Source organism: Brassica napus, chromosome C1, assembly GCF_020379485.1.
Source record: "Brassica napus cultivar Da-Ae chromosome C1, Da-Ae, whole genome shotgun sequence".
Taxonomy (NCBI): Eukaryota; Viridiplantae; Streptophyta; class Magnoliopsida; order Brassicales; family Brassicaceae; genus Brassica; species Brassica napus.
This window is the reverse complement of record NC_063444.1, coordinates 20,742,568-20,798,470: the sequence shown is the minus strand read 5'-3', so window position 1 is coordinate 20,798,470 and position 55,903 is coordinate 20,742,568. Positions and strand designations below refer to the sequence as shown.

The window sequence follows — 55,903 nt, the reverse complement described above, 5'->3', positions numbered from 1 at the left end:
ACCGCACCATAACATCATGGAAAATTATGTTGCGGGAAATTACGGAAAGGTATATCTTGCTGATTGATTACCTTTGGACATAGTTGGTATTGGAGATATCAACCTGAAAAATGTCAGACGGACGTGTGTGGAAGATTACCAAGGTCAGACATGTGCCAAAGTTGATGCGAAATCTGATTTCAGTAGGTCAACTTGATGATATGGGGCACGATGTTAATTTTGGTGGTGGAGCCTGGAGAGTCAAGAAAGGTTCCATGGTGGTGGCTAGAGGTCATAAAAGAGGCACTCTTTATATGACGACGAGTTATCAAGACACTGTTGCTGTTGTCGAGAATGCCAAACATACCAAGTTGTGGCATTGTAGGTTGGGACACATGAGTGAGAAAGGGATGAAACTCATGGTGGAAAATGGTGCTCTTCCGGATCTGAAGACGGTGGATCATCAGATGTGTGAAAGTTGCATCCTTGGGAAACAGAAACGAGTTAGTTTCTCTAAAGGAGGAAGAGAGCCAAAATCTGAGAAGTTAGAGCTGGTGCATACTGACGTGTGGGGACCCGATCCTGTTGCATCGCTGGGAGGTTCATACTACTATGTGACCTTTATTGATGACTCCACAAGAAAATGTGGGTTTACTTCATGAAGAACAAGCATGAAGTGTTTTCGGTTTTCAAAATTTGGAAAGCCATGGTTGAGATTGAGACGAATCTCAAGTTGAAGTGTCTAAGGTCTGATAATGGTGGTCAGTACATCAGCGGCGAGTTCAAGAGATATTGCGCTGATAATGGGATCAAGATGGAGAAGACTATTCCTGGAACGCCTCAACAGAATGGAATAGCGGAAAGTATGAACCGAACCTTGAATGAGCGTGTAAGGAGCATGAGATTGCACTGTGGATTACCAAAGACGTTTTCGGCAGATGCAATCAATACCGCAGCCTTCTTAATAAACAGAGGACCGTCTGTACCATTGGGATTTAAGATCCCTGAAGAAGTTTGGAGCAGAAAGAAAGTAAACCTTTCTTATCTAAAGGTGTTTGGTTGCTTAGCTTATGTTCACATTGACGATGCTGCAAGAAGTAAACTTGACTCGAAGTCTAAAAAGTGTTACTTCATCGGTTATGGTGACACGGAGTTTGGTTACCGGTTTTGGGATGACGAAAATCGGAAGATCATCCGCAGCAAAAATGTTGTGTTCAACGAAGAAGCGTTGTACAAGGATAAGCTAAGAGAAGGCTCGAAAAAGGAAAGAGCCTGGATCTGTTGACTTAGATGATATCCTGACACCAGAGTTGCCACAGGATACCGCAACAGCAGAAGAAGAAATCTCTCAAGACGAGAGTGGTGAGGCTGAAGAAAGTGATGATTCTGAAGTGGTCCCATATACACCAGTCACGGAGTTACGACGGTCAAGCAGAATCATCAGAAAGCCAGTAAGATTCTCTCCATCGCTCAACTACATTCTGCTCACAGACAGAGGCGAGCCTGAATGTTATGAGGAAGCTATGCAAGTTGATGAGTCGATCAAGTGGGAGCTTGCAATGAACGACGAGATGGACTCGTTGTTATCCAATCACACGTGGGAGTTAGCAGATTTGCCTAAGGAGAAAAAGGCATTGCATAACAAGTGGGTCTACCGAATAAAAGAAGAACCTGATGGGAGTAAGCGCTATAAAGCGAGGCTTGTTGTGAAGGGATTCCAACAAAAAGAAGGCGTTGACTACACCGAAATCTTCTCTCCTGTAGTCAAGATGGTGACCATTAGAACGGTTCTTGGGCTGGTAGCACAAGAAGATCTGCATCTTCAACAGATGGATGTGAAGACGGCATTTCTTCACGGTGATTTGGATGAGGAAATTTATATGAAGCAACCCGAAGGCTTTGAGATCAAAGGGAAGGAAAGCCTTGTTTGCAAGCTGAAAAGGAGTTTGTACGGCTTAAAACAAGCTCCAAGACAGTGGTATAAACGGTTCGACAACTTTATTAAAGGCGTTGGTTTCTTGAGGTGTGAAGCTGACCACTGTTGTTACTTCAAGACGCTTGAAGAGTCCTACTTGATATTCCTCCTATATGTCGATGACATGCTGATAGTGGGAGCAGACTTGCACGAGATCAATAGCTTGAAGACGAAACTCTCAGAAGAGTTTGCGATGAAAGACCTTGCAGAAGCAAGACAGATTCTAGGGATGAGAATCAGTAGGAGCAAGGAAGGTCTTAAGCTATCACAAGAGGAGTATGTGAAGAAAGTCCTCAAGAGGTTTAACATGACGCGAAGCCAGTTAGTACTCCCCTGGCAAGTCACTTTCGGTTATCCAGAGAACAATCTCCAAAGACGGAAGACGAGATGGCATGTATGGATAAAGTTCCATATGCTTCTGCTATAGGAAGCCTCATGTACACGATGATATGTACAAGGCCAGACATTGCACATGCAGTGGGAGTCGTTAGCAGATTTATGAGCAATCCAGGGAAGGAACATTGGGAAGCCGTTAAGTGGATTTTCAGATATCTAAAAGGAAATCCAAGTTTATCGCTATGTTTCACGAAGTCTAAGACGGGATTGCAGGGATATGTTGATGCTGACAATGGAGGTGACATTGACAGCACGAAGAGCACAACCGGGTATGTCTACACCTTTGGCGGTACTGCAATTTGTTGGGTTTCAAAGTTGCAGAAAATTGTATCTCTATCAAGCTGTGAAGCTGAGTATGTTGCTGTAACGGAGGCAACAAAAGAGATGATATGGCTACAGTCTTTTCTAGAAGAGCTAGGCCATGACCAAGGGAAATGTGTGTTGTACTGTGACAGTAAAAGTGCCATCGATTTGGCAAAGAATCCGGTTTACCATGCTCGGACGAATCACATACATTGTCGGTATCATTTCATCAGATCAGCGTTGGAAGATGAAATGTTGGTGCTTGAGAAGATCCCAGGAAGCAAGAATCCGGCAGATATGTTGACGAAGGTCGTACCGTATGACAAACTGAGGTTGTGTGCAACCTCAGTTGGCTTGTTGGAGTAACAAGCTGGGGAGACCTGCTACATTAATCAAGGTGTGAAGACAGATTAAAACCAGTCTTCAAGTGGGAGATTGTAAAAAACATGTTTTTGGTAGGTACAACAAGAAGTTGTATCAAGAACATGTTTGTTGAATAATTCAACAACACATTTCTTTTGTGTTTTTGGTAGGTGCAACAAGAAGTCTCACCAACTCCTTATAATCTCCTATAATAACCACACAAGGAGAAGAAGAAATCCATCCCAAAACAAAGAGAAAACAAGAGAAGAAGAGAGTGAGCAAGAGAGAAAAAAAAAAAAATCTTTCTTGTGAGAAAATCTTTCTTTATAAGAAATTAAGTGTAATTTCTTGAGTGTATTTGGGGTCGGGTGTGAGTTGAGAGCTTGTAAAAATTTCTCGGGTTGATAATAAAAGATCTGTAGCAGGTCCGGAGACGTAGGCAAGATTGGCCGAACTCCGTTAACAATTGTGTGTGTGTTTTCCCGCTCCCATAAATTCGGTTTTCCGCAAAAATTTGACCGCATATTTCCTAACACAATGCAGTTAGTTATTAAGAAACTAAATGATCATTACAAGCACAAAATCGAGGACACTGGAATTTGCCTTTAGTAAGCTCAACCTATGGTCGCAGGACCGAACTCTGCCCTCACGTAACCAGGCTGCTATGTAGATTGCTTTGAGCGTCATTTGCGATCATCGCTCTTAGTTTTACATTGCTAGGCATGGTTCCTCGTGGTTACTTCACCGCCTTAATGAGGAGAGGGTAAGAGGCGTGTTGACATGATCTCATGAAGTGTTTTTGAAGGAACCAGCTTTGGTTTGGCCACACTCGTGTGAGGGTCTCGTACTTTGCTCTTATGAGCTTTTTAAAGTCACCTACAGGTGAATGTTGTTTTATTCCAGGCTGCACCATTATTTTTAGCAGCCTAAACTCCTTTAACGTTCTTGAATAAATCAATGTTATATATAAAAAAAGAAGCTAAATGATTTCAAAGCTGAACTGAAACACTAAAAAAATGTAAATCCAGTATGAAGATGAGGCTGCTAAGGAACAAAAAGACTTAATTGATTTCATGTCATATGGATTCATTTTTCTTGACTCTTCCGTGTTAGCCAAAACGATGGATGACAAGTTCCTTATTCTATGTATATTCTCACCAGACGAAACAGAAAACACAGATATGAAAGAAATGGAACGGGCGTGAGAAGATGGCATCCTGGTACCAGTTCGCGAGGTTGTAGCAGGCCTCGTTTGGTAAAGTATAGGTTTGAGAACCACAAAGAGAGCAGAATTCGAAACGGATCCAATTATCAGTAAACATCATATTAGTGGGGTTTTGATTCCTCACACGAAGCCCATAAGGGCCCATTCATCATCATCACACAAATACGAAAAGAGATTTATGCTTCTGTTTCCCCGGTCGAAAACAAATTATGTCATGTTGACATGAAAAGGCGAAAGTTGAACAAAACTTAGGTTAAATTCACCTCTCTTCTCGTTACCAACTCATATAGATTAATAATAAAATACATTATTTTTTATAAAAAAAATCTAAAATAACTGAAAAAAATAATAACGTTCATTTTAATGACGCTAATGCCACTAACTAAATTCTAAATCTTAAATTCTAAACCCTAAATTTTAAATATAAACCTTAAACCCTAAATTCTAAACTCAAACTCTAAACTCTAAACCCAAACCCTATATCTTAAATTCAAATCCTAAATCCAAATCCTAAACCCTAAACCCTAAACCCAAACCGTAAACTCTAAACCCAAACCCTAGACCTTAAACTCAAACCCTAGATCCTAAACCCAAACCTAGACTCTAAACCCAAATCTTAAACCCTAAAGAAACAACATCAACATTAACCCAAACCTTTAGGATATAGGATTTGGGTTCATGGTTTACGATTTGAATTTATGGTGTAGGGATTAGGTTTGGATATATGGTTTGAGTTTAGAGTCTATGATTTGGATTTGGGATATAGGGTTTGGGTTTAGGGTTTAGGGTTTACGGTTTGGGTTTAGGGTTTAGGATTTGGGTTTAGGATATAGGGTTTGGGTTTAGGGTTTACGGTTTAGGTTTAGGGTTTAAGATTTGGGTTTAGGGTTTAGGGTATAAATTTAAAGTTTAGGGTTTAGTTAGTGGCGTTAGCATCATTAAAATTGGCGTTATTTTTTTTTCAACTATTTCAGATTTTCTTAAATAAAATTAATTTATTTTATTATTAATCTAGGTAGCATTTTGATAGGTAATAAAAGGAGAGGTGAATTTAAAAGGGTGAACCTAAATAATGTTAATACAACAAGACTCACGTTTAAAAATTCGAATATAGCCCAAATAATGTATCACTGTTATAAATCATATTGTGGATGTCCATAACCAGCCCGGTTCATAACCGGCCCAATGCTAGAGAGAGAGAGAGTCGACCGTGAGGAGAGAGAGAATCGGCATTTTGTCTTTTCCTTATTAGATTATGATTTGTACTCTTTCCATATTTGTATTTCCTTTCTTTAGTCTTTCCATTATTCTATGACGGTGTAATTCCCTATATATAAAGGGCTCCTTATGTTTATGAATAATACAGAAACATACAGATTATATTCTCTTGTTTCACAACACGTTATCAGCACGAAACTCTGAGAAACCCTGAGCCAAAATTTCTGACCCAAAACCCTAACTCTCGATCGAAACCCTAGACGGCGAGAACCCAACGATCGCGAACCGTCATTCAAGGAGTTCCAGCTCGTGATCTTCTCTTGCTCGTGATCTCTTCTTGTTCGTGATTTTCTCTTGCTCATCAGAACCTTGATCCATTCAACCCAATCGGAGGATAAGTTAAGTTTCGATAAACCCTAATCATGTTTTACATGTTAAAATCGAAACCCTAATTGCTAAAGCCTGAAACTTATGATTAGAACTTATCAAAACATGATCTTATATTCAAAACCTAAGAACATCTAAGAAAATCAAAGACCAAATCTGAAACCCTAACCGCATATATGCATATCGCATATTATGCATGAAAATCGAGAAAACCCTAAACTAAGATGTGTTCGATTTTCATCAAAACCCTAACTAATGTTATTTACATATTTAAAACCCTAATCAAACTAAAGTTTCAGATCTAATTATTATCAAAATCAGATCTCATAAGGCTTGATTAAAATCGATGCTTATAATCATAATACTAATCGCATATTTGTGTTTGAAATCTGTTTTGTTTTATGAACTAGTTCTAATCGCCTGCTAAAATCCTAATTGTAATTGATTAATTGATTATAATCATGCTAGGCTTATGTTGAAATTTGTTTTTGTTTTATGATCACATAGAATCCGCATGCTAGGGTTACTAAATTAATGATAGAATTTGATTGATTGATTAATAAATCTGATTGAATGTTTTGAGATAGAAATCACATGCTAGATTGATTGTTTTCACACGTTTTTGACTTGATTAAAATCTGACCAGCATGTTTATTTTAAAGCCTTGATTAAATCAGATGGATAGAATATAATCTTAGCATGATCCGTTAGGTTGTTAGTAGAATATAATCGCATGTTTCCACATATTTGATTCGATAGGTTGTTAGTATGAACAACATGATGCTTGCTTAATTGTTATATTGAGGTTACATGATTTCATTCATATGAACACTTAGAATTCGTATGCTTGGCTTGCATCATATCCGTATTGGCCGCATGGCTTGCATCATATTTGTAATGGCAGCATGAACATATAGTAATTGCTTGTTAGGAATATCTTGTTTGGTTGTGAGACTTGTTTGATGAACACATTACATGTTTAAAGAAAGTATAAAATATATGATTTCAGATGTCGAAAATCAACAACTTTTCCCCTAATATTACAACACGTTATCAACAACTTGGATTTTGCTGCCCTAAATCTCTCTGGAGATAATTACTTGCAATGGGCACTTGATGATAAGATCATCCTCAAATCCAAGGGACTCGGTGAATGTATCACCGAGGGCAATAATGCAAGTGAGAAAGATAGATACAGTGCGATATTAATTATACGCCATCATCTTATTGAGAGTCTCAAAGATCAGTATTTGACTATTGAGAATCCTCTAGACCTTTGGACAGAGTTAAAAATAAGATATGATCACCAGAGAACGGTGTTATTACCAAAGGCTATGTATGATTAGAGGAATGTCAGAATCCAGGATTTCAAGTCTGTGGACGAGTATAACTTGGCCCTGTTTAAAATAGTTTCAAAATTGAAACTGTGTGGTGAGGATATAATGGACAAGGATATGCTTGAGAAAACCTTTTCCACCTTCCACACAAGCAATGTGTTGTTACAACAACAGTACCGTGAGAAGGGCTTCACAACTTATGCTAATCTGATCTCTTGTCTCTTGCTCGCTGAGCAGAACAATGAACTGTTGATGAGAAACAGTGAATTGAGACCTCCTGGAACAAACCCATTACCTGAGGCACATGCGACCGTAGAGGCTAAGAAAGAGTCGAACCATGTCCAGAGTGATAGCCAACACAACCGTGGTCGTGGAAAATGGCATGGACGTGGTGGTTGAGACCGAAACTCGTTTGGTCGAGGCCAAGGCAACTCATATGGCAGTGGCTCCTATGGAGGCCGTGGTACATCTTTCAAGCCACAAAACTCGACCAAATCCGTGTGCCATAGATGTGGTATGGATAATCATTGGGCTAAGACATGTTGGACTCCCAAACATCTCGTTGACCTCTACCAAGAGAGTTTGAAAGGGAAGAATCCTGAAAGCTCATATGACTTATCAAGATGGTGAAGATGATTTCAATCATGAACGAGACGATCTTATGGATTATGAAACTTCAGATTGTTTAAAAGAATGAAGTTGAATTCGACATCTATGTTTTTGTGTTCTTCGCTTTGTGTTTTCCATGTTTTGATTGCTTTGAACTTATTTTATTAATGAATGAAAGTTTTTATATGAAGTCTCTAAAGTATCATTTCTGGTATAGCAAGTCTCATAGAGGGCTACAGCCAGGCTAATATCATGTTGCCTAAGGGTACGCATCTAGAGATATCTGATGCATTGTATTCACCCAGCTCTAAGAGAAGCCTATTGAGCTTTAAAGATATTCGAATGAATGGCTTTCATATTGAGACTAAGGGCGAAGGAAACAAAGAGTTCCTTCAGATCATAGAGATCGGCCAAGGCTATAAGAAAGTCCTAGAGTCTATACATGCGCTCTCTACTGGTATTTTACTATGCTAAGGTCAGAATGATAGAGACCAATGCTGGTGAGTTCACGTCTCAAGCGTTTAATGATTACTGTATGTCCATGGGGGTAAGTGTGGAACACTCCGTGGCACATGTACATACACAGAACGGCTTGGCCAAATCAATCATAAAACGAATTAAGCTAATAGCTAGACCATTGCTTATGAGGTCTAAGCTTCCGGCCACAGCTTGGGGACACGCGGTCTTGCACGCGGCCGAACTGATTCGTATTAGACCGTCTAGTGAACATAAATATTCTCCATCACAATTGCTTACAGGTCATGAGCCAGACATATCCCATCTTAAGACATTTGGTTGTGCCGTCTATGTACCAATTGCTCCACCACAGAGAACAAAGATGGGACCTCAAAGGAGGATGGGGATATATGTTGGATATGATTCTCCCACGATTATAAAATACCTTGAGCCAACTACGGGTGATTTATTGAAGGCCAGATATGCGGATTGTCACTTTGATGAATCCGAACTCCAACATTAGGGGGAGATAGAAATAAGCTGGTAAAAAAAGATTACATGGAATCAAACATCCTTATCTTGGCAAGATCCTCAGACTCAGGAATGTGATTTAGAAGTCCAAAAGATTATACATTTACAAAAGCTAGCTAATCAATTGCCAGATTCCTTTGCTGACCCGAAAAGAATGACTAAGTCATATATATCAGCTGCTAATGCACCAATCAGAATTGATGTTCAAGACGGACACAATCAAGTTGCTACAGAGTCTAGACAACGTTTGAAACGTGGTAGACCAATAGGTTCTAAAGATAAGAACCCTCGGAAAACTAAGAAAGGTGCAGAGAATGAAACCGAGGTTGTTGAAACCCTAGACACGGCCGCGGCCGTTCCTAAATCCCGGGACTTAACCGCGGCCGATCCCAAAACCCTAATAGCGATTGCGGCCGATCATGAATGCTTAGATGTGGCCGGCCCTGATGTATCTAATACTGATTCTTTGGACGCCAAAATTCAAGGTACTAAATGTCCTGATAATAATGAGATCTCAATAAATTATGTCTTGTCTGGGATACAATGGAACAGAAAGAATGTCGACATTGATGATATATTTGCATACAAGGTAGCACTTGGACTTATGGATTTGAATGAGGATCATGAACCCACGTCTATTTATGAGTGCACTCAACGATCAGATTAGATCAAATGGAAAGAAGCTATAAACGTGGAGTTGAATTCTTTAAGGAAAAGAGGTGTATTCGGTCCTATAATCCGAACACCATATGATGTTAAACCAGTTGGATAAAAATGGGTCTTTGTGAGGAAAAGAAATGAACATGGTGAAGTCGTGAGATATAAAGCACGGCTTGTTGCGCAAGGATTCTCACAGAGACCAGGAATCGATTATGAGAAAACATATTCCCCTGTGGTGGATGCTACTACTTTTAGATTCCTAATAAGTCTGGCTGTAAGAGAAAACTTAGACTTGCGGTTAATGGATGTAGTAACTGCACATTTATATGGTCCACTGGATAATTAGATTTATATGAAAGTACCAGAGGGTATAGAGTTGAAAAACAAATAGAGTACTTGAGAACAACACTGCATAAAGTTGAATAAGTCACTTTATGGATTGAAACAATCAGGCCGAATGTGGTACAATAGGTTAAGTGAGTACCTAGAGAGAGAAGGATACAAGAATGATCCGATCAGCCCTTGTATCTTTATAAAGAAATTTGGCTAGGGCTTTGTGATTATAGCAGTGTATGTTGATGATTTAAATATCCTAGAAACTTCTGGAGAGATTTTTCAAACAGTTGAATATCTTAAGAAAGAATTCGAGATGAAAGATCTTGGAAAAACAAAGTCTTGTTTGGGATTACAGCTTGAGTACAGAAGAGATAGAATCCTTGTGCATCAAATGGCATATACAGAAAAAGTACTCAAGAGATTCAATATGGCCGAGTCTCATCCATAGTCTAGCCCCATGGTCGTGAGGTCCCTTGGCTCGGACACTGATTTGTTCCGTCCTAAGATGGACGATGAAGATGTCCTTGGTCCCGAAGTGTCATATCTCAGTGTCATAGGAGCTTTGATGTATCTGGCTAGTCACACACGACCATATATATGTTTTGCCGTGAACCTATTGTCTAGATTTAGCTCTTGTCCGACCCAAAGGCACTGGAACGGGATTAAACATGTTCTTCGTTACCTGTAAGGAATGAAAGACTTTGGTTTATTTTATACTAACCAAAACAAAGAAGGTTAAGTTGATTTTGCTAATGCAGGTTATCTTTCGGATCCACACAATGCTCGATCACATACATGCTATATTTTCACACATGGCGGAACGGCCATATCATGGCGTTCAATGAAGCAGACGATCGCGGCCACATCTTCAAACCATTCGGAGATCTTGGCTGTTCATGAGGCCATCCGCGAGTTGTTCAGAACAGGGGGAGTAATACGTATTGTACTCTTTTTGCTTCACCATGGTTTTGTCCCACTGGGTTTTCCTGGTAAGGTTTTAATGAGGCAACATCTAAAGTGTATTACAATCCATGTATGGTTATGGCATCCAAGGGGGAGTGTTATAAAGACACTGATCTGTTCCGTCCTAAGATGGACGATGAAGATGTCTTTGGTCCCGAAGTGTCATATCTCAGTGTCATAGGAGCTTTGATGTATCTGGCTAGTCACACACGACCAGATATATGTTTTGTCGTGAATCTATTGTCTAGATTTAGCTCGTGTCCGACCCAAAGACACTGGAACGGGATTAAACATGTTCTTCGTTACCTGCAAGGAACGAAAGACTTGGGTTTATTTTATACTAACCAAAACAAAGAAGGTGTAGTTGATTTTGCTAATGCATGTTATCTTTCAGATCCACACAATGCTCGATCACAGACAGGCTATGTTTTCACACATGGTGGAATGGCCATATCATGGCGTTCCATGAAGCAGACGATCGCGGCCACATCTTCAAACCATTCGGAGATCTTGGCTATTCATGAGGCCAGCCGCGAGTTGTTCAGAACAGGGGGAGTAATACGTATTGTACTCTTTTTGCTTCACCATGGTTTTGTCCCACTGGGTTTTCCTGGTAAGGTTTTAATGAGGCAACATCTAAAGTGTATTACAATCCATGTATGGTTATGGCATCCAAGGGGGAGTGTTATAAATCATATTGTGGATGTCCATAACCGGCCCGGTTCATAACCGGCCCAATGCTAGAAAGAGAGAGTCGACCGTGAGGAGAGAGAGAGAGAGAGAATCGGCATCTTGCATTTTCCTTATTAGATTATGATTTGTACTCTTTCCATATTTGTATTTTCTTTCTTTAGTCTTTCCATTATTCTATGACGGTATAATTCCCTATATATAAAGGGCTCATTATGTTTATGAATAATACATAAACATACCGATTATATTCTCTTGTTTCACAACAATCACGGCGAAATACTTAAGAAGCTTATGTATAAAATGATTCTTCTGGTTTAAAACATTGTAACTATATCTTGATCCGCGAAACCGCGCAGATGTTTATTTTCAGTTTTATACACACAGATATTAGTAGTATATATTTTTAACGTTAATTATATACTTAAATGTTTATATAACCGTTTCAAATACAATAATTTTATAATTTACATGTTATAATTAATTAATTGTTTAAAACGGTCACATGTATTTGTCACTTCTTATTATATATTTATCATATTGTATTTGCATTTATATATTAAACAAATTAATATATTCATGAGAAAACATAATTGAAAATGATTTTGTATTTAATTTATGCTAAATTATAACCTTTTCTTCCAATGCTGGATTTCTTTTTACCAATATTTTTTATGCTTATTCGTTTTCGATAATATATTATTGTATATAAAAAAATCTACGATATGTTAATTTTTAGACATGTACTACATATTTTTCTAATTCTTAAGCCATTTTGTCATCGTATTATATTCTAACAAAAATAGTTTATGTTTATGAAAATAAAATTTACTAATTTAATATAATTTTATCATATTTAGTTTAATATAATAATTATGGTTTAACATGATAATTATAAAGTAGATAAAAATATGATAGAATTTTAATTTTTCATTTTATAAACGATAACTTAATATATATTGATGCATAATAATAGTTCATTGCTAATTACAAAATTAGTGAAACTATTTACGTAAATTTTTTAAAAAATTAAGATATTGTTAAAATAATTTTCAACGGATTTATTAAAATTTTAAAATATAATATATAAATATATATTTATATTTAAAATGAAAATATAGCATGATTAAAGTAGTTACAAAGATTTTATATTATTAGCTTTAATGAAATACATGTTGATTTTTATACATGTATTATATAGTTTGCTAATGTTAACCCGTCTTACCAATATATTATATTTTATTTTGAATATAAATATTTTATACTTATGAAAAAAATGTATAAATTTGTCAATTTAATACAATTTTATCATATTTCGCTCAATATAATAATTTTCTTTTAATATGATTGATTATGATTATATTATAGATAAAAATAGGATAGAATTTTTATTTTTCATTTTATAAACAACAAATAAACATATTAATGTATAATAGTATTCAAAACTAATTTCAAAATTAGTGAAAAAATATTTAAATATAACTTTTGAAAATTAAGATCTTGTTAAAATCTTTTTAAAAAGATTTGTTAGAATTTTTTAAATAAATATATTTATATTTAAAATGCAAAAGATATCAAAAGATATTATGATTAAAGTAATTCAAAGATTATATATATTATTGGTTTTAATAAAATACATTTAATAAAATTTCTAAACAGTGGTCCAAACTAAAAAATCACACATGAAATAAGTAATGACTTCTATTTTAATAGATAAGATGGTTATTGTGTGATATTCTAACTTCTTTTGGACACACATGATTTAATAGTACTCAACAAAAACACAGATTAATTTAGGTTATATTTTTCAAAAAACAAAACGTTATAGAACAAAACAAATTTTGTCAAAAAGTAATATTTATTCAACAAAATGAAAAAAAAAAATTTACAACAACGGAGAGATACATCTAGGAACATAAAAGTGAAAAACAAAAGTTTGAAGAGGGGGTAAAGGGCTCTTTGCCAAAGTATCAGCAACTTTGTTTCCTTTTCTTGCAATCCATATGAACTTGATGTCTTGAAATTGTTGTTTCCACCAATAGATTTCTCTGATCCAATTATAACCATCAAAATGGAGACCTTGCTTATTCAAGAAATTGACCATCTTTTGACAGTCACTCTCAAAAACAACTTTTTTATATCTTTTACTCCAACAATGTTGCATTGCTACGATTAAGGCCTGCAATTCACTCTCAAAAGCATTTTTAACTCTCCTACCAGAGGCTTGTCCTGCTCCTCTGTACACTCCATTTGAATCACGCAAGATCCATCCCATAGTACTCGGATTATCGGCATTAACAAAAGAACCATCAACATTACACTTGATCCAATCATGCTCTGGTCTCCTCCATTTCTTTTGTGTTGTTTGTTGGTGCTGGTGTCCTGTCAAATTACGCTGATCTTGTTGTAACATGTTTTGTGATCTCCATTCATTTGCATCTGTTTGTGCATACTGTAATACATATCTCCAGGCCGTTTGTTTTTGCTGAAAGATAACCCTATTACGGCTCTTCCAAATTCTCCACAAAATCCAAATAGGTAATTCTTGGAAGTGTGATAATCTTGTTGATGTTGATATCTGTAAACAAGCTTCAATCTTTTCCTCTAAAGTAGTCAGATGTCGTTGATGATAGTGTTGTAGGTACCTGGCGCTCTCCAAACTTGTTTGGCATAAGGACATTCAAAGAAAAGATGTTCCTCTGTTTCTTCTTGTTGACAACATCGACGGCATTGAAAATCTCTTACAACGGCCTATTTTATTTTCATATAGTACTCCAACGTTTAGGAATATATATATTTCACTATCGCATTCCCTCTGGTTATAGAATGTTATTTCTAGTAGCAGTCAAAATTGAATTTTTTTTTTTTTTTTTTACGTCAAAAGGCTATTACTCAAACTTGAGGTGGTCTGGGTAACCAGACCGGAATAGAACAACCAACAAAGTGTAACTCTCTACGGAAAGATCTAGCAGTTTTAGCTAAAAAATCTGCAGTTTGATTATACGCCCGTGGAACGTAAGTGATGTTGAAGTCCGGGAAGCAGATTTGTAGCGTCTCTATTCTCTCCAATTCCGTCGCAAAGCTTGGCCACGCCTAGGGATCCTTAACCATAGCAATCAGTTCCTTACAGTCTGTCCCAAAGCTCTGGCAGGTCGAGTGCTGCAGCATATTCTCCATCGCCCACCGCAGTGCTTCTACCTTCGAATGCAAGGCCGATTCCCGTCGAGGGAAGTTTTTTGTCCCCATAAGCTGAATATTCCCAGAGCTATCTCTCCATGTCCATCCACATCCACTGAAGTTAGCTGAAAGAGTCCAAGATCCATCTAATAGACAAATATTTCCCAAACATGCGGCTTGGGGTTCCTCATTCATAGTGTCCTGTGTCACAGCTTGTGCCACTTCATTAGCCTCAAACCATGCATGGCATTCACTCTCAGCATGTCTAACCAGTTCCAGAGGATCTCTATCTATTCCTCTGAAGAGTTTTTCATTTCTAGCCTTCCAAATGAACCATATTATCCAGGGATAAGGATCCCTATCTTGCTCTGGCTCCATGATACTATTTTTCCTCCAGAACAGATAATCCATGTTTGTGTAGACGCTCGATACCGAAAAAATATTTGGGCATGTCGGAGTTGAAGATAAAGACCATACTTGACGGGCTGGTGGGCATTCAAAGATTGCATGTGTGACAGTATCCTCTGCTTCTTCACATCTTAGGCAATAGTTGTCGCACCTCATATTGCGTCTAATTAAATTCCTCGTTACTGCCACATGACCAGTTAACAACTGCCATATAAGATGACATATCTTCGTAGGGGCCTTCAATTTCCACGCAAATGCCTGAAGCTTTGTAATACTTGGCTCCAAAACTTTTGTCTCCTCCGTTAACTTTAATAAATTCTGCGCCACCCAATATCCAGATTTAACCGTATATTGGCCACACCTTGTAAAGTTCCAGCAGTAAGTATCTCGCCGATGAGTTGAGCTTATGGCCAAACTCCTTATGAGTGGTATATCCTCAGGATGAACATAGTTCTCCAATAGTCCCACATCCCAATCCTTCAATCCCTGGTCAATAAGATCGCTTACTCTCATGTTGGGGTTCATCACAGGAGCTATGGGAGCAGCTGGCCTGGCGGGATTCGATGGAATCCATGGATCCTCCCATACTTTAACCTCATAGCCTGAGTGTATCTTCTGTCTAATCCCCAGTAGCAGTAATTTTCTTGCCGCAGAAATGCTAGTCCACACATAGGATGGGCTACTAGCAGGGCTTACTCTCAATGGAGAGCTCAATCTATAGTACCTTCCCCGTAAGACTCGGGCCACCAGAGAATCAGGAAACTGTACTTATCTCCATAGTTGTTTAGCTAGAAGCGCCAGATTAAACTCATGAATCAATCGGAAGCCAATTCCACCCTCTTCTCTGGATAGGCAGACTTTCTCCCATTTCGCCCAGTGTATTCCTCTCTTTGGTGGATTCGAGCTCCACCAGAACTGAGCAATGGCACTGGCCAAGCTTTCACATATCTCCAATGGGAGCAGGAAAGTTGACATGACGTATGTCGGAAGAGCGAGCAGAATTGATTTAATCAGTACTTCCTTTCCACCTTTTGAGAGCCATCTACCTGTCCATCCATTCACTCTATGCATCAGCTTGTCTTTCAGAAATGCAAAAAGCTTGCACTTAGAGCCCCTTATATCCTCGGGGATACCTAGGTATGTTCCCATTCCTCCTCCGTTCTGTATCTCAAGTGCATCTTTAATCTCTTGTCTCGTATTTGCATTAATCCGCTTACCAAAGAGTAAGGAGGACTTGTCAAAGTTGATGCACTGACCAGATGTTTTACCATATTTCCTGACTACTTTCATTACTTCTTCACATTCACGGGGCTCCGCCTTACAGAAGAAAAGGCTATCATCAGCAAAGAGAAGGTGTGATACCGACGGACACGTGCGTGTAACACGCATCCCTGTTATCTTCCCTTGTATCTCTGCATGATTAAGAAGGCTAGCGAGCGCTTCCGTGCATAGAATAAAAATGAAAGGAGACAAAGGATCTCCTTGTCTTAGTCCTCTACCTGGAATAATATTCCCTCTTGGCTCTCCATTCATGAGAACCTTATATTTCACAGATGTAATACATCGCATGACTCAGCCGATCCATGTTTCTGAGAATCCCATTTTACGCAGGACAGCTTCAATAAACGACCACTCCATCCTATCATATGCTTTGCTCATGTCAGTCTTGATGGCCATCCTTTTATTTCGTCCACTTGGTTTCGTTCTCAATGCATGGAACATTTCCTGGACGATCATAACATTATCTGAAATCTGTCTCCCAGTAACAAAGGCTGACTGGGTTTCCGATATCAGACCTGGTAGCACTTTTTTCAACCTCTGACATAAGACTTTAGAAATTATCTCGTAGCTGACGTCGCACAGATTAGTGGGTCAAAATTGAATTTAAGAATAACGGCCTATTTTATTTTCATATAGTACTCCAACGTTTAGGAATATATATGTTTCATTCCACGAGAATGTTTTCTCCTCTTTATAGTACCACTTGGTTTTCTTTCTCTTTTGATATTAGATTCATATAATAATATAATATTAGATATTGGTTTGTGTAAATGGTACACATTTGTTTATGGAAAATAAAATAAATACACATTTGGTCATGGCGTTCCACGTTTGCGCTGGTGACGGTTTCCTTGGCGAAGAAACTCTCCGATTTTCCTCCGGTGTCTTTTTACGGCTGTTCTTCATTGATCCGATCTGGTTCCGTTTGTGCCGGTCAGCTTCTCTGGTTCTCAGAAATTGTCCATGTCGAGACTTCCTTATCCGCTGGGTCATTCGGTTAGGACATGTCTCGTGTTTCCATGTGTTTGAGCCCGTCATCCCAGCACTAGAGCCAAGCGCGTGGTCACTTTGCGTTCTTGTGGATGTGCTCTTCCGTCGTGTGGTGACCCGGAGGGCAATGCGTGGAGATGTGGCTGCTTATCACCTCGTTTTTTGTGCAGGTCTTTGGCGTGTGGTTCTTCGGAGATTCTTGCGTCTCAATAATTGCTCGGTCTTGGTGATGCAGGAGTTCTAGGCCTCTTGAGAGGCTGCTGTTCGTGTTGGTCAACGCTTAGGAAGTCTGCCTCTAGCTGTTCTTGGTCGAGTCAATCATAAAGAGCAGATCATCGGAGATGCCAAAATTATCGTGTTCTGACTCTCAGATTAACTGTGGTTCTTCTTTTTGCGGCAAGCGGTTGTGCGGATTAGTTGAGACCTCCTCTGATAACAGCTTTTTCTTGTTGTGTTTGTCTCCGGTTTTGTCAAGTTTGAGTTATTGTTTAGGTTTTTATTTTTCTTTCCTCTGTTTCTTTGTTACCTTTGTAATTCTGTCAGAAACTGAAAATTGGTAATAATATATTTACATTTTTACCAAAATAAAAATAAAAAATAAATACCCAGATCACATCAAATTTAAAATTTACCAAAATTGCATTGATTTCATCCAAGTTTATGATATAACTAGGGGAATTCAGCGCTACGCACAGGATTTGATGGATCGATTTTATAAAAAATATAATCCTTTGTAAATTTTTTTTATGTTAAGTTGGGTGTAAATATAATTATGTTGTCTACACTAAATTTTAATTATATAACTAAAAATGATCAAATTCTTAGTATTGTTGCTAATTTAGTATTGTTTTATATTTATTCATTGTGTTGTCCAACTAATTTGAAATAATTAAAACTCAGTATTTGCTGTATTTTCAATTTTGGAAACTAACGAAGGATGAGAAATGTGAAATTAAAATTACTTAAACTTTCTTTATGCATTAAATACTTTTATCTTATTTATTTAGGTTTTCATATAGACAATTGTTAAACTTTAAAACTTATTTAAAACTTAGTTATATTTTTAGAGTCATTGAGTTCCTATTTCTCTCGCATCCTTTTTCAAAGACAGTATTTATTTATTATTGTATAAACCGGCTGTTTACATTTTCTATGTCAAACGATAATAGATTATTTTGGCTAACTAAGTTTACGGTTATATAATTTGGTTTGATCGAGTACCAAGGTTCTTTTATTAGACTGACCAAAGAAACCAAAATTTTCTTAGCTAGATTGTTTCGTAGAAAACGGTTTTAAAAGATTTTTTTTGATCAAATTACAACATAATTGTTTAACAAAAAATTGCAAGATAATTAAGAAAAATAAAATTGCTAAACATGGTTTTTGATTGAAACTGATTGTTTAAACGGTTTATTTTTTAAGTAAACCAAACTATTTTATAATAAAGAATGAATCGAGTAAAAAAATGCATGAATGACAAATATATTGCTGGTCTCCAAACCAGTTCATAAGAACACATTACAGATAAAATAAGACGCAAACCAAATAAAACCAAAGAACAAATTTTTTTTTTTTTTTAAAACACCACCCAAAGTTTGCTTTAAATCTTTTAAAAGAAACACCACATTACATATAGAATAAGACGCAAATCAAATAAAACCAAAGAATAAATTTTCCTTTTTAAAGAAAAACACCACCCAAAGTTTGCTTTAAATCTTTTAAACCGGGAAACCGTATCTCAACTGAAAGATCTGACTCTTTTGTTTTCTTTCTTCCTTCTTATTAATAATAAGCGAAGCTTTTCCTCTGTATAAAAAGATTACTCGATGCTACTTACACCCCTACTGGCCTCTCACCTTGTAGATATTCAGAAAGTTTACTTCTTCCATATATCAGTGGACGGAAAATAAGAAATCGTGTTATAGTGTTAAATCTCAATCACGATCATTAAAAAGTATTTTAGTATTCCTTTGACACTCATATCTGCCAGTTTATATGTAAGGAAACAACATTTTTGATTCTTTCTGAAAGTCAAAGCATCATTCACGTATGCTTTGAAAGGTTATTCTGCGCATAATGCCTCATTATATTTCCCTCATGTTGACACATCTAATGCCTCATGTTGAAGGATAAAAATCTATAGTATTAAGAGTGAAAATCATGAAAAGGGGTCCAAGTGAAATCCTTTATGACCTCAAGCTTTATTCTTTTGTACTTCTCTACTGTTATCACACACAATCATCAACTTCCCTCATTTCCATCTGTATTTCTGTCATCATTTAGCATCCAATTTTTTTTATGATTTGTCTTGTCATAGCTTACTACTACCCAGTTTTTAACACATCCTTGCAACTTCTCGCTATGTCCTGCTTGTATCTCGAGTTCGTCAAATTTGAAGACAATTCCTTTTTATCTCTGAAACTCTTCAATTGAGGAACATTTTTCTTTATCATGCTTCCATCCTAGAAACAGTGAAACCAAAAAGTTTACTGCGGGTCAGCAGAAAAAGAAACTCTTGCCTTACTTTTTCCTTCAACTATATAGAACCTCTCAATCCCTTGAGATTAAACAAAAAACTAACTATTAAATCCACTTAAATGACATGAAGTCTAAGCAACATGTGAAGCCTACCTCAATTCTAATGAGAGATATTCCACTCAGTTATCATAACGTCGGTGGGCTCATTAAGCTGCTTGATCTGCCACATAACAACCTATTTTTCATTAAAATCTTCTTGATACATCAACCAAGAACCGTTTTAGAAATCAAAGGAATAGAAAGAGACCTACCTCACTTGGTGCCAAACTATTCTCCTAAAGTAGCGTCTAGAAGAAACCAAATGCCTTCCACTCAACGTCCTCCCTAAAACATCTGCAAAGATCATTGTCCCTATCGCCACCACAAGCATGCCTTGCTTTGCAAACTACATAACTTAAACATCATCTTCATCATCATCCTTAACAACCCCCATTTTACCATGAACCAAGAATTCTTCAGCATCGCACTTTAAATAACAGAGAAAGTAATCAAATTCTTTGCCGTACAATGGAACTTTCTCCTTCGTCAACATGGTCCCCAACCTATCCACAACTATACTCACATCGAGTTTGTTCTCATTGCCAGAAACCACAGGCCCACAACACCAACCACAAATTCACCTGGTTTGGGATCGTAATACTCTGCAAGGCGAGTCTCTCTGTCTCCCGGGAAACCTCGGATTCATCTCCTTCTTCATGCTTTAATAATTTCAGAAAGGGCTCATGCAGGACCTGGCCATAGCCTGATTTCCCACACTGATTCTCATCCTCCTCTGCTGTCGATACATGACTAGGCTTGTTCAATATCTGAAGCTCTTCCTCCGCCACGATCCTCCCCTTTGTACATTGGAAACGACGTCTTGTGAGCAAAATCTCCGAACAGAAAAATCGCTAGATTTTTAAGAAAAACAGAATTACGTCTTATTAGTGAAAATTATTTTAGTTGGGAATTCATGTGAACACAGAATCTACGGCTTTCACATCCCCACCGTCTGTGCCGTTTTCTATTCTTTTCCACTGTCGTAATTATTCTCTCCGCCGTCTCATTCGTTCACTTTACTCCCGGAGCAATCGCCAGCCCCGACGAAAGACAGAAACCACTTGTGGATCCAAGGAGGGGGTGAGTTTAGGGTTCCGGCGATCCATCGAGGGTTCTTATGGCTCCGGTTGTTGATGCTAGGCTCGATCGTACAGATCAAACTAAAGACAATGGCTGAGAATCCACCTACTACAATGGCGGAAACCGAGAGGCGTTCAAAAGGATGATTCTCAAGGGATGAATCCTCTGCTTTTTATAGATAGAGATACACCACCTTGGAAGAGAGATAACAATTAAATGAATGATTGAGAAAGTAAAACCTCTGAGAAGAAGAATCGCAAACGATTAGTAGCAGCTTCAGAGCATGATTATTGGAGGGTTCTTAGAGTGAAGTTCTTAGCGGAATATAAGAACCCGTCTCTTAACTTTTAACTAAAAAAGTTAAGAACCAGCTCTTAAAACTCTTATTTAAGAAATGGTTCTATTTAAGAGTTGGTTCTTAACTTTTTTTAGTTAAAAGTTAAGAGACGGGTTCTTATATTCCGCTAAGAACTTCACTCTAAGAACCCTCCAATAATCATGCTCTCACGTCTTCAAAGCGCGAAGGCTCCTAACGGGCCAAGATTATCTTTGTTCTAAGCCCAAATAACTATATTTAAAACCAATAAAATCTCCACTCATGTAAAGCCCATCTGAAATCTAAACGAATATAGAGTATTAGTTATGGGAAGAGGACACGTGGCAGCTTCTCCTTTTCCTATTTACCGACGTGGCAGCCGGAGAAGGAGGGAATAGTCTTATTTATAGTAATAGACTAGGTTAAGACCCGCGCCATGTGCGGAATGAATATTATATATATACATTATTTTAAGTATTATATGTTTTTTTATATATTATGAAATAATAAATATATATTGAATAATTAAAAATTCAGTAACTATTACATATATAATTAAATTAGTGCGAACATATAAATTTTTTTAATCCAAAAAATATTTTTTTTTATTTGATAGGATATATAATTAAATTTAAATTATATTAACTTATATAGTATATTTTTAATATTAATGTTTATTAAATGATGTTTTCTACTCATATGTTTTTTTTTTATCATTTGCATATTTTATAACAAAAAAAATGAAATTACTGATATAAAATTTTTATTGTAGGATTAATAGTCTTAGTAATTTATAATTTTTAAAAAATAAGTTGTCAATGTTTGTTCAAAGCTTTTATCAAAATTAATTGTTCAAAGTAAATTTCAAAATTAAAATATTTATGTATTTTATATGGTATATAGTTTAGTTTAAAATGATATATATGTCTATATTTTAATCTTAATAAATAATTAAATTAGATTTTTTAATTATATGACTTTCTAATCATTTGTATCTTGTCATACCAAAAAATTTTAAACCATGCACTACAAGAAATATGAGTATTAGTAGCAGTTCGCGGTAGCACGAATTCACGAACTGCCACCGAAAGTCCCAAAATCTTAGCACTACTCTATTATAGCACTAAATTTGCGTTAAGATAAAATTTCATTAAGCGGGAAAGCAAAAATCATTATTATAGCTGAAAAAATATTTTGGAGCCAACACTTAGTCAATTTTTGGGTTTCCTTTACATTTTTGTGTTAAAAAAAAATAGGTTTCTTATCTCTTTGATAAAAAAAAAAAAAACTTTCTTATCTCTAGTCGTCTCTGTCCCTCTCGAGTCTCATCTCTGCGTTTCCCCCTTTACTCCATCTCGAGCTCCACCTCGAGCTCCACCACTCTGTGGTCTCCACTCACCCACAATCGAACAAGGTGGCGCCTCTTGTCCACTCTCGAGCCTCACCGCCGTGCTCTGCTCATCAATCCACCGTGCTCTGCTTCACACCGCAACAGTCTGGCCGTCGTCGCCACGTCGGAGCTCTCATCCATCGCAATCCATCACTGTGTCCGTGACCAAACGACACCACGATAGCACCTGCTCCAAATCAAGCTTCTCTGGCGCGTTCTTGCTTCAACGGAATCATGCCTCACCGTCGGAATCAAAGTGGAGAAGAGAAACAATGGCGTTTCGACAAAAGGTTTGGCTTTTTCAAACCTTTTCAAAAGAGCTTTGAGATGTCTCGTTTTCGAAAATCGATTTGTGGTTCTTGTTGTCTCTATACGTTTTCAATCAATCATTATAGGACTCATACAACTTCGAAATCGATTCTGGGTTAAGTCTCTGCGTTTTTGTTCCTTCTTTTACTCTGTCTCTTTGCGTGAATCTATGAGTGACTGTCAAATCTTAGAGTAGCACTGCCTCTGTTTCCTTTCATTTCTCTGCGTGAATCTATGAATTATATCGTCAAGTTTCTGTTCAAGAACCGGATTAAATAACCCACTTGCTTACAGGTGCTGCTACCAAGTAGTGGGCATTGGAAGATGGTACTAACTCTGTCGCTATGGCTAAGAGAAGAAGTAGGTACATATATATGTGTTATCTTTGCTCGTTTCTCTTTATTGAGTGAGTTCCTGATTTTTCATTGCTGAAACTACAGTGAGAGCCAACTTTGAGTTTTTGAAGAAACTTGGAGTTGATTGGTGGTGTTTCTACACGTGAGGTGCAGGTGGAGTTCTTCTTGTTTACGACATCAGCAGACAGCAGACTTTTCAGAGCATTGGTAGATGGCTGAACGAGCTGCACAGTAAGTAACATCACACACAAATATTCATCTTTTTCTTTTCTTATACTAAATAATCTCATCTCTTAATGCAAATATTGCAGCACACTCGGACATGAACGTTGTGACGTTCTTCGTTCATTCGTTACGAATTGGAGTTGATTGGTGGTGTTGTGTTTTACTTGTCTCTTGACAGGTGGTGTTGCGGAAACGCCTTGCCCATATCAAAAGAGAAGTTGATAAAAAGATGGTGGAGAAGAGAACTTGGTTTCTTGTGTTCTTCTGTGTCAAGCTTTGATCTGAGTTAAGTGAGATTCGGTTTGGATTAGATGGTGAAGGAAACAGAGTAATATGATGTGCTCGGCGTTAGCCCAAGTGCTACTGAGTCTGAGATCAAGACTCAGTTTGTTTATGACTAGATTTGATGGTTATATGTTCTTTTATGGAGTTCGTGTATTTCATGTATTGATTTTGTATGTTTTGATTCTTTGATGGAAAAACATGTGGTATTATATGATTTATTTGTGTTTTATTAGAGTAAATTATATTTATTAATCTTATTGCAATTATATTATAAACATTATGCTTAAAAATTAAATTATCATTTTACAAATTTAGGGATATATAATTTTAACAAAGTGACTAGCTAGATTTATTTTTAACCTCTATACCCTAAATATATTTTTAATCTCTAAACCCTAAAATTAATCATAAAATATAAATTTTAAACTTTAAGAATTTATATGAATCAATATAAATATACTAATGTAACCTGAATCCATCTAATACCCTAAACATTAACCTTCAAACTTAGATAATATAACAATGCAAAACTGATTTTATATAATTAATTAGATATAAAATCATCATTTATTGTAAAATAATTGTATTTTTAATTTATATGATTGAGTGTAAAATTAAAAGATAAAAATTGATTAATTAGAGTTTTGTTTTAAAATATTTATATATATATATACTAGTTTAGGGGTTCATATGTTTAGTGTGATACTATTATATCAAGTTTGACGTAGTCAAACCTTAAACCCCTAAACTTTGCTCCAAACCCTAAACCCCAAAACTTAACCTTAAACTATAGACATATATCATAACCCAAATTAGTCATATACACTAAACTCTAACTAAAAATCTTAAAATTTTAAATGTATATCATACCACCGATCATATACCCTAAATCATACTTATATCATAAACTCACATCTTTAATCTCTAATTTTAAATATAAAAATAATATAAGTAGTTGTTAAAAAAAAAAAATTTATATAACCAGTTGTTACAAAAGTTAAATTTTAAAATCTTAACCTCATACTTATATAGCTAAACTCTGAATCCATACTCCAAATTTCAAACCATATATAATAAACATAACCTTTAAACTTTAAATTTTAATATTTTAGTTCACATTTAATCATATACTTCATTCTAAATCTTAACCCTAAACCCTAAACCAAATACCTCATATTAACATATATATATCATAATACATTAAATCTTAATTTTTAAATAAATTATATTCATACAAGAAAAACATACTACTCCAAACTAACAACATTTCACATTATACATTTACAAAATAAAATTAAACCACCAAATAATAAACCAAAAAATACAATCTAATCTTTTCAGTCAAACCCTAAACCATATATATATATATATATATATATATATATATATCATACCCCAACCAAATACCTCAACATATAATATTAATTAATAAATTTTTAAAACTAAACCGTAAAACATTGATTATAAAATCTTCGTTTTATTCAAACATCAATTTTAAAAAGTTATAAACCAAAAGTCATCAAAATGTTGAAAATAGAACAACAAAAGATAAAAACAAAGAGGAATTCTATTGGATAACTAATAAATAAAAAGGAAAATTACAGGCCAATCCGCTCTCATCACGCGGATCACTCTCTGAGCCGTAGGATACAAATAGATCAATGGATGAGATTTTCTTGTTTTCTTTTTTCTTTTTCTTTTTTTCTCTATCTCTCTTTCTCGCTCTTATCTTCACAGATCTTTTTTTTAGATCTCTCCACCTTCGACAAATCTCTTTTATTTTACAGATCTCTTTTTCTTAATCATCTCATACACACACATCACTGTCTTACTCTCCTAACCTCACTCACACACGATTCATCTCACAGACATCTCTCTGTTTCACTCTCATAATCTCTCTGTCTCACGCACGACACATCCCCAACCATCTTCTTCAGAAAGCGACGGTGGAGGCGCCAAAACAATGGTGGAAGCTGCGGCAGACTCGTCTCTGGTCAAGCACTGCGTTGGCTTCACCTCCTCACCACCACCGCAGGTCAACTCACTTCACCTTCCTCTTATCTGCTCTCTTGTTCATCTTCTTATATATTTATGATTGATTTTGTTTTGTTTACAGATTTATTAAGGAGCAAGGGAAGGAGAAGCAGTGGTGTGACATAGCGGCGTTTCCGGATCAAGCGTGGTGCGGCGGTGAGGTGGTGGTCGTGCGGTGGAGATGCGAGCATCATGGTCGGCGGAGACTGAAGAAGAATGTAGTTTGGTGGCCGTATTAGGTTTAGTTAGGGTTAATTAGTTAACCAATTTGTAATTCTAAACCAATTTGTAATTGTACCATTTTGTAATTGTAAACCATGTAAACCAAAATTCAATTTATGAAAATACCAATTTATTGTTACAAAAAAACAATTTATTATTTTTCATTAACTAAACCGATTTAATTATAAATTAATCTATAATGTGTTTTTATAAAAAGAAATTAAATGTATATTCTGGATAATTTTTTTATAAATAAATATATATATTCAGTGGCACTGAAAATGTGTTATTAAAAATAATGTTGCAACATGACCAAAATGCCATAGAAATCTACGTAATATCAAGAAAAATGTGTTATAAAATATGTTATTATAGGAAGAAATTAACGTTACAACATCTCTATTATTTATAGCACACGGAAAACGTTACGATAGATGGGGGTCTATTATAGCTGCGGCTGTCACGGCGTTCTTCGAAACGCTACGAAAACGATATGATAGCGTTTTTCGGGTGCTACTAATGCCGATTTTTCTTGTAGTGATGAATCGTAAAATTTGAATGTGACACTTTTAACAGTTCTAGTAATTTCTAATCGTTTTTAAAATTCAAAATAAAACATATACAGAAAAATCTAAATTTTTATTATATGGTTAATGTGGTTGTTTAATTTAATTTTATAGTTTAAAATTAAACAAATATGATATAAGATATACTAATATTTATCAAATCTTTGTTATTCAAAATCATTAATTGTCATATATATTTTAGCCATATTAGGCAATTCCGTAACTTCTATTTAAGTAAATAATAAAAAACATTGATAATGAAATTATAGTTAGTTTAATAAAAAAAATTATTATATAATTAGATGGATCAATCTATTTCTTTAAGGATTCTAAGAATCATTCTAATGATGATACGTGGCTACAAAAAAATTGTAATGTTTCTTAATTAATATATAGGGGATTCCAAAAAATAAAAGAGCCTGGAAAAAATAAATATGTACCTTTGAAGTAAGGTTAAAAAGGTGAAAGATGGTTGAAAGAAAATAACAAACACAGTTATAAAATAAAAAAATAAAAAAAATAACAAACAATGGGCTGAGTGACGATTGCCACAAGCCATGGCTTCTGATCACAATAGATTAGGTAGTGTTTTTATATGATGCAGATTGAACTATTTTTTTTTGCCATTTAGCTTAAAATATGCAGAACATAAAAATATATAAAAATAATAAATAAATTGTATACAGATTAATGTAAATGTTAAATTATTTGATCTGTAAAAAAGAAGAAGAAAGGGCTGAACAATTGATTTGCATCTGCAACACATTCAAAGCATTTGTGTTGTTTTTAGAGAAAAAAAAAATTATTTTATCATGGCAAGATGCGTCCATCAGTCTGTCAAACTCAATCTTCAAAGTACGGCTTTGCCAGAGACTGGCGATGGCCCAGTAAAAGTAAAACACACTATATTTATAAACGGAAAAATCGCATTTTAAACACTCGGAGTGTCATTTTCTAGCACTTTAAACACTAAAGTTATTTGACTACCACTTTAAACCTTCAAATTGACATTTTTATCATAATAAACCTCCAAAGACGTTTTCATGTTCATAGACGACCGGTACTGTTCATTTTACAGGTCAAAATGATGACGTGTCGGTTTAAAAAAACAAAAAATACAGAAAAATACATAACAATTCGAATGAAATTGGAAAAAATTGTAAAAATTCAAAACAAAATAAAAAAAATCTAAAAATTCAAAAAGCATAAAAATTAAAATTTCAAACATAAAAATAAAATTAAAAATTAAAAATTCTAAAATAAGATCTAAAATTAAAATGTCAAATTAAAAAAAAAATTCTAAAAATTCTAAAATAAGATCTAAAATTAAAACTTCAAACTTCAAAATTAAAATTGTAAATATTTAACCAAAAAATATATTTATTTTAAAATTTCATCCAATGAAAGAGACTGTCACTTATGATGATATCAAAACTTGCCACCATCAAAGACAATATATCAAAACTTGCTATCACCAAAAACTTTTTTTTTTGATAATCCGGATATCCAGACACCTTACATAGCCCGACTAGCCCCTAAGTACACTTCGCAGAAAGCATCTCGGGGGGCCGCCAATTTCACCACATGTTAATTGATGGTGGCCACACGCTGGCTAATAATTCTTTCAAATAGATTATTTTGAGTTTTGTCCCAAAAATATTTTCTAAGAAAGAAAATGACCAAATATGTTTCATTAAAGATGGAAAAGACTCTTATGCTCTAAATATATAAATACAAATAAATAAATAAAAATATAAATTATTATTTTTTAAATATTTTAGAGCTTATTTTAGAATTTTTAAAATTTTATTTTAGTTTTTAAATTTGACATTTTAATTTTAGATCTTATTTTTGAATTTTTAATATATTTTTTTTTGTTAAGTTTGAAATTTTAATTTTTATGTTTTTTGAATTTCTTTTTGAATTTTGTTTTGAATTTTTTATAATTTTTTCAATTTCATTCGAATTTTTCTTTATTTTTATGTATTTTTGCGTATTTTTATTTTATTTTTTTATTTAAAAAAAAAAAATCCGACATGTCATCATTTTAACCTGTAAAATGAATAGTAACGGTCGCCTATGAACAGGAAAACGTCGTTGGAGGTTTATTATGATAAAAATGTCACTTTAAATGTTTAAAGTGTTAGTCAAAAACTTCAGTGTTTAAATTGATAGAAAGTGACACTCTCATTGTTTAAAATGCGATTTTTGGTTTATAGAAGAAGTTCGGAAATGTATGGAAATAACATGGTGTCTTTTTATGTCAACTCGTTTTTGAATATCATGATGATGTTTTCCATCTCTGGGCTATAATCAAATCAATGTGGCTATCTCAATATAGCCTGATGAGTAGTGGTCAAAGATTGAATCAGAGATTCGAAACAAGTGAAACCATTACAATGAATCCTGCTATTTTATGTATATAAAAATGCTTGTTTTTTCAGGATTTTTAACCTAAAACTCCCCCAATTAAGTTTATTTCGGATAAAAACCCCTTAATTAAAGATTCAATATCAAAACTCCGTTACTTGTCCTGTTAAATATTTAAAAAACTCTGTTTGATTAAACGCAACGTATAATAAATGCAACAAAAAACAACCAGGCTTTCTTCTTCCTTATATCTCAGTCACTAATAGGCATGGGCGTTCGGTGGTCCGTTCGGTTTCGGTCCGGATGATTCGGATTTTCGGATTTTCGGTGTTATGCTCATAAGTATCATTCGGTTTTTACTAATTATCGGATCGGGTTCGGTTCGGTTCCTTCCGGGTTCGGTTCGGATCGGATTTAACCAATGTTTAAAATTGTTCAAAAATATTTTTTTAAAAACCTCAAAAATTGACAAAAAAAAGTTCAAAATATATAAATTATTTATAAATCTAATTAAAAATTATTTAAACTATCTAAATTAACTAAAAAGTATTAAAATAACAAATAAAACAAACTACAAAAATATTTTGAATACTCTAAAATATCTAAATCACCTTAATATATATAAATACATTAACATATTTAACTATTTTGGATATCTTCGGATTTTAATTCGGATTTCGGTTCGGGTTATAACCAAAGTCTAAAGTAGTAAGCTCATAAGTCCCATTCGGATATTTTTGTAAAACAGTTCGGATTCGGATTCGATTTTTCCGGTTCGGGTTAAGGTTGGTACTTCGGGTTGAGTTAAAAAACGCCCAGGCCTAGTCACGAAAGTCCCAAATTGAACTTAGGGTTCATCAAGTTTTGGAGTTTAAATTTGTTCCTTTTTTCTCTAACTCATGTATCTTATACCTTTGTTCTCCTCCCTTTTGCTTTTAATTTTGTATGTAATTTTTCAAGTGTTTTTAAGGTTTTGGTTTCAGTTGAATTTGCTCTTTAGGCAAATTCCAATGGATTTATCTCCTGGAATACCTAGAAAATGTCATTGTGTAGCCTTTTGACAATTGTTTTGACATAAAAAACCAGAGAAACCCCAAGGCAAAAGTTCTATTGTTGTGGAGCAATTTTTGGTGAAAATCATGTGTTCATATGGATGAAGCATAACTTGAAGAATTAGAGGTGGTGGAAAAGCAAGCTTGTTGTGGTGCTTGAGAGTTTTAGAGCCAAGTTTTAGAAGTGATATTGTGTGTTGTAGCTTGTGTCTTTGACTGCTTTATGATATCATTGTAGTGTAGGTGATGTAGTTTGCTTGTTTATATGACATTTGATAGTGTTTCAAGTGTTGTTTTTAACTTGTTATGTCAAGAATTATGACTGTGGTCATGTTTAAAGAGTTGTTCAATAGCATGAGCCTTTAAGACAAGATTTCTTGCACTTGTTGTTGGAAGAAACAAATAACATACTCTGTTATTATTGTTATTATTATTTTCAGAAGAAACAAGCGCACTGATTAGTATTGAAACAAAGAGCCAATGCAAAAATCATTACTTCGTTGTATGTGGGATGATCTTCTTAAAACTACATAACGAAAATTCCCAACGATAAAAGACAACTTAAGCTTTGATGATTTAGAGTTGGAATTGTAAAACTACATGACATTCTAATTAAACAGCCTGTTGTTTTGTTAACAAATCATGTTGTTTTATGCACTTTCAAATACGCTGCGTTTAGGCATTGACGGCACAAGTAACAGAGGGGTTAGTTCATTAAAAAAAATAAGTTTGAGGGTTTTGTTGTTGAGTCTTTAATTTAGGGGTTTTTACTCGAATTAAACTTAATTGGGGGGTTTATACATTAAAAATCCTTTTTTTAAATTTGAATCAAACACTCATTGAGATTCTATAGTAACAAAAGTGTCAAGTTTTAAAATTTGGTTCCTCGTACGATTTGTGATACATTACTGTACCAAGTTATTGCTAACTCCATATGAGACCATGATTAACTCCAGTCTTTTAACTGGGGTTCTTAGCTTCGTCTAAGAGACGGTTCTTAGTTTTTTTTAGATTTTAACTAAGAAAAGCTAAGAACCGTCTCTTAAATAAGAGATATAAGAGTCGTCTCCTAGCCGAAAAATGTAAAAAAAAAACATTTTTTCATCAAATCATGAGTTAAGAACAAAAGTAACTCCAGCGGATCAGTACCCTACATGTTTGTAACTCCAACGGATCACAGACCGAGCGGAACAAAAGTAGATCAAATAGATACAAAAGTGAATCAAACGAATTTAACGGTCCAAAACATAGGTTCGAATGGTGAAACTAAATAAAAAATGGTTCAAAATATTGTACAAATTAAAAATAATTTATATAAAACATTAGTCCAATTATTTTCTTAATTAAATTAGTTACTTTCTAAATAATTTATAAGTGCAATAACTATAATTGCTATTTAATATATAATAGAAATTAATTTAAACATAAATAAAAGAATAATTCACTTTAAAATAGTTAAATTATGGTACATATGTATATGATAATTATAAAAACTTAAACTTAAAATTAATAAAAAGAAAATTTAGTTAATAAATAGTATTAATATACAGTTGTTTTAAATACACTTATATAACTATTTATAAATATAATTATATTCATTATTTATAATAAATGTCATTTCTATTTATAAAAAAAAAACAAATAGTAATAACATTATGAATTTTCTTGTGTCATAAAAATATTGAGTAAATTTTTGCATGTTAATTAAAGATGTTAAAATAATTTACTATCAATAATCAGTCAACATATATAAATAAAATAAAATAAATTATTATGAAGAGTGGAACAAAAAAAAACACTCCACTTCACTAGCGTTTCAATTATCCACTAGTGTTTCACATATTTGTTCTTGCATTGAATCACATGCAGTTCACAACTCTATTTTTAATAAGTTAATGTAAAAAAACAATATATTCTATTAAAATATAAATCACAATCTCATTTCATGTGTGAATTTTTTTGTTGGACCAACCCTTATAAAATTATTTAAATGAATTTTTGTATACATATTTGAAACAATCCTAAATAAATCAAGGAGAATTTTCATGTTTACCACCTTGTTGGTACCATTATTCATGTTTACCATCACTAAATAAACATATTCAAAAATACATTATTCATTAAGAGACAAAAGATTCTTATACTCTTACTATATATACAAAATAAATAATTATTTAAATAACTAAAAAAATTAAAAATTAAATTATTTTTTTTATGTTTTCGTATTATACTTTTTTCAAATTCTAACTTTTTATAATATTTTTGAGTTTTTTTTAGTTTTTTTCAAATTTTCTGTTTGAAATTCGAAAATTATTTTTGAAACTATTTAAGTATTTATTTACATAATTATTATAACCCCAAACTCCGCATTCCACATTCCACATTCATAAGTATTTATTTATATATTTATTATAACCCTAAGTCTAGATTAGTTATCCCTAGTGTTATAAATGTCATTTTCCTCTTTAAAAGTAAAGATAAGAATGGTTAAGATAAACATGAAAAGTGATATTATGAATGTGGTATTTTTGGCAATTTTTCATAAATCAAATAAATATTCGAATATTTTCTCTGAATCAAATTTGAATAAAAAAAATTCATATCTTTTTATTTAAAATATACATATTTCATTTTTCACTAAAGGGAACATTTTAAAATATTTAATTACTTTCATATTTATTCAAATATAAATGTATATTTGGTTTTTCACTTAAAGAAACCTTTTAAATATTTAATTAACTTCGTAATTATTTAAAATAAAAATGTATATCATTTTTACTAAAATAACCCTTTTAAGTATCTAATTAATTTTGTAATTATATTAAACTCATGTATAATTTTGAATTAAATTTGTTATATTAATTTAACATAATATTTTTCAAGTAAATTTTGTATCTCTAACAGTTAAGAATTTTGTACCACACTGTTAAAAATATGCTATCAATCTGAATGATCGGTATACAAATGTTATTTTGAAAGTGCATTCAGTCTGTTATTAAATATAGTGCCCGATTTAGTTTTATTCTTTAATAATAGAAGTATATGGCTGCTTTGGTCATTATCATCGACTCCAACAAGTCCAGATATATTTCCAGTATCAAGCGTCTACACAAATATGGACTATCTGTTTTGGAGGAAGAATAGCATTATCGAGCCAGAACAAGACAAGGATTCTTATCCCTGGATAATATAGTATATTTTGAAGGCTAGGAATGACAAACTTTTCAGGGGTATAGATAGAAATCCTTTGGAGCTAGTTCGACGTGCAGAAAGTGAATTTCAAGCCTGGTTTGATGCTAACGAAGTGGTACAACCAGTGGTACAAGATAATAATCCTGAGGTATCCCAAGTCATAATTTGGGTAATATTTGCTTGTTAGATGGATCTTGGACATCTTCTGCTCACTTTAGTGGATGCGGATGGGTATGGATGGACAGTGCTGGGAACATTCAACTTATGGGAACAAGAAATTTCACTCGACGCGAATCAGCCTTGCATTCGGAAGTAGAAGCACTGCGATGGGCGATGGAGAATATGCTTCAACGCTCAACATGTCAAAGCTTCGGGACAGACTGCAAGGAGCTGATTGCAATGATAAAGGACCCTCAGGCTTGGCCAAGCTTTGCGACGGAATTGGAGAGGATAGAGACGTTACAGATATGCTTCCCGGACTTCAACATCATTCATGTTCCACGGGCGCGTAATCAAATTTCAGATTTTTTAGCTAAGACTGCTAGATCCTTCAATAGGGAGTTACTTTTTATTGGTTGTTCTATTCCGGTTTGGTTACCCAGACCACCTCAAACTTGAGTAATAGAATGGTCTTTCGACGTCAAAAAAAAAATGGCTGCTTTGTTTACAAAAGATAATCAAGCTTATTCTATATAGACCATATTCATATATTGTTCATTAATTTAATTACTTTTATTTCTTTTATTTTGTGCAATTTTGAAAGTGCAATAGGTACTCTATCAATTTATGTCATTAACATAAATGACATATGAATGATTGAAAAAATATTTTTCATGTGAATATTTTTATTTTCAGTGTGTTTATTATTAAATGTAGTTGTATGTTTAACTATTAATTATATAATATCATGTATGATAGATGAAGAATTACAAATAAAAATTTAACATTGAAAAATTTATTATAAATAATCCAAGTGGTTTGTCTCCACGTCTAAATAGACAACATAAGAAACTTAAAAAAAACATAGATAATAAAGAGAAAATTGAAGTTTAAAAAGACAAAAACAAACACATTGAAATTTCTGGTTTAATAATTTAAATGAAGCGGACGTTTTATAAATTACACTTAATATAGGTTATCCAGTCGAAGATTTAATTCATAAAAATAATTCGATTAAGATATATGTATGACCAAAATATAAAATACAAGTATAATCGTAAGGAAATTAATATCAAAGTTAATATTAAACTGAATAGAATTTGTCATAAATATCACATAATGTAAGGTTTTAGTTAGTGTTCATGTTTTAATAAGAGAGATATTATTAATAATTTGAAACAATAAATTAAATTACTGCATGCAAACTATAAAATTCTTGCGGTTGAAAATATTATATTAAACTATTAGCAATATAGTAAATGTTAAAATTATAAATCACTAATCATGTAAATCGAATATTTATATGTATAACAATAAAAATAATATTTCGTAAGGTTGTGCGGGTCAAGATTTAGTCGTAGTTAAAACAAGTTGAATCAAAAATTTCGAGCGGTCGTTCCACTATATGTATGTATCGACCGTTGTTTTCTCTTCCTTCTATTATAATTCCAAACCTAAAGCAAAATAATCGAAGTCGACCAATCTTTGTTATCCCATTAACTATTTTCCATTTTATCAGTGTTGACTTCTAATTATAATTTGAAGCGACTTAAAGCATTCTTTGAAACTTTTAGCCGAACATCATTACATTCGACCACAACGAATATATTAATTCATGCCCACCAACGGAAAGAGTGTGTCTTTTTCTCTTTGTTAATATGATGCGTGTGTGTGTGTTTATTTGTATATGTTATGTTGTATATGACAATCCAACGTACTTAATATAAGTAGTTTTCAAAAGAAAACAGTGTGAAAGATAAAAACTAAGGTTTTAGATGCGCATAAATTCAGACATAAACAATTTCGTGTGTGTTACAATTTCAGTGATCCATGTAATTTATTCCGTAGTCAGTATTTCAGTGAGTGTATTTCAGTTAATACGAGAGACCCATCTAAATAATTTGTACAGTAATGTATCACAAATACTTTAAAATATTTCGAAGGAATAATCAATTTAAAATGGAATGGAGAGAAGAATTTAGACAGCGGGGTTTGTGACAAAGTCCGTAGATATCTCTACGATACAAGGTATGGTGATGCATGGCAGTTTAATTATCTGTAGAATATTGATCGGAACCATGTGATCGTATTAAATGGGATATTACGTGTAAAGTAATCATAGAATTACATTTAATTTAATTTGCATTAGTTTCATGCACACGTGATTAGTTTCACCGTACGAGAGACTAGGAAAATCTGCATGTATCAGAAAATAGCGTTTAAACAAACATAAGCTACTACTTAAATAGTTGTTTATTTAGAATCTTCGTCAGTCATTGGTAACTCTTAGACTTGTTTTCTGAGTAAAATTTAGAACAGTTTAAAGCATGTGATTTATTTAATTTAATATCTCGTTTGCTATATGATTAAGTGTGCAAAGATCTGGAATTTGTTTTCTTTTTTAATTGTTGCGTGTCATATTAATGAAACGTCGAGATCCACTGGAGAGAGTAGAATAACCAACCAGTTTTTTTTTTGAACACCTGAATAACCAACCAGTAAAACACCAAAATGTTGGTTATTTAAAAATAATAATAATGTGGTAACAATTTGAATTGGTATTTTTTTTTAAACACAATTTGAAGTGGTAAAAGGAGCGGTGGTTATACGGATTCCATACGGCTCACGTGAAAGCCTGATTTCCTTTTACATCATCTTCTCATTTTGCCCGGTCCAAATTTTCTCATAAATAACAGCTGTAAAACTCGTTCAAACGTTTTTATTTTTTCTGTCTACCAGTTCTTTTTTTTTTGAACAATCTGTCTACCAGGTCAATCGAGCATTTTTCCTTGAATGTATGAGTCCTTTTTTATATTCTCTCTGTTTTCAAATATTTATTTTTAATATTTACACAAACATTAAAATACATTTTAAATTGATTATAAATATATTATTTTGTAATTAAACTAATATTAATTTCATAAATTATTTTTTAAACTAAAATTATACGTATTTAATAAATAAAAATAAATATATCTTTATTAATTAATATCTTTTAAAAAGAAAGTATTTCTCTTAAAACAGAAGAAATATTATTTTATTATAATTAAAATGGTTATAACTTTAAAGCATAGTTGATTATTAATCTAAAATTTCATAATTCCATAAAAAGAGTCAACAATTATAGTGTTTATTAGTAATTAAATTTCAAATTAGATATTTAGAGTAGACCTCCAAGATTAAATAAAAACAATTAGAAAGGTGAAAGAAAAAAAAAGGGGGTTCAATTATGCGAAGGAAAAAGGGAATTAAAAATCTATAAAAAGAGACGCTTGTGGGAGAGTCATGGGTCCACTTCCTTCCTTCTTCTCCGATACTTTTTCGAACTTTCCCTGAAAACCACTTCTTTCAATCTCACATTTCTCATTGAGAAAATGAGTTTCATCGATTTCGACAGCGTGAAAGCAGAGAAAGCCAAGGCACTGCATCGTTTCCATAGCATTGGTTTCCTCTTCCGTATCACGGAGATCTGCGTCGCTCTTCTCTTACTCTGTTGGATATTCACTTCCCTTCCTTTCGCCGTCCAAATCTCCCGCGAGTTTCTCCGCCGTATCTCTTACGTCGTCTCCACTCCTCTCTTCATGTTCGTCCTCGGAAACTTCATCGTCGTCGCTCTTCTCACCACCAAATCCACCGTCTTCTCCGCCGCTAGTACCATAGACGGCGGAGCAGAGGCGGATATCTACGACGCGTTTATCAGAACCGGAGATAGCCGCGCAAATTCTTCCGACATTGGAGATCTGACGGAAGAGATCATCGTCTACGACGATAAACAGATAATAAACACCGAAACTGACTCAAACTCAAATCCCACGGCGGCGCGTGAAGATCACGCGCAAATAGAACCGGAGAAGAAATCGGTTTCCGTCACCGATTCACCGAAGGATCATCCTCTTACGAAAGTTTACCGGAGGAGCAAGTCGGAAATCTCTGCGAAACAGCGTCCAGTGACGGTGTCGAAACCTTTTCTCCGGCGATCGGAGACGGAGAATTGCCGGGAAATAGTGGAGGCGTGCGAAGACGTTCCGTTTCCGGAGGACAATCTGACGAACGAAGAGTTTCAGAAAACGATCGAAGCATTCATCGCGAAACAGTTGATATTCCGTCGCCGGGAATCACTCGCCGTCGTTATCCATAACCAAAAATAAACAGAGTTTTAATATATAGGCATAAACTATGTAATGTAACTTCGATATCAAACCAAAAACAAAGTTTTGTAAGGAAGAACATCAAAGAGATCGGTTCCATCTCATGTGTTCCTTTTGTTGTTTGGATTAAATACGTACACTCATAATGTTCGAATCAAGATTTTTCGAAAAAAAAAGAAGATTTTTCGGAAAAAAAAAAGATATTTCGAAAGATTCAGATGCATTTTGAACTCGATTTACATGAACAGTGTACATGTGTCTTTATATAATTTTGTCTTCTATTTTTTGTTGCTTCAGCCAAGTGTCACTTCCCTGAAGTGATAATAATACAAACTTAAAGTAGAAACTATGTTTCGTGTAATAATGGCATTACCAAAGTACATTTGCTTATAGTACAATCCAAGAAAAGATATCATGTTTCGTTTTTCTATTGGGCTTTTTGGAGTGAAATCTATGAGTACATATATTGAACTTAGTAAGCATTTGGTTGAGTGTGCACAAGAAAAAAAAAGAATCTGGATGAGTATATAATGTTTACTCATAATTAAAGAAAAACAATCACTAGACAATGTTATATAGAGTGCGATCTTTTTTCTTCTTTTTTTTTTACAGAGTGCGATCTTGTTTATCCTCATCATGTAACTTACTTACTTAGTTTTAAAGCATTTTGATTAGCTATATAACAAAATTAAATCAAATTTCTAAAAAATCAATGTTGGAGTTGGAGTGTAAATTCTGAATTAGAAATTTAAGCCTAAAATAAGAATCAAAGACCTAAAAGGGGGTGAAAGTCATTTTCGAATTAGGAAAAAACCCGAAAGAATTAGATTTACAAGGAAAAACAATACGATCAAACTTACATGGTGAAACTCGATATAAATGTCAAAGTGAACTATAAACTTATTAAAAAGAGTAATAACACTTTGACTTGTAATATTAAAATATACAGAAATAATTATCAAATTATTAAGTAAAATTAATAAAATAAATTATGAATTCGAGTTATAAAAACAAGATAAATGATAAAAGACAAAGACAATAATACAGTTTTAACTGGTTCATTACTTCTAAACCATTTATAATGTATTCTATTGCCTAATTGTTGAGTGTTGCAGTATGTATACATTTGATAAAACTAAATATAGTTCATATCACGGATGAAAAATCACGGTGTTAATTTGTACGATAACATTAAAACAGGTGAAAACTATTCAGTGAAAAACCCATTAAAATAACCAAAATCATATGTTATGCAATACGAACGATGTATTGTATATGATTGGAAAAGGAACATATTTCATATTCTCATGTGTTTCATTATAAGCCATCCCATAGTCTATTTAATATATTCAAAATTGAAAATAATTGAAGTGTATAAGCCGCATGCACAGAGTGTCCGGTGGGTACGTCTGAGCACTAATCATAGTGCAGTAATATTGAATTGCAAAATATTTTTAATATACACTTTTATGCAGCCACCACACACACTCACGCAGAAAAATTAAGATAAAAGTTGCGTTCTTTTTCGCCAAGACACGTACGTAATCTCTGCTGGTAAAATTTCAAAGCAACTTTTTCACCTTTTCTTTTTCAATCTTTTGTGCTTCGTTTTTTTCTCCAAATGTTAATCATATAAATTACAGATTGTCGCTTTTAATTTGTTTTTAGGATATTTATTCGAGATTACCAACAATAATGATTGTTTACAGTCTACACTACTACGGCTATTGCTATATGCATGGTTGTTGGATTCATTCACCATTAACGCATTTGATTAGTTAATGTTTTTTATAAACTTAACCTTCTAAAATTACATACGAGAGTTAGATTTATGAGAAAAAGACAAAAATAACACTAAATCAAGTTTTTGTTCCCAAACTAGCACTCAAGGTCAAAAGTCACAAAAAAAGCACTTAATGTTTTATCAAAAATCACAAACTTAGGGTTTAGAGTTAAAGGGTGGGGTTTAGGATTTAGGGTTTAGGGTTTAGAGTTTAGGGTTTAGGGTTTAGAGTTTAGGGTTTAGGGTTTAGATTTTAAGGTTTAGGGTTTAGGGTTTAGGGTTTAGGGTTTAGAGTTTAGGGTTTAGGGTTTAGAGTTGAGAAATGAGGTTTTGGGGATAAGATTTTAAATTTTGAAAAATAAAAAAATTAAAATTTTCAAAGGATAAACTTAGAAAGGTGCTATTTTGGTCATTTTAGTTTTTGAGTGCTATTTTTATGATATAAACTTAGAAAAGTGCTATTTTGGAGATTTGCCGTAGATTTATACTTATCTTATAAAGAAAAATAAATAAATTATGCCACAAGGAATATATGCATGCGTAACTACAATTTTTCACTGGTTCAAATAAGCTTCCCTATTTATGTATTTTCACCGCAGGCTCACAGCTTTGGGAGCCGATGAATGAAAGCAAATTCCAGAAATTTCACTTTCTTTATTATTACAATCAAATAAAAATAAAAACGAGCTAACACATGCATTATTATCCTTATCATGGATGCATGAACGAAAACAGGAAAGACAAGGATGTGACGTGAATCAACATATATTATCTTAAAAAAGCATATATTATCTTTTATTACATAACCCCAAGCCTAAGCATTATGGTATATTTTAGCAAAAAAGGAATTATGGTATAGCTTATAGATATTTGGCCCACATTTATATCAACCGTGATAAAAATATAAGAATTCTCTAAATAGCAATGCCCCACATACATCAAATACATTTTGGGTGTATTCATTCAGCAGGATCCTGATTACTGTTGTCACACTGTACTATTTATGTATTTTTATTTTATTTTTAAATAACCTTTATTGATTATATTTATTTCAGTTCCACGTAAGGTTTTTGTTCTATTTCATGTATTATTTTTTCCTTGGGTAACTTTATTATTATTAGTGTTCATGGTTACCTACAAGAATAGAGATGATTTTAATCATTTTATCAATATTTAGGAAATAGGTTTGTAGTAATAAATCATTTGTACTAAAAGTAGAAACCATGCATTGGCGTGTGAAAAAAAATGTCTGGGAATTTTTAAACATATACGCCAGGTGTTGATTCATTATTTTGCTGCACATAGGACCCCGCTAAAGCCCATAGATACAAGCTATTATTCTTTGTAATATTTGAACATGATATGTAGATGTTTATATATATTATATATGTGTTCAAAAAAAAATTATATATATCTTTTTTTAATGAAATTATATTAACCAACGAGAGAAACGGGAATAACAGATCCGATTACAAGTCGATGTACACAAAACAATCCGAATCAAACTTTTTCCACACTAGCTTCACTCGACCCACCAACCGGGCTTGTTCCGCTAGATTGGAGCCAGTATCCTCGAGCATAGATAACCGTTCTCAATCTTTGACGGGGATCATGAGAAGGTGAGATTCACCTCGTTTCCTCGGATGCCGTGACTTTTTGTGACGTCTTTGGAGTAGCTGATTCTCGATGAGCTCATCAAACTTGCAATCTTCACCATCTATTAAGCTCTAGAAGAAATGGAGATGAGAAAATGTAAGAGACACAAACCTGATGAGCGTGCCCATACCTAACTATACAAACTCGCCTCGAACGCCATAGCCGCATTGGCAAGAGGAACGGGCTGTGCCTTTGCCGATAACGGACCTGCAGAAAGTCGGCCCTGAGTAGACCACTGAACTTGAACCGGTTGGAGCTCGAAGACCTGCAAAACGATATTTGAAAGACAACATTACCAAGACCAATCAAATGATCACTACAAGAAATATGTACATTCTTATCACACGATAAACGCTATTGTAGGGGTTTCATAGCGTTTTCTCATCCGCTATGTCATCGGCAACCATCATAGGTCCCCTCTCTACGATAGCAGTTTTCTTTGACGCTACTAATATTCCGATATGATAGCAATAAACGAATGCCGTTTTTAACGTAACTATAACATGTTTTAATTTTGTCACAAATTGTTTACGATTCATAATTCGAGTTATGATATGTCCTTCTACAATAGCTGTTCAGTATTCTTATATTTAATTTTGGTATAGCTTCGAAATATGTTATCATTGTCCAATTCGTAGGTAATTTAAAACGCTATGATATTTTACTACAACATTTTTGTTTTTGCTATTGTAGATTTGTTTGTCTAATTCGTAGTTTGATTTAAATGCTATGATTTTCAACTATAACAACTGTTTTTTGTTATTGCTGGTTTGTTGGTTATGCTATGGTATGTTGGTGCCCAGAATTGATTTCAGAAAACACCACTCATAAGCAACAACGAAAGCATTCATAGAGCATTCATAGAATATGTAGCTAATACATAAGTCATAAAGTTTACACAGCCGATTGAAAACTGAAAACAAAGTCATACACATAAGATAATTATAAGTTCAGTAGCCTTGTTTAAAGGCTGGACCAGAGTTCTTCATTCCCCAAGTTGCTACAATCAAAACCTCTAATCAGTATAGGAATTGCATCAGAAAGATTGTAAAGAGAAAGCACAACACTTACCTGTTCAACTTAAAATATGACCAATTTATCAAGTGGCCATGCGATAGAAGAACCATGTGCATCCTTCAAGCTCTCCATTTCATCATATTTCCTCCAAACGTCTGGATCATCTACCAACACTGCATCTACCCACACTCTAGCTGCGTTCGGACCCAATCGTACAAAGTGAACCATCTGATCTAGGTTTGTTGAATGCACACGTCCTTCGGCAACGACTTGTTTCCTCTCACTGATGTCCATCAATTTGCACTTCTGATTCACTTGTATAGCTTGGGATCCATCATTTAGCTGTCATGTTTACAGTACAAAACATTGTAGTACTCAGACAGTAAGACAAATATTATTATTTACAACCTAAGGAAGAAAATGTTACCGGCATTGAGGGAGACTTCTTAGTAGGAGTAGTTGATGTTGTTGCTCTTGATTTTCCACTTTTTTTAAGGCTGCTTCCAATAGACCTAGGAGAAGGAACTTTAAGATCTGCAGTATTTGGAGTCGGAGACACTTTTCTTCTTGCTTCTACTGGGTTTTCGAATACAACTTTGTGAGCGGTCCATGATATAAAAGTCATTATGCTGTCCTCAAGGTATGCCACTTCCAACGTAGGCCTCCATAAAAATGTTTCAGGTTCATGTACAACATCCAGAAAAACTTTTACTACCTTTGGTCCGAGAGGAAGTCCATTCACCAAAGCTTTTGGTTCTTGCGTCTGCCAACGTCCTTCACCAACAACTACATTATCATCGGATAAATCCAATAGTTTGCATTTGTTGAGAAAATTTGATCTTGAGCCCTATTAGACAATGACAATACAATATCAGTACAAGTCTACTCAGTACATTAACTACTCAGTACAATATCAGTAAAAGCCTACTCAGTACATTAACTAATAAGAGAATGGACCAAAATACTTTATCAGTGGGGCAATTTCTTCTAGTTGGAGGCCCTGACCTAGTTCAACACATTTACTCTTAGGCCATGCAATAATATGGCCAACAGCTTCCTGAATCGTGCACATGTTCTTCGCAGGTCTCCAGAGGAAAGCTTCTGGTTCAGTAGCAGCGTCAACCAATACTTTAACATCTGTAGGTCCTAAACGACAGTCATTTACTATATCGTTTGGGTCTGAAGAGAGAATACGGCCCTCACCAACGTTGCCATCTTCATCAGCCCAATCTATTATAAGACACTTCTTTTCTGTTTTTTTGTTCACACTCCTTGCAGCCGAGTTTTCACCAACTTCATATTCTTCTCTCTGTAAGTTAAACCAAAACAATTCTTATTATTTTGTTATCACCTCCTATCTCAATGTATAAACATAAATATTATATGACCTGGGTTTTCAGTGCTGCAAGTTCAGCCTTTAACTGATTAACAGTTTCCTGGAGCTCATATTGCTTCTCTTGCATTTCAAAAATAGTCTTGTGCTTAACTTGGAAGCAAGCTAACTTGGTCTTACTCATATTTCTGCTCATTACTCTCATACGACCAGGATTATCAGGTCCTAACAGCTTGACGAGTGTATCCTCATCTTGATTTTTAGCAGACGATGGATTGGCACCACTACCAAGCTCAACTGCCTTTTGTTGTACATCAGACAACAAACGATTAATATGAAAAGCATTATATATAGCAAACCATAATTTATGTTTTCACTTACTATCTTTTCAGCCGCATTTGTATTTATAGGAGTTCCATCTTTTCGGGTCCGAGACTTGACCCAGATTTTAAGTCTTGTCACTTGAGATGGGTCATCAGAACTGTTTTTCCTTTTAAACATTGTATGTCAATATACCATCGTACCAATTGAAAAGGAAACAACGAGAAGAACAAATACTTACCATGTCTTCTGCTAGTCTAACCATTCCCTTCCGACTACAAGTGTGAGGTATCTGTTTGCGTCTTCTCTCCTTGTAGCTATCACTCACAACCTATCATAACCTCTGATTGTTAATATCTTATCTACTTTCAAAAAATATTTTACTCTACTCAAAATAAATACCTTGAATTCTTGGCTTGTTTTCAACTTCACAAATTTGCGCCATTCAACCGGAGGAACATTCTTCGGTCTGAGCTTCATCATTTGTTGGTTATTATCGGCTTCATTGATTTGGGTGACAAGACGTGACTTCGATGATCTCCACAACGCTCCCATCTGCTTAAGCACTGCATCCCTATGGTAGTCATCATCAATTTCAAACCTTGCATGCACTCACGTAGAAAACAACTCAGTAATCTATCTCCAGTTGCATAACATCTAGATGTTCTCATAGTATAGAAGTCAGAACCTGCACAGATTTCCAGAGAACTGTCTTCACTTCTTTAGAGAGTTTTTTTCCAACCTTCAACTGTGACAGGAACGTACTCCCTAACCAATGGACCTAGATATGAAGACAACTTGACTGAACCTTCACCATACGCTTCTCCCAAGGCATTGAACTGAACATGAACTCTTGTATTTGGGTGTTTGGCTAGGTCTTTCATTCTTGTCGGTCCACGCTTCCTCTTACGGTTGGTTCCAACTTCAGGCTCTTCATTAGTAGATAGTTCGACTTCACATTCAGGCTCTTCTGTCTGTTGTTGTTCATCGTTTCTCTGTTCAGGGTTTTGTTGTTCTGGATCAAGTTCAGCTCCTGCCTGCTCTTGAACACCTTCAGGTCCTTCCTGCTCTTGAACAACTTCATCTTGGTCTGCCCCTTCACCATGTAAAGTACAGACAAACTCAGCTTCTGAATCTTCTTGTACTACTTTCTTTGTTGACTTCCTGACTCCTCTCTTTTTTCCACGTTTCATCTCAATTTACCTTCATCAAATTATGAGCAGGAAAAAGTTAAATCCAAACAAAACAACAACGAAGCACAAAACAAGCACACACAGAAGCAAACTAGCACAAAACAAGCACAAACAGAAGCAAACAAGCACAGAACAAGCACACAAAGTAAGGATACGTTTCAGACATATATGCCTTCACAATCTGTTCTGGCTTCATCATTGTCAACTTCCATGTCAATATTTGTAGGCAGTGGCCCAATCTCAGCATTTCCCTCTTGAATATCTTCTGTACTATATCTTCTTGAAGGACCTCTCATTACAATATACCAATTAGAAGACTCATTTTCCCTTGAGTAAAAGACTTGGTTCGCCTGAGAAGCCATTATGTAAGGATCACTTGTGAAAGAGGCTTGACTATGATTCATGTTAACAAGTGTGAAACCATCTTCAATCTTCACTCCATTACCCATTACAGCCCAATGACACCGGAACAGAGGAACATAGAAGACGTTATAGTCTATCAGAATGATGTCAGTTACTCTGCCGTAGTAGGAAACCCAATCAACGACCTGTGCTGTATCTTTCGCACTAGATCTACAAACTCCCAGAATTCTGACTTTTCCTATCAACTGATGCGGTGTGAAACCTCTGACCGTTAACTATATAGCCCGTATATGACTTTGCTGAAGAACGTGGACCATAGGCTTGCCTTGAGTGTTTCGTCATGTTCTTTAGCATCAAGAGGCACCTACAAAAGTTAAGACTAGTAAAACACCTATATCATATTATCAAAACCAGATAACAAATCATGTACCTGTTCTTTTAGCCATGAAGCAAAATTCTTAGTATGCATACTCCATAAGACGGATGCATCTCTCCTACATCTGTCATCTGAGTCTTGTAAATACTGGAGATGCTCACTGGACAGAGAATGTGCATATTAGAAATAAATATCAAAACGAGTAAAGACAATATAAATATAAAGAATATGATTCTTACTCTACAAAAGGTTTGACGAGAGCAAGGTTTTGGATGATAGCAAGATGTGCTATTTTCTTCTCCATTTCAGTGAGTGTAACTGATGTGCCAGCTGATATTGGACGATCCTCTAAGATAGAGCTGTTCTCATAGTCCATGTTTCTCTCTATTTTGTCTTGTACATTTGTTGACTTCTTGAGAAATTCACTGCAAAACTTCATACATTCCTCGGCAAGATAAGACTCAGCAATGCACCCTTCTGGTCTAGCAGGATTTCTAACAAAGTCTTTGAGGACTTTCATGTACCTGAAAATGTGTCTATGTCGATTAGAAAAATAAAATGGCTATCAAAGAAACTTAGATGAAAATATCTACAGCAGTCATGAAGACATTACCTTTCAAATGGGTACATCCATCTAAAATGGACAGGTCCACCAAGCCGGGCCTCCCTTCCTAGATGCACAGCCAAATGGACCATGATATCAAAGAAACTTGGAGGAAAATATCTTTCAAACAAGCAAAGCGTCTCTACAATCTCCGCTTCCATAACCAGAAGCTGCTCTCTATCAATAACTCTATGGCACAACAGATTGAAGAATTCGCATAACCTTGAAATTGCTAGTCTCGGTCCTTTAGGTAACAGCCCTTTAAGTGCAATTGGAAGAAGTTGCTGCATTAACACATGATAGTCATGTGATTTCAGCCCTGTGACTTTACAGTCATCTAAAGAAACACCTCTAGATATGTTGGAACAATATCCATCTGGCCCTTTGAAGTCAAAAACTCTCCTACAAAATATCTTCTTCTCTGTCTTAGACAAAGACCACGGTGCTAGAGGAAGATATGTTCGTTTTCCATGTATGCGAGGGTGCAAATCCTGCCTTATACCAAGATCCTCAAGATCTTTACGAGCCGGAAGACCGTCCTTGGATTTTCCACAGTGCAACAATGTCGAAACTAGACTAGCAGCCACATTTCTCTCTACATGCATAACATCTAAGTTGTGCCTCACCGGGATTTCCTAATCATATCAGAAACAGTACATAAAGTCAAATTTAGACATAACATATTCAAAATGGAAAACTATCTAAGGTACCATGAAATAGATATCTTACCGCCCAATAAGGTAGCTTGAAAAAAATAGATCTTTTCTTCCATCTAGATAACTCATCCTCATCTATTTCCACTTCTTCCTCTTCCTCCTCATCTTCCTCTTCCTCTTCATCTAAATCGGTATAGCCCATCGTTTTTCTCTTACTCCCAGAATGTTTAACATTGCCAAAGTCATTCTTGAAATTTCTGAGGTTTTGTGAAATTACAAGGCCGGTTAAAATTCGTCCCCTTCTCCTTTGCTCAGCTTTTCCATCAAACCACTTCTTCTTTCCCCGAAAACTATGAGCTGGTGGCAGACCTTTTCTGTGGCACATATACACATGTTTTCTGCTGTACTTAAGCCACATACTGTCTGTGTTTTTTTCACATAAAGGACACCCCATTTTTCCCTTCACTTTGCAGCTGCAAGATTCCCATAAGCCGGGAAATCACTGATGTCCAAAGCAGCATTGCCTTCAGTGTGAAAGTTGATCGAGTATAAGCGTCGTACACTAACTCTCCACTGCTCCACAGATGGTTTAGATCTTCAATGAGAGGCTCTAAGTAGACATCTATACTGTTACCGGGCTGTTGTGGACCAGGAATCAACAGTGAAAGCATTATGCTCTCCTTCTTCATACATAAATCATGTGGCAAGTTGTAGTTGACTAACAATACCGGCCAGCAACTGTACATAGAATTATTCATGTTGAATGGATTAAATCCGTCTGTTGAAAGTCCAAGCCTCATGTTCCTTTCTTCAGCGGCAAAGTCAGGGTATTTCGCATTCATCTGATCCCATGTGACTGAATCAACAGGGTGTTGAAGTTTCCCATCAGTGCTTTTGTTGTTGAAGTGCCACCTTAGATCCTTAGCCATTTCCTCAGACCGGAACATTCTCTTCAACCTTGGAATTATTGGAAAGTAGAGTAATACTTTCTGTGGGACTCCTTTCTTCTTCTCACCCGTATGGATATTAGTCTTCCATCTCGATGCCTTGCATTTTGGACAGTACTCAAGCTTCTTCAACTTCTTTCTGAATAGGCAGCAGTCATTCACACAAGCATGGATCTTCTCGTAACCCATATCAAATGATTTCAAAAATTTCTTAACCTCGTACAGTGAAGTGTGCAGCACATTCTCCTCTGGTAACATTTCCGGCAACGTCTCTAGCAGTTCATTGAAGCTCTTGTCAGACCATTCATTCTGAGTCTTCAATCTAAATAATGACACTATTGCAGATAACTTGTTGTGGTTCGCACATGTAGGATACAAAGGTGTTTCAGCTTCAGCTAGATTCGCCAAAAATTCATCTTCTTTCTTGTTCTCTCCCTCTGTTATCTCAAAGACATCCCCCGTACCAGCTAAAGCTTCATCGGAACACTCAGTGGCTCTGTATAAACCAATGATCTAGTCATTCCATTGACTTGCCCTTCTTTCATCTTCAACCACTGAGCTCAACTCTCCATGCAGATACCAATCAGTGCGCTTCTTATAAGCCTCCTCCATTCCCCTAGTAACAAGATGAGCAACTACCACACTTCCGCAATGACGATCTATGTTACGACAGTCAATGCAAGGATAGACAATCATATCAATTCCTCCCGAAGCTGCAGCCACTTCCCGTACAAACTTATAGCTCCTCTCTCATAAGCATGATCGACTCTTCGGTGACATGAAACCAAAACAAAAATTCACAAGCTCAGTGACTAAACACATACTGAAACATAACATATATGATAAAATTCATTACCTGCTCAGATGAACCCAGTCTTTGTCCACCATTCTATGTTCTAAAACCTAAATTGAAACCTTTAGTAACATAGAGAACCATTCAAAGTAACAAATAATATAATCAATCAAACCTAAATTGAACAATTTATCGCTTGACTGTAAATCGAAATCGATAAAATCATGAATCAATTTTAATGTTGTTAAGAATATAATAAAGGGAATCTAAGCAAACAACGTGGAGCATGAACACAAATCAAACAGGAAAGAAAACAAAGACGAAATCAAAGCAACAAACATCTCTTCCATTTGAGATAACAATCGACAGAGATGTCACAATCACAATCCTCGATACCTTCGCAGTCGACAATAATGGATGTGGGGAGCTTTATTACGGTTCTGGATTAGCGTATTAGGGTTTTAGTGATGGAGATTGTGGTCTAATTTTTTTAGGGTTAGTAGGGAAAGAGGGGAAACTGAGAAAAAGAGAAAGGTCTTTCGCGAGTGGAGAGAGGGAAAATAATCAGATTAGTCTTTTTTTTGCTAAGTGTGCCGCGGTAAAGCTAATTTTAGGTTCCCACTTAGTGAAACTCTACCATAGCGTTTAATTAACCCTATTATATAATAAGCAAATTTTAGACTCATCTACGATAGCAGTTCAGTAAAACGTGCTATAATCATGTGCTATCAATGAGGACTTTTTTTTGTAGTGGATGCCTCTTGGCACTGGGATATGCCATCAATCTGACTTGTGCCACCGGTGAGAGAAAAATGAAGCACATACTCGGGAATCCATCACAAACACCGCCAGTCGTCTCCTCCAAGAACCGAAGGACGAAGAACCAAAGCTGTCACATTGTTGAGCCGACAACATCATCACAAACAACCATATAAAACACGAGCTAATCACCACTGAAACCAGTCGACTTGGCTTCTGCAATGGAACCAGTAGTACAAGCACCGGGAAGAGGAGAAAGTAGGTGAGAGGAAGACCGCACGCATTGCAACGCCGCAGCCATAGACGACGAAGTAGCGCAACACAACAAGTCTCTAGATGCCACCACCGCCGGAACTGACACATGCCAGCGCCGTTGGCTAAGCTAACCTTCGAGTTTATGGAAACCTCCGAAGCTCTCAGATGCCGATAAAGAGGACGCGAATCGCCAAGACACCGAGGCAACACACCATACCAATCGACCGACAGCACACCACTAGAGATCAAGAGAGCAGATCCGCAAACCTACCACCACGACAACAACCGTGGGCCTAAACTCCGCCTCCACGCACCGCCTACTCGCCAAGGGGCAAAAAACGAAAACGCCCCCTTGAAACCCTAAAAAGCCGACCCACTTCAACGACAGTTAATCCAGCTCCGCGCCATGCTCCAACATAAGAAGACAACAAACCGGTGTCGAGCTCCTCGCGAAAGAGATCTAGACCAGTGTAACCTCTAGTGACAGAAACAACAACAAGACGAAGGGGATGAAGCAACGAAAGATGAGCAAAGATCAAACGAACAGAGGAGGGGAAGAGTGACGCCTCCGGCACCGGTACAAGCGCTCACGCGCCGCCGACGTCGGAGCAAGGCTCTGATCTACTTTTTGTAGTCGGGGTAGAGAGAGAGAGGTGAGGAGAAAGAGATTGAAGTTTTTTTTTTTTTCTTTTGTTTTATCTTAATTTATATTTATATATTTAAACAAAAAAATATTTATATATCTTAGTTTTAGACTTTTAGTTAGTATAGTAGTTCAAGAATATATATATGATTTAGGTTGACAATATGTGTTATTTCCTTTTAAAATTCACATGGATATTTTACAAATTCGGACGTCCATTGTTACACATCAACAACATTATTACAAACCATTTAATTGCAAATGATCAGATCAATAACGTTTTGCAAAAAAAAAAAAGAGATCAGATCAGTAATTGATTTTTATTGATAGAGATTGATGATATACAAATTCGTACGACAAATATAGTTTATATTTATAAGCATTGACTTTAATCCACTTAGTTTTTAACTTTTTATTCGTATATTTTATGTTACTGCAATATTCGTACTACAATTATAGTTTTTGCGTTGACTTTTATCCTTTTACTAACAAATAAATTCATATATTAAATTTGATTTTTTACTTCAAAAAGTCGTCATGCTTCATTGCTTTTTTCATGTCAAATACATATGGAAAGTAGCAGCAGGTTTGATTTGGTAAAAAATCTATAACAGATCACCTGACTTGCAGGTCTTCTTATGGAGAAAGCACATTGTTGGCTATCTAAGATCGTCAAAACAGTGAGATAAACCATATACCAACAAAGGCAACAAAAGGCTTGAATTAACCCACCAGAAACTAAAAATGAATTATCTCAGCTAATGACTTCAACACGACCTTCGTCTCGGGAGTCCCAGGATCCATTTTACTCGAGGTTACTACTCCCAAGTCCTAATTAAGTCTAACTGTCTAACTGTCTCAAAAAAAAGGTCTAACTGTGACCCTTTTTTTTTTCATGCATATCATTATATAGCCTATCTATTGGATTTAGTAGGTTCCATGATATCGGACTTGACGATAACAACCAGGCCAATCCGCACATTGTACTTTATGCTTTTAAAAATATGAGTAGATTTTTTTCTGAAATTACTATGAAAACAAAGAATCATCTGTGACAAAAACTAGACAATTTGTATCTTAAAAAGGAAATGATAATCCATAACTATAGAAGATAAGGATACATCTTAGCAATAATGATAACTAATATCTTGTAATTATCTATATTCATATTACCCTTAGGGTTAGGAGTCTCTATGATATGTATATGTATGTGACCATACATCAACAATTTACAATATATTTTATGGCATCAGAGTGATAAATCTTTCTTTCTATTTCATCTATTTCCGCCTAATACTACTACTTCAAACAGAACGGATTGTCCGTTCTTGAATACTATGAACGTCTTTCCAAACCCTGGGAAGAGATAGAGAATTTCAAACCTTCAGTTTCTTGCACATGTGCTGCATCTGCAGAACTTGAGAAAGAACGAGAGATGCGAAAGTCCATAAGTTCTTGTTCGATCTCGATGAAGTTAGATTCAATGGCATCCGCTCTCAAATAATTGACGAAGAACCCTTGCCTGACTTAAACATCGTCTACTCACAAGTTATACGAGCCGAGCAAAACATCAATAATCTGTGTGGCAAGACGCAATTAGCTTCTCCGTCAAGTCAGACATAACACCTACATCTATCAATGTTGCAGCAGTCGTTTCTCGAAGCCGTGATCCTGCTCGCTCTTGTACTCACTGCAAACGTACATGACATGAAGCTTCAGAGTGTTTTCTACTACATGGTTACCCGGAGTGGTTCCTTGAGAAATAACAACAACATGGTTCTTGGAATGCTTCAGGTATTCGCTACCCTAATTCTGGGGGACGAGGTCGTGGTCGTTCAAACGCTACGTCTGCCTCCGTCAGTGCTCCATCTTCTTCTTCTTCTACATCTGATCAAATTGCAGCTTTCATCGGTTTACTTCATTCACAACAAACCCAAATATCTACTGATCGTTTGTCTGGTAAAACCGAACTCTTTGGTGTTATTATAGATACTGGTGCTTCTCATCATATGACATGCAACTTGTCTGTGTTACATAATGTCATCAATATCTTACCACCCACGGTTACTTTCCCGGATGGCACTGCTTCTCGCGCCACTAAAATATGGCATTTATGCAAAAGATTACATACTGCTTAATGTTCTTTACGTACCAAATTTCAATTGTACATTGATTTTGGTTTCCAGAATGTTGAAGCAGACCGGCTGCATTGCCATCTTTACTGACACTATTTGCGTTTTACAATATCGTTTTACGAGGACCCTTATTGGAGCCGATGAAGAACGAGAGGGGGTGTACTACTTCAAAGGTGTCAAAGTTGCGAGTGCTAATCAGACTACTGCGAAGAGTATTTCTCCTTCAGTCCTATGGCATCGACGACTTGGTCATCCGTCCTACAAAGTGCTTTCTACATTACCTGTGTTTTCTACTTAAAAAGTTGATTTTGCTGAGTCACATTCTTGTGACATTTGTTTTCGTGCTAAACAAACACAATCAGTTTTTCCTAATAGTTCTAATAAAGCTTTATAGCTTTTTTTCTTTAATACATTGTGATGTGTGGGGTCCATATCGAACTCACTCTTCCTGCGGGGCTGCTTATTTTCTCACTATTGTTGATGATTTCTCTATAGCTGTTTGGACGTATCTAATGTTAAAGAAATCAAAAATTAAGGGATTGATCCAAAACTTCTGCATCATGAGTGAGAAACAGTTTGGGAAACAAGTCAAAACTATCAGATCCGACAATGGCTCCGAGTTCGTGGTTCTTAAATCCTTCTTTTGAAAACAAGGCATTGAACACCAGACATCATGTGTGGATACGCCACAGCAAAACGCTCGAGTAGAACGTAAGCACAAACACATTCTCAACATTGCTCGAGCTCCTCTGTTCCAAGCAAAATTACCAGTTACCTTTTGGGGCGAAAGCATTCTTACAGCCGCACATCTTATCAATAGAACGCCTTCATTTGTTCTCAATGGGCGTACACCTTATGAATTGCTACATGGCTCTAAGCCTTCCTTTGATTCACTACACGTCTTTTGGTGTCTCTGTTATGCACATAAACGACCTCGTAATAGAGACAAATTTAGTGATCGCAGCCAATGCTTGTTTGTTGGATACCCTTATGGGAAGAAGGCTTGGAAGCTATATAATGTTGAGAGCAATGATTTCTTTTCAAGTTGAGATGTTGTGTTTTTTTGAGGATCATTTTCTAGGAGTTCAAGACACACAATATATTACACCTCCAGTTTTAAAATCTGATACTGCTGTTAATGATTGGTTATCACCAAACTCTTAGATTGCTCCCACATCGTCGGTTCTTCCTTTGTTACCCTCATCAGATGCTACTACTTCTCTGCCTGCAACTATCACACCACTAGAGAATACTACTAACTTGAAACCGTTACCCCACCCGACAAGGATACGACTCCTTTGTCCCATGTATCTTCTTTTGATTCTTTAGAGGCAGAGAAGAGACAACAAAGATTGGAAATATTAAGATCCCACGCAGACAACCATTGTCTTGTCGGCAACCTATCAAGAGTAGCAAGCCACATATTAAACGCATGATTTGGTTAGCACCTTCGTACCAGACAGTACATGCCCAGCTCTTGATTGTTTCCCGTGGTCTCATCAAATCCCATGTTCTGGCCAAAGAGTAACCATTGCAGTTGACGCCATCCACAACCCAACAATAAGAGCCAGCAGGAGCAGAAGCTTACGGAACCTGAATGGTAGTGAGGAAGATGTGAAGCTGCATCGCGATGTTGGAGCGGGGGGGGGGGGGGGGTAAGAGACCATGAATCACCATTTGTCGCATCTGCGACTGAATCAGTTAGAGGTATACCCAGTTCTCGAGTACCCGAGGGACCAAACAACAAGTTAAGAGGACCAAGAGTAGACCAAGAATCAAACCAGAAGCTTGCAGTGGAGCCATTTCCAAGCACCATTTTGATGAATTTGATGGCTAGGGGTCGCAGGTTTATAAGCGTTTTCCAGGTCCATGGGTTATTGTTGGGAGGAACTATAGCCCATAAATTTGAATTGTGAATATGTCAGTCTTTGTGCCAAGCAGCCTAAATAGATGGTTTGTCTGAAAATAAGAGCCATATAAACCTGAGATAGACGGTTTTGTTCCATATCGTAAAGATCCTGGTGCCTATGCCGCCTTCCTCTTTCGGGAGACACTGAGAGTTCTCTGCGACCTTAGCTCCTTTGCGAACGTCTATTTTTCCAGACCAAAATAACTAAGAACAAAGAGTCTTAATTTTTTTGATGCAAGCCTTGGGGAGCACGAATGTCGACATCCAGAAGTTGATTGTTCTGGATATAACAACTTTTATTAAAATAATTTTTCCCGTATACGAAAGAGGCTTAGCCGCCCATATCCTGAATTTCCAAATGAGGTTATCTAAAAGTGATTTAAACTCAGATATCCTCAACTTCCTATGCATTAGAGAGAGGCCTAAATAGCGTAATGGTAGTGAACCTGTAGGGAATCCATAGCAATTCAAAGCTGTAGATTCGTTATGGTCAGTCTCTCCGAAAATAACTCCATTTTATGGATATTCATATGCAAACAAGACTAGCTTGCAAAATCATCTAGAATTTCCTGAATACCGTGGAGGGAAGAGCTACTCCCATCAAAATAATCATCACGTCGTCCGCAAACATTAGGTGAGATATTTGAAGTTGAGAGGTGCTAGGATGAAACCTAATATAACCATTCGCGTACTGAGATGATAATAGGGCAGAGAAACCCTCATGACAAGAACTAATATGTAAGGCGAAATAGGACCGCCCTGACGCAGACCACTAGTGCTCTCAAAATAACCAAAAGCTTCCATTGACTGCAAGAGTAAACGAAGCTATGGAGATGCACTGTTGGATCCAACCAATAAACCTATCTTGAACACGCAATGCCCTAAGAGCTGAATCGAGAAAATCCCACCTCACCGAGTCAAAAGCTTTCCTCAGATCGATTTTTAACAATGTCCTCAGGGAGATGTTACTGCGATTGTATCCATAGATAATTTGTGTAGCGAGATAGACATTTTCAGATAATAGTCTGTCAGACATGAAAGAAGATTGGGGCAGAGAGATAATTTCAGAGAGAATCACTTATAACCTCTTTGCAAGTAGCTTGGCGATGACTTTATACAATGTGTTAAGACAAGAAATTGGTCTGGAATCTGTTGTTCTACAAACAGTGGGGATATTTGATATGAGGACAAAGGTTGTTGCATTCCATTGCCTTAGAAGCTGACCCGAAGTGAAAAATTCATCAGCTACATCACAAACCTCAAGGCCTACAATATTCCAGCAGCTAGTGTAAAACTCAGTGAGAACCCATATGGACCACATATCTTATTCTTTGGTAAGTCAAAAATGCCTTTTTGATCTCTTCTTTGGTAAAAAGCCTTTCAAGACTAGCATGCGATTCTGAGCATCTAAAAGGTAGAAGTAATTCCAGATCATAAGCCAATAACATTTGGGGAATTACTTCTCCACCTAGCAGCTCAGAGAAGTAATTAATACACAAGTATTGTATGCCCTTTCATGTGTCAAGCCGGATATTCTGATCGTTGAACATGAATTGTATATGATTTGCAGATTTCTTGATAGACACGATTTAGTG

General features: G+C 35.4%; 2 protein-coding genes, 2 long non-coding RNA genes and 1 pseudogene across 8 annotated transcripts; 3 read left to right on the top strand and 2 right to left on the bottom strand.

Moving 5' to 3' along the window:
- Positions 1-17,143: 17,143 nt before the first annotated feature.
- LOC111201721 lies at positions 17,144-20,967 on the bottom strand (annotated as a pseudogene).
- Positions 20,968-22,287: 1,320 nt separating this feature from the next.
- On the top strand, positions 22,288-25,177 carry LOC111201932. 2 transcript variants are annotated; one of them, XR_002654869.2, is made up of 4 exons: positions 22,288-22,937; positions 23,251-23,316; positions 23,397-23,543; positions 23,624-25,177. It is a non-coding gene; the product is annotated as an uncharacterized LOC111201932 (long non-coding RNA). The 2 variants fall into 2 exon arrangements; XR_002654870.2 differs by having other exon boundaries at positions 22,301-22,937; positions 23,716-25,177.
- A 291-nt stretch (positions 25,178-25,468) lies between these two features.
- LOC125580796 lies at positions 25,469-26,186 on the top strand. Its single transcript, XR_007318574.1, has 2 exons — positions 25,469-25,857; positions 25,939-26,186. It is a non-coding gene; the product is annotated as an uncharacterized LOC125580796 (long non-coding RNA).
- A 10,605-nt stretch (positions 26,187-36,791) lies between these two features.
- On the top strand, positions 36,792-37,565 carry LOC106374576. Its single transcript, XM_013814572.3, has one exon. The coding sequence runs from the start codon at positions 36,792-36,794 to the stop codon at positions 37,563-37,565; it is 774 nt and encodes a 257-aa protein (XP_013670026.2).
- A 4,264-nt stretch (positions 37,566-41,829) lies between these two features.
- On the bottom strand, positions 41,830-50,647 carry LOC106376347. 4 transcript variants are annotated; one of them, XM_048745950.1, is made up of 15 exons: positions 48,671-50,647; positions 46,941-48,582; positions 46,221-46,846; positions 45,847-46,131; positions 45,662-45,767; positions 45,024-45,595; positions 44,364-44,878; positions 44,078-44,276; positions 43,917-44,006; positions 43,736-43,844; positions 43,410-43,655; positions 42,987-43,330; positions 42,449-42,868; positions 42,076-42,363; positions 41,830-42,004 (listed from the first exon to the last, which is right to left on the bottom strand). In XM_048745950.1, the coding sequence occupies exons 2-6, from the start codon at positions 47,319-47,321 to the stop codon at positions 45,503-45,505; spliced, it is 1,491 nt and encodes a 496-aa protein (XP_048601907.1). In that variant the 5' UTR covers positions 47,322-48,582; positions 48,671-50,647; the 3' UTR covers positions 41,830-42,004; positions 42,076-42,363; positions 42,449-42,868; positions 42,987-43,330; positions 43,410-43,655; positions 43,736-43,844; positions 43,917-44,006; positions 44,078-44,276; positions 44,364-44,878; positions 45,024-45,502. The 4 variants fall into 4 exon arrangements, with proteins under 4 accessions (XP_048601907.1, XP_013671862.1, XP_022550667.1 ...); XM_013816408.3 differs by having other exon boundaries at positions 44,364-45,595; XM_022694946.2 differs by having other exon boundaries at positions 43,027-43,330; positions 44,364-45,595.
- Between the last annotated feature and the right edge of the window lie 5,256 nt (positions 50,648-55,903).

Excerpts from the sequence above, each read along its gene's own strand:
- LOC106374576 (XM_013814572.3), top strand. The coding sequence starts at position 36,792 with ATGAGTTTCATCGATTTCGACAGCGTGAAAGCAGAGAAAGCCAAGGCA.
- LOC106376347 (XM_013816408.3), bottom strand. The coding sequence starts at position 47,321 with ATGGGGTGTCCTTTATGTGAAAAAAACACAGACAGTATGTGGCTTAAG. Across the intron at positions 46,847-46,940 it reads TCAAGCTACCTTATTGGGCG|GAAATCCCGGTGAGGCACAA; the intron begins GTAAGATATCTA and ends TGATATGATTAG. Across the intron at positions 46,132-46,220 it reads TGGATGTACCCATTTGAAAG|GTACATGAAAGTCCTCAAAG; the intron begins GTAATGTCTTCA and ends ACACATTTTCAG.